This window comes from Solanum lycopersicum, chromosome 7 (assembly GCF_036512215.1).
Source record: "Solanum lycopersicum chromosome 7, SLM_r2.1".
Taxonomy (NCBI): Eukaryota; Viridiplantae; Streptophyta; class Magnoliopsida; order Solanales; family Solanaceae; genus Solanum; species Solanum lycopersicum.
This window is the reverse complement of record NC_090806.1, coordinates 51,540,506-51,612,594: the sequence shown is the minus strand read 5'-3', so window position 1 is coordinate 51,612,594 and position 72,089 is coordinate 51,540,506. Positions and strand designations below refer to the sequence as shown.

At 35.6% G+C, this 72,089-nt stretch overlaps 3 protein-coding genes and 1 long non-coding RNA gene across 17 annotated transcripts in view; 2 read left to right on the top strand and 2 right to left on the bottom strand.

Annotated features, from left to right (window-relative positions):
• The window catches only part of LOC104648458 (uncharacterized), an 11,927-nt gene extending 5,504 nt beyond the window's left edge, over positions 1 to 6,423 (bottom strand). For 4 of the 12 annotated variants that reach the window (XM_069286896.1, XM_069286898.1, XM_069286899.1 and 1 more), the window contains exons 1-5: positions 6,190 to 6,423; positions 5,674 to 5,986; positions 5,053 to 5,122; positions 4,262 to 4,332; positions 2,205 to 3,766 (exon numbers count right to left, since the gene is read on the bottom strand). In XM_069286896.1, the coding sequence (XP_069142997.1) occupies positions 2,205 to 3,306 (1,102 nt within the window). In that variant the 5' untranslated portion in view covers positions 3,307 to 3,766; positions 4,262 to 4,332; positions 5,053 to 5,122; positions 5,674 to 5,986; positions 6,190 to 6,423. The remainder of the gene's footprint in view (positions 1 to 2,204; positions 3,767 to 4,261; positions 4,333 to 5,052; positions 5,123 to 5,673; positions 5,987 to 6,189) is intronic. The other 8 variants (XM_026031971.2, XM_069286902.1, XM_069286903.1 and 5 more) reach the window with 7 other exon arrangements.
• Positions 6,424 to 37,136: 30,713 nt separating this feature from the next.
• LOC101264840 (diacylglycerol O-acyltransferase 1A) lies at positions 37,137 to 49,899 on the top strand. Its single transcript, XM_004243698.5, has 16 exons — positions 37,137 to 37,810; positions 39,189 to 39,269; positions 39,470 to 39,543; positions 39,636 to 39,711; positions 39,941 to 40,008; positions 40,379 to 40,502; positions 40,767 to 40,853; positions 43,119 to 43,220; positions 43,300 to 43,436; positions 44,526 to 44,607; positions 44,715 to 44,735; positions 48,145 to 48,207; positions 48,692 to 48,739; positions 48,846 to 48,908; positions 49,155 to 49,208; positions 49,319 to 49,899. The coding sequence occupies exons 1-16, from the start codon at positions 37,451 to 37,453 to the stop codon at positions 49,421 to 49,423; spliced, it is 1,545 nt and encodes a 514-aa protein (XP_004243746.1). The 5' UTR covers positions 37,137 to 37,450; the 3' UTR covers positions 49,424 to 49,899.
• Positions 49,900 to 50,272: 373 nt separating this feature from the next.
• Positions 50,273 to 51,485, top strand: LOC101265147 (uncharacterized). Its single transcript, XR_011210712.1, has 2 exons — positions 50,273 to 50,410; positions 50,729 to 51,485. It is a non-coding gene; the product is annotated as an uncharacterized lncRNA (long non-coding RNA).
• A 3,833-nt stretch (positions 51,486 to 55,318) lies between these two features.
• On the bottom strand, positions 55,319 to 62,120 carry LOC101265454 (casein kinase 1-like protein 2). 3 transcript variants are annotated; one of them, XM_026031970.2, is made up of 14 exons: positions 61,752 to 62,120; positions 61,634 to 61,674; positions 59,258 to 59,327; positions 58,998 to 59,174; positions 58,811 to 58,906; positions 58,650 to 58,720; positions 57,609 to 57,670; positions 57,451 to 57,514; positions 57,297 to 57,381; positions 57,087 to 57,213; positions 56,920 to 57,002; positions 56,785 to 56,848; positions 56,487 to 56,617; positions 55,319 to 56,151 (listed from the first exon to the last, which is right to left on the bottom strand). In XM_026031970.2, exons 2-14 carry the CDS (start codon positions 61,654 to 61,656, stop codon positions 55,852 to 55,854), a joined length of 1,353 nt encoding a protein of 450 aa, XP_025887755.1. In that variant the 5' UTR covers positions 61,657 to 61,674; positions 61,752 to 62,120; the 3' UTR covers positions 55,319 to 55,851. The 3 variants fall into 3 exon arrangements, with proteins under 3 accessions (XP_025887755.1, XP_004243748.1, XP_069142992.1); XM_004243700.5 differs by having other exon boundaries at positions 58,998 to 59,146; XM_069286891.1 differs by having other exon boundaries at positions 58,998 to 59,146; positions 59,258 to 60,582; positions 61,752 to 62,044.
• Between the last annotated feature and the right edge of the window lie 9,969 nt (positions 62,121 to 72,089).

The window sequence follows — 72,089 nt, the reverse complement described above, 5'->3', positions numbered from 1 at the left end:
CAGATCATGATACATTTTCGCCTCTCCCGGATGAATAGAATATCGAGAACAATGGGCCTCCTCAAGGATCAATCTAATCAAATCGCCTGTCTTGGGCACACAAATCCTGCCTCCGATCCTCAAGACACCATCAGAATCAAGGACAACCTCCTTAGCTTCCCCTCTCAATACTTTGTCTCGAATGAGACATAATTTTTCGTCATCAAACTGGTGTGCACGAATCTGCTTGACTAAAGAAGATCGAGCCTCAATAAAAGCAATCATCCCATCACTCTCCTCTGAGATCTGTAATCGGACAAGACTGTTAGCTAACAATTGAACATCTCTAGCCAATGGTCTTTCCTCAACACTAAGAGATGCAAGACTCCCCATGCTATGAGTCTTCCTACTCAAAGCATCGGCCACAACATTGGCCTTCCCCGGATGATACAAAATGGTCACATCATAGTCCTTCAGCAACTCAAGCCATCTTCGTTGCCTCAAGTTCAAATCCCTCTGGCTAAAGATATACTTGAAGACTCCGATGATCAGTGAAGATCTCACAATGCACTCCATACAAATAATGACGCCATAACTTAAGTACAAATACCACAGCCGGCAACTCCAAATCATGAGTAGGGTAGTTCTTCTCATGGGATTTCAACTTCCTAGAAGCATAAGCAATCACTTTCCCCTTCTGCATCAACACACCACCCAAACCAACTCCTGAAGCATCACAATACACAGTAAAGTCTACACCCTCCTCAGGTAGAGTCAACACAGGAGCAGAAGTCAACAAAGTCTTGAGCTTTTGAAATCTCTCCTCACACTCATCAGAGCACTGAAAACTCACATCATGTCGAGTCAATCTAGTCAATGGAGCTGCACTAGTAGAGAAACTCTGAACAAATCGTCGATAATAGCCTGCCAATCCCACAAAACTCCTAATCTCAGTAGGTGAAGTAGGTCGCGTCCAGTATCTAACTGCCTCAATCTTGGCCGAATCTACTCTAATACCCTCCTTAGACACCACATGTCCTAAGAATGCCACAGAAGTAAGCCAAAACTCACACTTTGAGAACTTGACATACAACATCTCTTCTCTCAACCTCTGAAGTACAATCCTCAAGTGTCGGACATGGTCCTCCTTAGTCTTGGAGTAAACCAAGATGTCATCGATAAAAACAATCACAAAAGAATCAAGGTATGGTCGAAACACCCCATTCATCAACTCCATGAATGCTGCAGGGGCATTATTCAATCCGCAGGACATCACTAGGAACTCATAATGCCCATACCGAGTTCAAAAAGCTGTCTTAGGGATATCTGATGCCCTAATCTTCAACTGATGATACCCAGACCTCAAATGAATCTTAGAGAACAATGATGCTCCCTGTAACTGATCAGATAAGTCATCAATACGCGGAAGACGATACTTATTCTTCACTGTTACCTTGTTCAACTGTCTGTAATCAATACATATTCTCATAGTCCCATCCTTCTTCTTCACAAATAATACATGTGCACCCCAAGGTGACACACTAGGGTGAATAAAACCCTTACTCAATAAATCCTGCAACAGATCCTTCAATTCTTTCAACTCTGCTGGAGCCATACGGTATGGAGGGATAGAAATAGGCTTAGTGCCTGTCTCCAAAACAATAGCAAAATCGATATCCCTATCGGGAGGAACACCTGGAAGATCAGAAGGAAATACATCGAGAAACTCCTGAACCACGGGAATAGAGTCCAGGGGAGGTGGTTCAACACTAGTATCCCGAATAAACGCTAAGTAAGACAAACACCCCCTCTCCACCATTCTCTGAGCACGAATAAAAAAGATAATCTTGCTAGGATAAGAGTCACTAACACTCTTCCACTCAACCCTCGAAACACCAGGCATTGCTAAAGTCACAGTCTTAGCATTACAATCAAGGACAGCGTGATAAGGAGAAAGCCAATCCATACCCAAGATAACATCAAAGTCAACCATCTCCGGAATGATTAAGTCTACCCAAGTGTCATACCCAGCTAAAGAAACAAGAAAGGATCGATACACTCGATCCACCACTAAGGGCTTGCCCACGGGTGTAGAAACGCGAATAGGTACAGTCATGCTATCACATATCATATCAAATTTAGCAGCAAAATACGTAGACACATAAGAGAATGTAGATCTGGATCAAACAACACAGACGCAGGTCAATGGAATACTGGGATAATACCTGTAATAACAGCATCAAAGGTCTCCGCCTCAGGTCTCCCGGGGAAAGCATAGCAGTGGCCTCCTCGTCTACCTCCATCCTGGGTGGTACCTCTACCCCCACTCTGCTGAGCTGCAACACCACTACTAGAAACTCTATCACCTCTACTTGACTGAGCTCTGCCACGACCTCTACCCTGTGGTGCTGATGGTCTAGTCTGAAATGAAGAATTAGGTCGAGGCCCACCACGACCCCTTTGTGAAGTACACTGCCGCATTAGATGATCGGGATCTCCACAAGTAAAATAAAATTTCTGACCTGGGAACTGTTGTGTGGACCCTGAAAACCCACTATAATTTCCTCGCCCTGTAGGTCGCTGCTGTGAACCGTACGAGCCCTGACCTGGGCCGTAAGAACCCCTAGATGTCTGGCCACCCTCAAATGTCGGCATAGATGCATGAATAGGTCCCAGCTGCTGAAAAGAACCACTCACTCTTTGTGATCCCCTACCTCCAGATGAGGCACCCTGAAACTGACCTGATATACGAGCTTTTTTAGGGTTCCCAAACTCCTCTCTCTCCATCAATTCCGCCTCTTTGGCGGCGCTCACAATGGACTGGAAAGAAGTCCCCTCCCTAGATGTTCGAAACACAGCTGACCTAATAAAGAAAGTCAATCCCCTCACAAATCTGTGGATCCTCTCTGTCTCATTTGGAATAATGGCTAACGCATGCCTAGTCAACTGGCAAAAATGCGCCTCATACTCTATAACCGATAAACCATCCTGTCTCAGACTCTCAAACCTCAAGCGACTCTCCTCTCTCACGCTCCATGGGATAAAACGATCTTGGAATGCACTAGCAAACTGCTTCCAAGTCACTGGAGGATATCCAGTTGGCAAAACCCCCGAATAAGTCCTCCACCAGTCTCTTTCTGGTCCACGAAGCTGGAGTGTAGCATATCGAACCCCATATGACTCAGCTAATCCAACCACCTCTAGTAACTCTCGGCAGGTAGTTAGAAACTCATGGGCGTCCTCGCTCTTCTCACCCTGAAACTGAGGTGGGTCCATCTTTCGAAATCTCTCATACCTACGCTGCTCATCCTCTGTCAGAATAACCATCGATGCAACTTGACCCCCAACTGCTGGTGCAACATCATTCTGAACCGCGGGATCTACTGGTAGTTGCCCCACCGCATCCTGAACAACTGGAGCTTGTTGCTGCTCTTGGGTCTGAGCCCCCTCTCTAGTACGAGAGTCATGTGGTGTGGTAGTCGCACCACCACCCTGAGAAAATCCCTATCACACTTAACACCCTCAATAGTGTATCCTGAAGCAAAGGTGTGACTACAGGATATGGAGGAACCTGGTCCTCCCTGCTATCAATCTAAGGTTCTGCAGAGACCTCTTTAGCAGGACCTCTCACTGGTGCTGCTCCACGTCCACGACCTCTGGCTACTGTCGTACTACTAGCACGACCTCTAGCTCGAGATCTACCCCTACCCCTAGCTGGGGCCTCAACAACTGCCTCGGGAAGTGCCTCCCCTCTACCACCAGTAACATTAGTTCTAGTCCTCGTCATCTGTCAAAAAAGTATACAACAAATCAGTACTAACGAAGGTAACTACGCACGATGATAAAGAATGAACAAAAGGAAGTTTCCTAGTAATCTTTATAGCCTCTCAGAGATGAGTACAGACGTCTCCGTACTGATCCTTGAGACTCTACGTAGACTCGGCTTGAATACACGTGATACCTATGAACCTGGAGCTCTGATACCATTTTTTCACGACCCAAAAAATGGATGTGATGGCACTCGTCTTATCCCACCAAGACAAGTCAGCCTAAAACACAATATCTAACAAAGTGCGGAAGTAAATGACAATCCAACAACAATTCCTATTATGAAACCAAGTCATATTAATCCAATCCCCAAAACCAGGTTATCACGTGCACAAGCCTCTAATGTAAATATTAGAATTGGAACAAAATAGAAGTCTAAAATGAAGTTGTCTTTCAAGTAAAAACAAAATCATAAACTGGAGTAGGAAAGTTTGCTGAGATGACAAGCAGCTACCTCACAACCCTCCACAAGATGCCTCGGAAACGAAAAGAATGACAGATATCAAGAAGATCCAGGCTCGTAACCTACAAAAAAATTTGTAGAAGCAAGGGGTGAGTACCAAACCACGCGGTACCCAACAAGCAAACCTCTAAACACAAGTTAAGTGAACAAAATACGGGTACTCCTTACACCCTATCTAAACCTCCACACTACAGCCTAATAGTTTACAGTTTACCAAACACACAACTCAATAACCACACTCTATCAGTTTACACATTCTCAATAACAGCTCAATATTCAACAGTCACAAGCTTCACAGAGAAACAATCACAAGATCAGCAAAGCACGTGTTCAAGTTCATCAATAATAAAATGTGCAATGCCATGAGATGCAATGTCAAATATAGTGATGCATGTCTTTCTTAACGATACACACCCGCTATCTCTCAGTTCGGGACCCATGAGGGACATATCTATCGATGCATCTGTCGCGGTGCACGACACTACCCTCGATAATAGTAGCCTTCGCGGCGCGCGATAAGGCCCTCGAAATGTAATATCCATCGCGGCGCGCGATACGACTCTCGAAATGGGGCATCCTCTTACCACAACCATGTCTCAGATACAATGCAAATGAGATGCTCGAATGAAAATGAGAAGATAACCATTTTGATAACAAAGCACAATTCACAACAAGGAATACAACACCAACAAATAAGCAACAAGTCTCCAAGTCATTCTCAACACTACGCAAGGAAATACACGAATTTCATATGCTTAACAAGGGTTTAGAAATCCACTTGCCTTAACCACTCGAATAATCACTCTGGGACTTGAGCCTTCTCTTTCCGTTGAGCTTCCAAATCAATGCAATCTATGCAAGTTTATATATTCACAATAAGGTTTCAGAACTAACAACACTCACACTTTTGTGTGTTTAATCTTGACCTAAAATTTCACCTCAAATTTATAATCAAGATCGTAATTCTTGATGCCAACTAACATTTCAACTATTATATTTTCCAAGTTTCAAGTCTAAGGTTAAATCATATTTTCTCCAAATACTACAAACCCAATAATTATCATATAGTATAATACACTCAATATCTAATTACCTATCTTAATATATCAAAATTTAATTCATCATAATTATTATTATTATACTAAACACATAAAACAATACCACTTCGAATAGTTAAACATAATGACTTAACCCTAAAATCTCAACTTATTTAATATCATGAGTTTAATATGTTAATTTCATGAAATTTTCCGCCGAATTGGTTGCTCAATCATCACTGCCACATAATGGAGTCATACTTTGCAAATCTTATACATATATATAACACAATGCATATTCAATTAATGCTAATACTAATTAACGGCAACAATAAATAAATAAGAATAATTATGTTTAACAATTACCTGGACACGTTATGCCTCTTCCTTTGTGTTTGTCGGCCGTCGTCAGTTCTTCGTTTTCCCTAATTCTTTTTTTCTGAATTATTTAAGTACTAAAAGTGATAGGTTTTACCCACATATTTTATTAAATATAGGCTAAAAGGGTATAGGGTCTTAAATAAATTATCACTTTAGCCCATAAACTATTGTTTAATTAACTTAAGTTAAACAAATATTCAAAAATTCTAAAGAGGAGCTTTTGGGTCATTACACACTTGCAGGGTCACCTTCCATCCAAGTTGCCCAACCAATATATTTGTTCAATTTCTCTCCTTCACTATCAATTTGGTCAAAGAAAGAAGAAAATCATCATCATAACGTTGAAATTTTCGCAACAATTATTATTAGGAGTAATACTACTACTAATGAATCTGCACTTTAGGATTGAAAATTCTATAGAATAATCAAAGATTAAGGGATTGCGTTAAAATGTTTAAATGCAAAATATTTATGTTTCTAGAGATGAAGCAACAATAGTACCTTCCAACTTTCTCCTCTACTCTCGGCTATATCTCGTTCTTTCGACTTTGATTTGTGTCGTGTGATGAAGGGAGTCGAAGAGGAAAAATAATTTTTCTTTCTCTTTAAGTGGAAAGATGTAGAAGTTGCAGGAAATTTTTGTTTGTCTGGAGAAAGATAAGAAGCCGATCGACAAGAATTTGACAGTTGTAAAGTTATATTGCAATAGAGAAGTCAAAAACCTAAAAGAAATTTTTGATGAAAGACGTTAGTGCCTGAGTCAAATATTCGAAGAAAAATATGCATACATTATGCTTAATAATTAAAATTTTAATTTTTTAAATTAATATATTTGTTTGTGTTTTATAACTTTTAAAAGTCCTTTTATATAAAACTATACGCTAACGAAAAAATAGTTTTATAACTCCTTAGTCTTCATTATACTACTATATAAACTGTGTTGATAACCTTTTATTTTATCACTAGTTATTATAAACTAAATAAAAATCAAAAAATAAATAATTAGAATTTTCTTAAATAATTATGTCACATTAAAATATAATTTTTAACTGTTCACATAATTTTTTCGCCTTTATTTAGTTAATTTATTTATGTTTGCTTATTGATTATTAAAAAAAAAAAACATAACAACTATAGTGTTAAACAATAATTATACTCAAATAGTTTATGTCTCAAATATCAAATATCAAATTTCAAACGATTAAAATATAATAATTTCCAATATATAATTTGGTAAGAATGTAACAAAAAAATAATGATGAAGAATTTATAAATGCTCCTATTTTCTCTCCACTTTTCTATTTTAGAATTTAATTTTTTCAAAAACATTTAGATAAGGATAATTATCTTCAAAATCTTATCTTACCATAGTACGTAGACAAAGCCAAATAGTTTGCGAATATTACTTTTGAAAAGTGCCGAAACATTATTCTTTTTCAATTAGTATCTATACAAAAATTATTTCGATGATTTGATTTTTCTCCATTGTAGGTAAATTTTTAATAATTTTATGTTTATTTTTATTTTGGAGGATGATTGATGCGTGAATTCACTAGATTTGAATTTTTATTTTATTTTTCAGATATTGTTAAATAAATATTGTTTATACATATTTAAAGTGTATTATTTATTGGATAGTAATGATATTTGATAAAATTGTTTTCTGTGTAGTTGATACTGTCGATATAATTAAGAAAAGTTTAATACATCTTATAATGTGGTGAAAATTTCGATGCATATTTCATCTATTATATACATTATTATTTTATACATATTAAATAATGCTGAAATTATCGTTAACAAATTTAAATAATGAAAGAATTTAATTCTTAGAAATAAAGAGCATAAATAAATAAAATTAATAAGAATAAAAAACAAATATATATATATATATATATATATATATATATATATATATATATATATATATATATATATATATATATATATATATATATATATATATATATATATATATATTCAGGCATTACAACTAGGATCAATTGACTTTTTTATTGTAAAAATAAATTATTGTGTTATATAAGTTTTTTTTATTGTATATAGTTTGTTTGGTTGTTTAAAGTGCACAAATAAAATGTAAATTAATAAAAAAAATTACTTATATGTAAAATCAAGGAATTGCTTCAGTGTGTGTACTTAATTAATTTCAATAATAAATATGAAATGTATTAATTAATTATTATTAAATTCTATTTTCATACTTTTATTAAATATTAAAATAATAATTAATAATTAAATTTAATAAGTTTTTCCATTAATAATTTTACTTGAATTAAAATCAGTAAATAATATTTTTGAAATTTGTGGCTTTTAATTATACATATATAAAACATTTAATTTTTATAGTATTAAATATTTCATGTGAATAGTTGAAGTTTGATTTTTTATAAGAAAAAAATACCTTTTTAATAGCTTAACCTAAATATATTGTAACATAAAAAATATAGTTGATCTACAAAAAAATAAATATATGTTAAAATAAATTTCATAAATTGCTTTTATGATATTTAAAAATATCCGCGCAACGCGCGAGTACGAATACTAGTATATATTAAAAAAGGGGATAATACACAAGTATCCCCTCAACCTATGCCCGAAATCTCAAAGACACACTTATATTATATTAAGGTCCTATTACCTCCTTAAACTTATTTTATTAATAATTTTCTACCCTTTTTCGGCCTATGTGGCACTATTATGTGGGCGCAACGCTCATTAACTTTTTTTATGCTAGTGCCACGTAGGCCAAAAAGGGGTAGAAAATTACTTATTAAATAAGTTCAGGGGGGGTAATATGACCTTAATATAGTATAAGTGTGTCTATGATATATTGAGCATATGTTGACGGGGTACTTGTGCATTTCCCTAAAAAAAAACTCAGAATAATATAATGTAATAAAAGAAGAAGACAAGAAGTATAAGATGGAGGAAAGAACTTTTCTTATTCAAGTGTGTCTAACAAATGGTGAGTGATATCTCTATTTATAGTGTTGAGATATCACTCCCAAAAGTTATCTAACTAATGGATACATAGTTATATTAAAAGTTCGTTCATATTGGAAGCACCAATACGTGAATCTAATTTGTTTGGATAAATCTAATGGATAATGCACATGTATAATGCAATGGATTTATAACACTCCTTCTTAAATGTTCATAATTAATGTGCCTCGTGAAAATCTTACTAGGAAAAATCCAGTGGAAAAAACCTAGTGAAGAAAAAAGAGTATACATATCTCATAATACGCTTTTAACGTTGCCTCATTAAAATTCTTACCAGGAAAACTCAACTTGGGAAAAAATTATAGTGAAGAAAAACAGCACAACACGTATTTCACTCACCCTGATGAAAGCTTCACTTGATATCTCGAAGACGGTGCACATTCCAATCTTGTATCTCAACTTCTCAAACGTTGATGTTGGCAATGCCTAAGTGAATAAATCAGCAAGATTATCACTTGAACGGATTTGTTGAACTTCCATCTCACCATTTTGTTGAAGATCATGAGTGAAAAAGAATTTTGGTGAAATATGTTTTGTCCAGTCTCCTTTGATGTATCCTCCTTTCAATTGGGCTATACATGCGACATTATCTTCGTATATTGTGGTTGATATATTCTTTTTCCAAAGAAAAACCACACATTTCCTGAATATGGTGGTTATTGATCTCAACCAGACGCACTCTCAATTTGCTTCATTGATGACTATTATTTTTGCATGATTTAAAGAAGTGGGCTACCAATGTTTGCTTCATTGATCGCCAAGATATTATCGTTTATCCACATGTAGACAAATAGTCTATTTATGACCAAGCCTTATGTGGAAAAGATAAATACCCTGCATTTGTGTAACCAGTAAGTTCTGATTTGAAATAATTCAAATATAACAAACTCATGTTCATGGAACCCTTAAGATATCGAATATGTGTATAATACAATTCCAATGTCTTTTTGTTGAGAAGGAACTGAATCTTGCCAATAGACTTACTGCAAAATAAATATCTTGTTGAGAGTTGTTTGCAAGGTACATTAGTTTTCGACTACACTAAGGTAAGGAGTTTCATCACCAAGAAGCTCTTCATCCTTCTCTTGAGATCGAAATGATATGTATTGGTGTCAAGCGACATTACCACCATTGGGGTACTCAATGAATATGAGTTATCTATGTAGAAATTCTTTAATATATTTTCTGTGTATGTTGATTGATGGACAAGTATTTCATTTGACAAATTCTCAAACTATATGCCAAGATATATTGCTTGCCAAGATCTTTCATTTCAAATTCCTTTTTCGGACACTCAATAGCTTCTAAGAGCTCTCACGAGTGCCAACGATGTTCAAATCATCAACATACACGACTATTACAACAAACTCAGATTTCAACCATTTAATGAAAATGAAGGGACAAATCAGATCATTTTTGTACACTTTCTTTAAAAAATATTCACTCAAATGATTGTACCACACACTCCCTGATTGTTTCAATCCATACAAAGATTTTTGAATCTTTATTGAACAAGTCTTTCTTGAATCTTTGTATACTTCAGGCGCTTTGAATGCTTTAAGAATTTTCATGAAATTGTCAAGGTTCGATGATCCATATAGATAGATTGTGACAAAGTCCATTAGAAGCATTTAAAAATTTTCATGAACTGTCATATTTATGAGATATCTGAAGGTGATTGTATCTACCACAAGAGAATATGCCTTAGTCTTTGAGAAAAACCTTAAGCAACTAGTCATGCTTTATATCTCACGATTTAACCTTTCTCATTTGTTTTTCGCACAAAAATCCAGTTGTACCCTATTGTCTTGATATCTTCATGTGTTTGAATTATTGGTTCAAAAATTCATATTTTTAGTGAATCCAATTCTTCTTGAATTGCGTCCTTCCATTTTGGTCAATCACTTCTCTGTCTATATTCGTAAACATATTTTGGCTCAAAATCCTCATCTTGTTGCATTGTTTCAATAACAACATTATAGGCAAATATGTTGCCAATCACAATATTATTTCGATTCTACCTCTTTTTCGTCGAGACATAATTTATTGAAATTTTATTATTTTCAGAATTTTGAACCTACTAGGAGGTTTCATCATGTGTTACAACTTGGGTCTCATCTTGAAAATTTTCTAACATCTTGATCATTATTTCCTTTTCTCTTTCGAGGATTTTTATCCTTGGAACCTATTGGTGTACCACACTTCAAATGTGATCTAGACTCATTTGCCTGAACAATTTGTATCGTCGGTACATTAACTCGAACTGGAACATTAATAGCTAAAATATGTGATTTAGTAATCCTTGGAATATTAGTAAAGGCATCTAGAAGCTTATTTTCAATATTCTGTAAATAAATTATTTTTTTAGCTTCTCGCTCACATTGATTTGTTTGAGGATCGATATGAGATAAAGATGTTAAAATTTCAATCTATAATGTTGGGTATACTGATTCATCAAAATGACAATCAACAAATCTTGCCTTAAATAAATCTCTAATCATAGTGTCAAAAAGTTATATGATTGAAGGAGATTCATACCCAACATATATCCCCAACGCTCTTTGAAGCCCATTTTTGTGCGTTGTGGTGGAGCAATCGAAACATACACCACACATCCAAAAACTCTAAGAAGGGAAATGTTTGGATCTTGAGCAAAATCCAATTGTAATGGAGAGAATTCATGATAATTGGTCTGCCTTATAGCACAAGTGTTGTTCCATGCATAATAATATGCCCCTAAATAGAGACAAACAACCTTGTTCTCATTAGCAATGACCTGGCTATTAATTGCAGACATTTACTCAATGATTCTGCTACACCGTTATGAGTATGAACATGTTGAACTGAATGTTCAAGTGTTATACCAGTAGACACACAATAATCATTCAATGCCTGAGATATAAACTCACCAGCATTATCTAGACAAATTGTCTTTATCGTATAGTCTGGAGATTGTGCGTTTAATCTTTCTATTTGAACCAACAATCTTGAAAAATCTATATTGCGAGTTGATAATAAGTACACGTGTGATCATCTTTGTCACACCCGGATCCTAGACGCTGGAGGAGACCGCCGTCGTTCACCTCTCAGAGGCCGCAGACAAGCCTCTTCTAAGCATTCATCATAATCGTACAGTTAAATTTTGCGGAGAATTAAAACTTTTAATATACTAATGAAGTATACTTAGACTTCATACCTAAAATTTATTAAAAAAAACGTATGATATTCTAAAACTATTGTCTCACATATATAAAACCATCTAAGAATGCAAATTTGGACTTAGCCAATAATAGTCAATACGCCATATAGGCCTTAATACAAAAGAAATCAAAGAACATAATGGAATAGCGTATTCTTAAAACTACTAAAATATACATAATCTAGAATATGAAATATAGCATCCCCGAACATGAGGACCTACCAAGACTTGGAGAAAGAGTTTCAAGCTTCTTCAAAATCGACCTTCTTAAGCTTCAATGTCTAGAACCTATAGTTGTAGTAATATAAAGTATTGGGGTTCGTACGCCACATGTACTACGTATGGGTATATTGCACATAACGCATTGGGACATGCATGAAAAAGTATCATTTATCATTCTTTAGAAAACATTCTAAGTCATATGAATGTCTTCAATGCACATACCATATAACATATACAAGTTAATGATTTCTTTGACATCAAAGATGATCATAATAAAGACAAATTATCATAGCCATGTTAAATTTTCATATTCAATCAATCACATAACTTAACATACAAAATACTTACCAATGATGCCATTCCCAACCTACAAGTGCAATGGTCATGTGAAGCCCCATAAACCCACATAACTGAGTAGATAAGATAGGAGACCATAAGTAAAACATTACTTCATGTAATTTTGAACATGAGTAGTCATCACTTCATATAGCAATATAACCAAATAACATATTCATCATAGTGATCAACATTAATGTAAAAGTAACGTCATATATCATAAAAATCATACCTTTCATATCATCACATTACTTAAAAACAATCTCCTAGGACTTCCCTTGGAGTCAACTTGTGCAATGTCTAGGTAGTGTCCCATACCACTACCTATACTAAGCAGACTACTCAAGTCACCCTATTTAACGTTAACTTATCTTTCATTTTACATGAGGGAACATACGCATTAATCGAAAAAGACCATGTAAGCTAAACATGGAATCCGGTGTAGTAAAATCCCACGCAGAAAAAAAGTGGTCTACCGGCCAAAGTAGAACCTACATAACATAGCTTTCTAGGTGGATCCACTAGCTAGTACCCTATGGTAGAAACATAGTTCAAGAACGAGGAGATGTATTAGAGACCCATAGTTCCACATTACATGGAAGCCTCAATCTCATGAGAATTATTGTGAACCTATCTAGTTCATCGGTGCTTAACTTAAGTCCCTTTTCTTGAAATAAACTTTAATTTTTATTTTATCAAAAACTTATCATGGGTCATAGGAGATTTTCTCCCTGTATAACATGATCATGAGCTCTTTTAGATTATATGAGAATTGTCCTTTCATCGTAACTTTTTTTATGTGAGATTAACATAACATAATCACCTTGTGTAAATCATACAAGGGAATATCATAAAATTGCATATTCGTATTCTTATCATGATATCACAATTTACATGTTGATACCAGGCATATTCACACAGCAACATCATACAAACTTTTCATAACATAGTATCACAACTTAAAGGCTAACATAAACATCCTAGAGAAATCACAATTTTAGAAGACTTACCTCTTGTTTTCAAGAACCTTATTCATCATGCGATATTCGTTATAATACTTAGTAAAATACTCAATGACATAATTAATAATAACACATAAAATCATGCATAGCATAGGAGAAGGTAAATGGGTCGAAAAAGGGTTCATTCAAACCTTAAATTCTAACCCTAACTTTTTCACGTTATCAAACACTAGAAACAATCCATTCGAAACCATCACCTAGAGAAATATAATGAATCACACGACATTCAAACATTATCAATCAAATATTCAACAATTTGTGTGAAAATAACCATAGAAAACGTTTACTTTTTGTTAAAAATCATAAATTTGGGGTTAGAAAGAAAATCCATTTTGCAGAGTAAAAACCCTAGTATTTGAAATTCTTGAAAACTTATCTTGAAAGGACCTCTTGGATAAATGAATCCCAAGAGTGAAAAACACATACCTTGAATAATCCACAAAATCTGATTGTAAACTTCGAAACCTTCGTCTTCTTCCTTAAGCTTTTTCTTGTTTTTCAATGGAGTTTGGAAAAAAGAGCGTTTCTTGAGAGAATTAAATTTCATTTTGATCTGATTTTAGACATGTAAAAGTGGTATAAAACCGACCTAATATCAATATATGGACGTCCAAAGAATTACCCGAAAAGACCCTCCACTTAAATTACCTAAAACGTCCCTCCTAAATTGACTACAACTAGGATAACATTTGACTTAGGGTCTCGAGTTTTTAACGGAGTTTGGAAAGAAGAGCGTTTCTTGAGAGAATTAAATTTCATTTTGATCTGATTTTAGACATGTAAAAGTGGTATAAAACTGACCTAATGTCAATATATGGACGTCTAAAGAATCACCCGAAAAGACCTTCCACTTAAATTACCTAAAACGGCCCTCCTAAATTGACTACAACTAGGAGAACATTTGACTTAGGGTCTCGAGTTTTGACAAGGATTTAAATTAATTAATTCAGTTGTTAATTTAATTAATTAAGTGATCTAGGATAATTACTAAAGTACCCCTAAGTCGTTAGGACCATAACCAACCCCTTTAGACCATCCTAGGTTAGGTACTAGGACAATTCTTTAGTTAGTTACTCGTCTAGTGTCACCCGGTTATGTCTTAGGCTGTTGGGTGCACTTGTTAGTTTATTTTTGTTTGTCCTAGGTTATTTATATAGTTAGGTAAGTTAGTTAGGATTTAGGAATGGTTAGGAATCTTGGACCCATATGACTTGGACCGCCAATCCTCTGCCCCCTAACAACCCTAATCGAATTCAGTTGGGGTTGTTTTCTTGTCCCTCGACTGGCACCACATGTGCTTGCACATGTGTTGTTGCGCCCTCCTTTTTTCCCCAAGGATCCTCACTATGTCCTTGGCACTTCTTAATCTACATGATCATTTTAAATTGTTATGTCTTATGGTACCTAGGCTTGACATTTGGATGCCTCGTACCTAATGTGCACAACTAAGAAATTAATATTTTAGCTTAGGGTCTTCATTGCAGGTACAATTTCTAAACAAGCTTGGATTGGGGCATTTGAACATCAAAGTGTATTCTAAGTTACTTTTTAATACATTAAAATTGGCTAACACCCTTAAGCCAATATTTTCTAACATGTCAAATACTACTAAATATTGGACAATGGGATGCCTATGTACCTTAATACATATTCTTAAAACCTAATAGACTCTCCACTAGACAAGTATATTTTCTGGGAACATCATTCTAAGTTTTATTAAATAGATTAATCTCTAGTCTAAGTCATGGAATTTTTGGAGTGTTACATTATCCCCCCCCCCCCCACCTTAGGAACATTCGTCCCCGAATGACACTTAAAACTTTTGGAGAGTAGGAAAAGGACTCAATACTAGCAGCACGACCAGCACATAACATATCATTACACTTAGCACTCAATTCATGACTCACAATCATATAAGAGCTACATATTCATAACACATAGTGAGGAACTTCCTTCTCAACCTTATTATAAGCTCAAAATGCATCAAAGAGTTATCATGCTATCAAACTTTTCAAGATAACAACAAAAACTCAAGAAAACATATGCATACATGTTCTACATAAGTGCAAGAATAGAGTATGAAAACATCTCCTTAAACTCTAGTTGGTACTATCTTTTACCAACACATGAACCTATTTAGTAAACACGTTAAATTTTCTATTCTTGTTAAATTGTGCATGAAGTCTTTATAAGCCAATCTTTATTGGCTATGTCCATTCTTTGATTATTTGCATAATATATAGTTCTTGGGGATGCATTCATACTCCATATTGCCATAAACCAATAACTATTAAAACTTTATTCTTATCAAACAATGAGGATTTGACATGCTCATGATTTGCTTGCTTAGTTCACTTTGAACTTACACTTGTTCTTCTTTCTTTCTTATTGAAATCTTAAGCATTATAGATACTACTAAAATTGGGAATAGGGAGAACTAAGGAGATTTACGTTCAACAATTTCATTGGGAACAACCTTAGTGTTGGTTTTCTTGGATTTAATATGCTTAAAAAAACCCTCCTTTATCCTCACCAAATGGTATCAACAACCCTTGGCTATCATCATACAAGCCTTTAAACAGGAATTAATTTGACTCTTTGGCATAGAATTTTCCCCTTTCCATTCTAACATGGGTTCAATCAAAACATCGGGAAGTACATCAAACTTCCTATCTACCAAAGGTGTAATGAAAGAAAGAGTAGAACCTAGGTCAAGCCAAGTACAAACATTAAAAGAGAAAACTTATAACATACCCGTCACAACGTCGGGAGAGATTTCTTATTCACCCCTAGCCTTAAGTGCAAAGAAACGGTTCCTTTTTGGAGCTTTAGAATTAGGACCGCTTGGTTGAACTTGGCTACTAGTCTTAACTTGACTTCTTACATTGGGAAAATCCTTCACCATATGGCCACATTTGCCACAACCATAACAACTATTAGTCCCAACAAGACATTCACCCACATGTTTCTTACCACACTTACAACAAGTTGGTCTCTCTTTTGGTTGATCAACACTTCTCCCCTCTTGAGGGTAAGGAATGAACCTCTATCATTGCGATTCTTGGAGAAATTAGTAGGAACTTGGTTTGAAAACCTCTTCTTAAACTTAGGCTTGTCTTGAACATCAAGCCTTCTCTTAGAAGAACTACCTTCGAAAGACTTTACCTTCTTAGATTCCCCATTTCTCTTCCTTAGACGACTTCCCTCAACTTGTTGAGCATGAACCATTAACCTAGAAAGATCCATATTGTCGTGAAGCATGGATGCACGACATCCTTCTTCAAGCTCTTTGGACACGCCCGTTACAAGAAAGGGATTAGATGCTAAAATACACATAGTGTCAAAGCTCTAAAGGCACGACTTAAGAGTATCAAGAAAAGAGAAGTTTCCTAATCATCACATATACCTTTATCTATAATTGTGGTTTGCTTCACAACCATGGACAAGACACTAGGTAACATGGTTTAGTGAGACATTGATCCTAAGAATATTTAACCTCATGCTTTGATACCAAGTTTTTCACGCCCGAATCCTAGACCTCGGATGAGACCGGTGTCGTTAACCTCTCAGAGGTCGCAGACAAGCCTCTTCTTAGCATTTATCACAATCACGAAGTTAAAATTTGCGGAAAATTAAAACTTTTAATTTACTAATGAACTATACTTAGACTTTATACCTAAGATTTACAAAAAACATTACGATATTCTAAAACTATTGTCTCACATATATAAAACCATCTAAGAGTGCAAATCTGGACTTAGCCAATAATAGTCAATATGTCATATAGGCCTTAATACAAAAGAATCCAAAGAACATAATGGAATAGCGTATACATTAGAACTTACCATGATCTAGAATATGAAAGATAGCATCCCCGAACATGAGGACCTACCAAGACTTGGAGAAAGAGTTCCAAGCTTCTTCAAATCGACCTCCTTAAGCTTCAACGACCCGAACCTACAGCTGTAGTAATATAAATTAATGGAGTTATTATGCCACATGTACTAAGTATAGGTATATTCAAATAAGACATAGGGACATGCATGAAAAAAGTATCAGAGAACATGTTAAGTCATAAGAAAGTCTTCAATGCACATACCATATAACATATACAAGTTAAAGATTTCATTGACATCAAACATGATCATATTTAAAGACATATTATCATTGTCATGTAACTTTTTCATATTCAATCAATCACATAACTCAACATACAAAACACTTATGAAATATCCCATCCACAACCTATAAGCGCAATGGTCATGTGAAGCCCTATAACCCCACATAAGCGAGTAGATATAATAGGAGACCATAAGTAAATCCTTACTTCATGTAACATATAACATAAGTAGTCAACACTTCATATAGCAATATAACCAAATAACATAATCATCATAGTGATCAAAACTCATGTAAGAGTAACGTCATATATCATAAAAATCATACCTTCCATATCATCATATTAATTAAAAACAATCTCCTAGGACTTCCCTTGGAGTCAACTTGTGCAATGTCTAGGTAGTGGCCCATACCACTACCTATACTAAGCAAACTCCTCAAGTAACCCTAGTCAACGTTCACTTGTCTTTTATTTTATATGAAGGAACACACGCATCAACCCACATAAGCCATATGAGCTAAACATGAAATCCGGTGTCATGAAACCTCACACTAAAACAAGGTGGTCTACCGTCCAAAGTAGAACCTACACGATATAGCTTTCTAGGTGGATCCACTAGCTAGTATCCTATGGTGGATATATAGTTCAAGAACTAGGATATGTATTAGAGACCCATAGTTCTACATTACATGTCATCCTCAAGAGAATCATTGTGAACCTACCTTCCCCTAGGGAAGGGACACTTCCCATATCTAGTTCATCGGTGCTTAGCTTAAGTCCCATTTCTTTAAAAAAAACTTTAATTTGTCTTTTATCAAAAGCTTATCATAGGTCATAAGAGATTATTCTCCCTGTATAACATGATAATGAGCTCTTTTATTTTAGATGAGAATTGTCCTTTCATCGTAACCTTTCTTATGTGAGATTAACATAACATAATCACCTTGTGTAAAGCATACAAGGGAATATTATAAACTTGCATATTCGTGTTCTTATTATGATGTCACAATTTACATGTTCATAGCCAGCATATTCACATAGAAACATCATACATACTTTTCATAACATAGCATCACAACTTATAGGCTAACGTAAACATCTTAGAGAAATCACAATTTTAGAAGACTTACCTCTTGTTTTCGAGGACCTTATTCATCATGTGACATTCATAATAATACTTAGTAAAATACTCAATGACATAATCAATAACAACTCATAAAATAATGAATAGCGTAGAAGAAGGTAAAGGGGTAGAAAAAGTGTTCATTCAAACCTTGAATTTTAACCCTAACGCTTTCACGTTATCAAACACCAGAAACAACCCTTTCGAAACCATCACTTAGAGAAAGATAATGTATCACACGACATTCAAACATTATCAATCAAATACTCAACAATTTGTGTGAAATTAACCATAGAAAACGTTTACTTTTTGTTAAAAATCATAAATCTAAGGTTAAGAAGAAAATCCATTTTGTAGAGTAAAAACCCTAGTATTTGAAGTTTTTGAAAACTTACTATGAAAGGACCTCTTGGGGAAATGAATCCCAAGTGTGAAAGACCCATACATTGAAGAATTCACAGAATTTGATTGAAAACTTGAAAACTTCAAAACCTTCGTCTTCTTCCTTAAGCTTTTTCTTGTTCTTCAATGGAATTTAGAAAAAAGAGTTTCTTGAGAGAGAATGAAATTTCATTTTTATCTGATTTGGGACGTGTAAAAGTGATATAAAATTGACCTAATATCAATATATGGACGTCCCAAGAATTACCTAAAGTCCCTCCACTTAAATTACCTAAAACACCCCTCTTAAATTGACTACAACTAGGAGAACATTTGACTTAGGGTCTCGGGTTTTGAATAGGATTTAAATTAATCAATTAATTTTCTTTTAAATAATAAGTGACCTACGAAAATTATTAAAGTACCCCTAAGTCGTTAGGACCATAACCAACCCCTTTGGATCATCCTAGATTGGGTACCATGATGTTTCTTTAGTTAGTTACTCGGCTAGTGTCTCCTGGTTAGGTCTTAGGTTGTCGGGTGGACTTGTTATTTATTTTTGTTTGTCCTAGGTTAGTTAGCTAGTTAGGTAAGTTAGTTAGGTCCTAGTACTGGTTAGGATGCTTGGCCCCATGTGGCTTCGACCGTCGTGGGCCTGCCCTCTAACCGCCCTAACCAAATTCGGTTGGGCTTGGTTTCTTGTCTCTCGGTCGACAGCACATATTCATGCACATGTGTTGTTGCGCCTTTCTCGTTGTGTAAAGGATCCTCACTATGTCCTTGGGCATTGATTAATCTACATGATCATTTTAAATATGGTTAGGTGTTATGGTGATACGCTCAAACTTACTTCTCAAATAAGAAGTAAAGTGATCGTATCAAGTAAGAACCCAACTAATGAGGTTGGGATCGTTCCCACGAGGAAAATAGTTCAGACTTAACTTTAATCTATTATTACTATTATTTAGTCAATTATTTCCTTAGAAAAAAAAAGACAATAAAATAGGGAGTTTTATTTCTAAATTAATAAAGATAACTAACTTAATTAAAGTAACCAACTAACAGAATCAAACCTTGGTCTGGCATCCCCAAAGGTTCCTAACTTGAAAATTCTAACTATAACAATTCTTTCCTAGTATATTTCATGCAAAGTGATAAGTTATGTATTTCTAAATCCTTGGTCTGGCATCTAGAAAATTTTACTCCGCACCTTGTTCCGGCTACGTGTGTTGCTATACTAACCCTTACCTTTACCTTATATTAAGCGTTGTATTCGATATTTGACTAAGTTATTACCTCGTACCAATCAATACTAGCCTATTAGATAGTATACACTAAATCTATGTTGATAATTCTTGTTCTATTATCTACCTCATTGGTCCGGCAAGTAGCATTAAGGCGAGTTCTAACATTGGCCATCCATTAAAAAGATATCTAAGCGAAAGAATTATCAATACATGCAAGACACCATTCTAGAATTGTTATTTTAGTTAGATTTTACCTCATTATTCACCCATGGTTCACACAACCCTAGTTATGGAGTTTAGTTACCCATAGTTATAATCACAATAATCATATATGTAATATAAGAATTCATCCACTTACTTCAATGAGAAAGAATAAAATCCAGAAGTTCACTTGATTAAACAACAAATGCACCAACAATCATTTCCAGAAAAGTGTATCAATTACTGAAATTAATCGAAGACTTAAAATTCTCCAAAATTATAACAATCACAAAGCCTACTAACAAAGAGTTTAACATAAGAGAATCTCACCTAAGAGAATCTCACATAAAATAATCTAACATAAGAGAGTCTAACCCCGAAAATGAGGTTTTTCCAACTACTTATAAAAAATAAAAACCTAATAAAAGAAGGACTCTAATTGCTGAAAATCTGTCAAAACGCATCCGAGTCAAGGACCTCGTGATGGGCCATCGTGGTCACGACGGGCCGTCATGGCCTCCGTCATCCTATACTTTACAAATCCTTCTACTGCTTTCTTCATTACCCTTGACGAACAGGTATGATAGACCATTCCAAGCACGATGGTCCATCGAGGGTCTCCATTCCATATCACTTGAACTTCTTGGAATTAGGGTACTGGGACTACTCTCCGATCATCACGATGAACCAGCAGTACGGACCGTCATGGCTATGACGGTCCGTCATTAACTTTGTAATCCCACACTTAGGTCAGACTTCCCCATATTTCTTCAACAACTTCACTACGATGCCACCTATGGGCCCTCATAAGCTCGAGGACTGTCACAGGCCCCGTAGGTGGTAATTTTCTGCATTTCTTGCTCAAAAACTTCCGTGTTCATCTTTAGACAGATTTTCTACAAATAAAGAGAAATTTACATAAAAATCAATACAAAAAGGCTTTTGGACACACACTAAACTTAAGGAAAAAGCATTAAAAATACCGTGAAACCACGGTATATCAACACCCTCAACTTAGATTCGTTGTTTGTCCTCAAGTGATGCACTATGACTCACTACAAAATCTTTGTACAATAGTTTCCATGTTTTAGCTTTCGCAATCATTTGACTATCAATCCCGATCAGTCTCATCATGTTTATGCATGTTATCACTATTAGGCTTGAATTATGTGGAATCAGACCATAACACAGACTCACCACGCACTGACACCTATCCTCTTCAATTTCTCACCGAGGTGCTAATATTTCCGGTATTGCAACTAGTGTCCTCACTTCAAAACAACATCCTCATTTTTCACACGATGATTTCAGTTTGAGTATAAGGATTAATTTTCAACACTCACTCTCAGAACAAATTCACAACTCATTCATACATATTGCCATACGCTTGCACCTATTTTCACTACTTTAAGTTCGTTATACAACTCTTAGGATCACGATAGGACTTTCTTAGCTTGTAACACGGGCTCAGAGTCAGGTATGGTATATTTAGGTATACTTTAGTGACTTTTTACCCTCCTTGACATATCGGCTAAACATACCATTTTTATCATTTTATTTCACCCAATTTCTCATATTCTTTCACCTTGCTATTTTCCCTTCTTTCTTCATTTGTGTAAGTGACTCTCTTCTTTTCTTGCTTGTATTTATTGTATTTTTTTTTATTTCACTTTTCTTTCAACTGGTTCTTGAGTCACTTTACTTTTGTTGTTTCTCTTTCTTTGTTCTTTCAACCCCACTTTCCAGAGCATTCCTCATAATAGCCACCCTCAACTCATGGCTTTGCCATGAGTCAAAGTACACAATACTCAAAGTTGGGTTAGGTCCGTGAAAAGGTTGTGTACTGCATTAGCCACCCTCAACTTATGCTTTTGGCATAAGCTGAGGTACACATGTCCAAGGAGGGACCAGGGTCAACATATTATTCCCAGAAAAGATCAGTTGGGATGTAAAAGAAAGGTCTATTTTAAGCTCAAATCATTTGGATCGAAGAGGGATTAATTTCATTCATTTTTTTAGGCAAAAAATTGGGTATATTGAACAAGGGCCTATGATCCTTTCCTAATTGTCTATTACAGCTTACTTTTAGCAGGACTAACCAGACAAGTTCTAGCTCAGTACAAATAATGGACTATTCAGATCTTCCTTAGACTCACTTGACATCTCATTACTCTGCCAGATTATCATTCACCTACTTCGAATTTTAGACTTAGGGTCATGCAGTGGTGTATCTCTATGTCATGCTTAGAGCTACACATTTATCAATTATTATGCCATGCCATGCATCATTTTAAATTCATATGGATACCATTTTAACCATCATGCTTCAAATTTAAACTATGTACACAAGATATATAAATGTCGGTTCAACAATAAAAATAATTAGTCTCTTGGGGGAAAAGAAAACAGGCAAGAAAAACCCAAAAGAGGATAGTGAATTGGGCTATTCAGACTTCACCCTAGCGCTCATATTCCATTTACTCCACCCCCAACAAAAAGACATGCAATTGTCTCCAATACATAAAAAAATGAAATACGAGAGTGGCAGGTGAAGCAAACTTGGGGCGCAAAGCGCCGACGATCAGCAAGCTGGTGGGTCCAGTTCCCCAAAACCCACTACCTTTGTAGTCTGGACACCCTCAGTAGTGTCCTCATCAACAACATCACTATCAGCAGTCCTCCCGCTATCGCCACATCTCTGGAGCTAGATGCCCCAGCAGTTGACTCTATAGCCCTGATCCGACGCGCCTCCTCATCAGCAAGCGAGGCTCTCCTCACATCTCCATCTCACAGCGCTCTTTATTCCGTTCTCTAGCCTCATCCTCCTCTCAACCCTTGCGCCTCTTAGCATGCTCTCGAAGGGGAGGTGGTGGAATCCCAAAAGTGGCGAATAAGGCCGCCATCACTATGTCCTCAGTAGGCTCTGCAGAAGGGGCCTCAGACTTAGTTACCCTAGCCTCTAGGATCATATCAATGTCTACTCGCAGACTCTCGCCGCAGCCTGAAGGGTCGACATGTCCACCTGAGGGGCTGGACGGGCTAGCACCCGCAACTCAAAAGTGTCCAAGCGCTGATGAACCTCAGCGATCTTCCGCTTTGTGTGTTGTACCATTTTACTCTCCAAGCGCTCTTCTGCCTCAACAATAGACCTCTGCATCCAAGGCTGGATGTGATGCAGAAGTATAGCCATCTGTGCCTCTAGTTTCTGGACCCTAGCAAGCGGGACCAAAGCGGGGAAAAGGGCTGAGCGAGAGGAGCTCGGGGTAGTGCTACTACCTAGGATAGACTCGACTGAGGTAGTGTCAGTGGTTTAAAAATCAGCCTGCGTAGCCCTGCGAGCATTTGCTACCGTATTAGCCAGATTTTCATCAAGTGGAGGCAACTCTAGATGGGGCCCTCTGCGTAGAGCCAACTCATTGGATGAGACTGATATCAACAGTTCCCAACTGAGTCTTGAGCTGATCAATGTACCATATGTACACACCTGCGTACCTGCATAAGGAAAATATCATGCACGGAAAAGGGTAAGTAGTTGTGACCTTGAAAGCCCTCTCGTGCATAACCGCCTGTAGAAGACAAGAGAAGTCCACCTCGAACCCGGATATCATCGCCACCATCAGAACTGCACGATCCCATGTGACTATATTATCAGCGGTTGTGGCCTGTGGGGGAAAGGCAGTGGCGGACAATCAACCATAAGAACTTAGCTGTGAAGGTTAAGTTAGCCTTATTGATGGCTCCCTTCGGGAATAGGTTGAATAGAAAGATCTTCTATTGCTTCAATCTCGTCGTCACTATAATCCTGCATTACTTCATCAACGTCATCTTGAAATTTGGTCGGTAGTGGTTCACGACCCAAATTTCTTCTCTCGGTATTAATCCAATCTCGAAATAATATCGATATCTCCAAGCTGTCGGCTGCTAATGAATATCTATGTTCTCCAAGTTGAATCCTTGCTGCACTAAATACGCCTTCCGAAGCTACCGACGACGCTTGCATTTCTAATATATCTCGAACCATCGGTACTAGTTTTGGAAATCCTTTGGTGCGATCTCTCCACCATTTGAGAATATCTTCAGTAGGTTCTGTAATTTGATTAATATATGCATCAAAATCATTTCTATTATCGTGAGAAAGTTCAAGATAATCCTCTAAATAAATATCAATATTATTTTCATCAAATCTAACCCTCGAGCTTTCAGATTCATTTTCACTTGATAAATTTATACTAGCATTATGTAAATCATACAATTTTCTAGCTTCAATTTTTATGCTATCTTTAACTTGTTGACAGCTAGGAAATTCTTCTAATTCATCATTAATATCTAAGTTAAAATATATTTTTTCAACCATTCTTGATGAACTGAAATATTTATACATAGGGTGTAACAAACATGCAGTTAAATAAATTTGAGGAATAGTAATATAATATTTTTTAAATTTTATAATCATTTTTCAATGGTTTGTTGAAATCTTGATATATTTTTAAATTTATATAATTTAGAAGAAAACATACAAATATCAGGCAAAACAGTACAAATTGATGGACTGTAAAGTACAGAAATTCTTTTTGTAGTTGAGTAAAAAACTTTTAGGAAATCTATAAGTTCATTTATATCACGTCAATCATTATCATCTAGTCTATATGTTATATTAGAATTATGAGCATTCCAAACCATTTGTAAGGGTATTCGATATTCATAAGCGACTACAAGCATTTCATATAAAGTATTCCATCTAGTAGCCACTGTTTTTAGAATTTTTCTAGGTGGAAGATTATTTTTAAAACAACGATTTTAAAAATCTTTACGCTGAGACTTAACTTGACAATTAAATATAAAATGGCATGCATTTTCAACTTTCGTACATCCGTTATCATACATATTTACACCATCTCTAACCATCAAATTATATATATGTGCAGTACACCTAATATGATAATTATCACCATAGAAAGGACAAAGTGTAGTTTTTAAATATTGAACAACAGAATTATTACTTGAAGCATCATCTAAGGTTATACTACTTATTTTATCACATATTCTATAACTTTGTAAAATATCTAAAATAGTTTGAGCAATATAACTACCGGTTTTTTGCATTTGACAACATTTATAACCTAAAATTCTTTTTTGCATATACTAATTTTCATCAATCCAATGTGCAGTAACAGTCAAATAGTCGTTACCATTTACACTACGACCCATATCAGAAGTAATATCTATTTTACAAGTATTATAATAAAATAAACAACGAAGATATTGAAAATGTTGTGCATGATAATCAAATACAGCCTTTTTTATTGTATTTCTAGCAAAACCTTTAAAATTTGGATTATATACAATTTGAATATAATGTATAAAACTGGGATTTTCAGCAAAACTAAATGTCAAACCCATAACACATATCATTTTAGCTAGTTCTTCAAGATCTTTTTCACTACTATATGAAGGTAGTAAACTAGAGCCAGAAACATTAGACGGATTTAATTGTGTTTGTACCATTTTAGAGCCGTCTACCCCTACATTTTCAGCAAGGGGGGATACCGTTTTTTTAGCTTCCCCTATCGCTTTAGCATGCAAAAATTCATTTTTACAACAAGACATTAAATGACTACTCAAATGTCCCGTCTCGCCAGATTTGCCAACAGTTTTATGATTTAATATATGTTTACATTTATTACAAATAGCTTGTGTTTTATCTTCGTTTTGTGTCATAAATTGCCAAACAATCGATTTTTTAACACGTTCTACCTTAGGCCTAGGATGTACTGGGGGAACTGGGGCAGGACAACCAAGGGAGAGGGACTGGGAGTATTAGTAGCCGTAGGTGGCTCAGTTTCATCATCATCATCAAAAGTAGGCGTATCAGTATAATTATCAATATCATTATCATTATTATTATCACTAGGCAAATCCTCATCAAAATTACCAAAGCGACGTTGTAAATGTTCATGATAAGGATCTAATCTTGAATTACTATCAATATTAAAAACCGTATCATCAACATGTGTATAATCATCCGTATTTATTCTTAATATAGTAGATTTTTTAATTTTTGATTTAGAAGAACTACCGATTTTTGAATTATCGGAGGATGTAAAGTTACAAATATTTCTTCCACGCTCTAATGCACTTTTTTCCCCTTTCATTATTGAACAATATTTTTGCCGAAATTCATATTAAAAAATTAAACGTGAGATTAAATATAATACGAAAAATTTTATGCAATTATGCAAATAATAAATCACAAAATAAATAAATAATTATTTAAATATAAATGAAACGTAAAATAAAAGTTAGAACAAATGTACCGACCGTCTACTTAAAAAAGTAGACATCTATGACCGCCGAAAGCCGAACGTAGAAAGTTGAAAATTGAATTTTGAAGCTCCAAATCTTATTTCCAAAGACCAAGTAAGGCAACACCGGAATTTAAAATATTATATATTATAGAATTAGAGATTAGAGATAGAGAGTAGAGAGTTGAGAGAGTAAAAGATGAAAAGATTATTTTGTGATTTAAAAGAATGAAATTTAGGGGTATTTATAAGTAAAAAAATGGGTTAAAGTGTAATTTTTAAAACGTTAGGGTATTGAAAAAGTTAGAGGTGGGGTAGGGCTCCTATTGGATGAAAATATACTCAAATAGCCGTTGGCGGGGGCCACTAGTCGTTACCCAACGGCTAGTAACGGATCTATTTAAGAAAAAAATTGACCGGACCGGACCGGTAATTACCGGAACCGATAAATTCCGGTATTTACCAATTTCCATCCAGGTACCTATTCCGGAACCGGAAATTACCGGTCCTAAATGGTACTAACTGGTACCGAACTGGTACCTAACCGGACCGGGACGGACCGGACCGGAATCCGGTAGGTACCGGTTCCGCTGCCAGGCTTAGTTGTGGGGGAAAGGCAGTGGCGGACAATCAACCATAAGAACTTAGCTGTGAAGGTCAAGTTAGCCTTCTTGATGGCTCCCTTCGGCTCCGTTACCCAGTCGGTATCCTCTCCATCAACAGACAAGTGTAGGGTCATCCACCTCTTGGTGGTTTCTCTCAACGATGGCTCACGTAAGAATTGACCATTTTTTACAAATTGCCACCGGTATTCGAACTCGACGGTGAGAGGGGTCCTGTTGTCATCAACATCCTCGCTGTATAGATACCGGCGGATGGGGGGCAGGGAGATATCGACCTGAATGCCACATACTCAAACATACTGAAGTGGGGCCTGTTTGGCAAGGGCAGCCTGCTTATCTATCTGTGATCTGAGAGTAGCCACGTAAGAGGCGTATAACTCTCGGACCAACTCCTCCCTATAATGGCCCAAAGAACGAGCTGTCCACTCCAGTCGGTGTCTGGTGAAGATATTGTGGATCTCTGGCATGGTGGGGAGAATTTCCGTAAGAAACCGTCTCTCACGTGTAAGATCCGTGTCATGACGCCTTATCATTCAGAAACTTGGTGTCTGAATATACTTGATATTGCCCATCGACACCACTGGTTGGGCAGGTCGGCAACCGAGGTGAGAGCACGAGTTGGTGAGCCTGGAGTAGAATCAGAACTGTCAGCCTTATCAGACGAGGTAGACTGTGCAGATGTGGCGGGGGCAGGGACTTCGGCAGACCCGAAGGCTTTCTCAGACCACGAAACTCCTAAGGAGCCAGACGCTCCTTCTTCATGTGTATTTGACCCAGAAGGTGTGCCGGTCAGTGTGCGCTCCTCATCAGACTGGGAGGCAATGACTACGCCGGGTGCTACCTTTTTGGGCATAGCTCTGGTAGCTCGTGCAGCTCGTGATGGAGTGGCAGTGCCTGGGGGCACGTACTCGGGATCATGCTCATCAGCAGAGCCTATGACCAGGCGGGCAGACGGGGCGACAGACTTTGAACGCCCACATGCGTAAACTCGATCATGTTTTGGTGCCATTAGAGATAGTACCTGTAAAGAATCAATATTAGTACTAGAAGGAGCAAACAAGATGAGCAAAAATGACATAAAATAAATATAAGAGTTAAGATGTAATGACTTTTCTGCAGTAATAGTGAAACACGACGGACCAAGTGACGGCTCGTCGTGAGTACGACGGACCATCATGGGGTACGTCATGTCTTACTTCAACTATAATGATGTGGAGACCCCTGAAGGAAAGTCTCTGACAAGTATGACGGCTAAGCAGGATTGACTGTCGTGACAATGACGGTCCGTCGTAGATGTCCATCGTGGGGTACTTAGAAAAAAGTATGGAGACTCTTAGGAGAGGGGTCTCTAACCGTCACAACGGTTGTGCAGGACGGACTGTCGAGGGTACGAAGGTTCTTCGTAGATGTCCATCAGAGGACACTTGGAAAAAAATGGAGACCCTTAGGAGATGGGTTTCTGACTGTCATGATGGTTGTGCAGGATGAACCGTCGAGGGTATGACGGTCCGTCGTAGATGTACGTAAGAGGACACTTAGAAAAAGGTGGGAGACCCTTACGAATAGGGTCTTTGACAACAAGAACGGTTCTGAAGGACGGACCGTCATGGGAACGACGGACTGTTGCATGTATTCGTTGGTGGACACTTGGAGAAAATTAGACAGCGAGGTGTTGGGGGTGTTGGAACGGACCATATGACAGTCCATTGTGGGTACGACGGTCCGTCATCGGGGTCTCGTTCTGTCATTCAATGATAGAAATGAGGATGCCACATTCATCCTCTGTGACTCACATGGAATACTTAGTGATAACCTATATGTTTATAACCCAAATACCTAGTAAACTAGCAATGCTAAAGCACCTGTTTATAGAGTTTTAACAAGGAAATTTTAGGATGCTCAACCTAGGTCAGACAAAATTGGATCAAAGAGTGAACACCCATCAATAAGAAATAGGCTAATACTAATTGATAAACAAAAATGCAATGTAAATGGGTAGAAATCAGAGACACATACCTGAGGATAGGAGAAAGACAAGCAAGTGAGGCACTTGGTTAGCAAGAACAGAACCACAGCAGCAGACTCCGACTAGTAGAGAGTAGATTTTAGGAACTTAAGAAATTGGGGAAGTGATCAGTTGATAGAGAAGAGAGGTAGGAAGTTGGAAGTTGAAAAGGGAGGGAAATGGAAGAAAAAGGGAAGGAAATGGGTGAAGTGAAGGGGTGGGTTTTTTTTAAATGTTAAAATACCCCCAGCCGGGTTGGGTCGGGTACGCTCATTAATGATGCAACGAGTCCCCGACGATGGTCCATCGCAGATGCGATAGTCCGTCATGGGTTCCATCACGTGTGCCCTAGTTTTGAAAATAACTGAAAGACGTATGTGGCACGACGGATACATGCGACCGTCCATCGATGTTTCTGTCAGTGACTATTGCAGAGTGATTTTCTACAGAATTTCCTAGTGATGTGCTTGCAAATTTAAAACCCGTTAGTAGAAAATGCTACCATTACTAGAAAGATAAACTATAAGTATTGGGTTGCCTCCCAACCAGAACCTGATTTAACATCACGGCACGACTGAGGACACTTGATTACTCAGCCTTCATCAAGATGGTGTACCTCGATCATTTCATTCGCCGATTCAGCATGCCCAAAATAGAGTTTTATTTGTTGCCCATTCACCTTAAACCGCACACCCTCCTTGGTTTCTAACTCAACTGCTCCATGAGGGAATAGTTGGGTATCAAGTAAGGGCCAGTCCATTTGGACTTGAGCTTGCCAGGAAACCAATGCAACCTAGAATTGTATAAAATCACCAAATCCCCAACGATAAACTCTCGTTTTTCAATTTTTAGGTCATGGTGCTTCTTCATCTTTTCTTTGTAGGATAGAGTAGATACTGATTGGAGCTCACCACTCTGCCTCATGGACATACAAATGTTGAAGGTCGCTTCTTTATTGTTCAACCAAAATTTCATCTGCCCCTTTTCCATATCAACTAAGGCTCTACCCGTAGTAAGGAATGGCCTCCCAAGAATAATAGGCACTTCAAAATCAACTTCACAATCAAGAATAACAAAATCTGCCGGAAATATGAACGACTTCATTTTTACTAGCACATTGTGGAGTATCCCTATAGGCTTTTTCACTGTTCGATCAGCCATCAGTAGCTGCATTGCAGTGGGCTTTGGGTCACCCAAACCCAACTTCTCGTAAATTGAGAGGGGCATGAGATTTATGCTTGCCCCCAGATCACATAATGCTTTCGCAAAATGTAATGACCCGACTGTACAAGGAATAGTGAACGCACCCGGATCTTCTTACTTTTGTACGAGAGATCTTGTAGCAATAGCACCACAATGATGCATTCTATCATCATCCTCGAAAGTGACTGATCTTTTCTTTGTAACCAGATCTTTCATAAACTTGGCATAACTGGGCATTTGTTCTAGAGCTTCTACCAAAGGGTCATTGATAGAAAGTTGCTTCAACATTGTTATAAAATGCCCATATTTACCATCCTCGTTCTTTTTCACTAATCTTTGAGTAAAAGGGGGGTCTAGGCATGGAAATTACCTTTGTAAGAACTTCAACATCTTTTCAGTGTTATCTTCTACTTCACCATTAACCTCTACCACTTTATCATTATCTTTTATTATCTTTTTCTCATTAGACGGTATAGGTGGGTCAATGTTTTTCTTACCACCACGAGTATTGATTGTCATACAATGTCCATCATTTTTTGGATTTTGGACAGTGTTGCTAGGAAGAGTGCCCGGTTGTCGTGTGTTCACAGTCGCAGATAATTTGGCCATTTGCAACTCAATCTGCCTAATCGATATTGCATGTGTATCGACTTTCTGCCCAATACCCGCTAAATCACTCCTTAACTCTTTAATGTGCTCATCACTAGCATCGAACCTCCTCATCATTATGTGCAACATATCTTCAACTCGCATCATACTATCTCCACCATCCCTAGGAGTAACTTCACGATTTTGAGTAGGGACATAGGGCCCATTTCTATCATTTTGGTTACCATAGTTACCCCTGTTGAAGTTGTTGTCGCGGTTATAGTTTCCATCTCAGACATAATAACCCTCCCGGTTATAGTTACCAAAGATCCGACCTTGGTTTCCTTGACCTTGGCGCCTATTCTCCTAATTTGCGCCTTGGGCACTCGGTCGGAAAACCCCTGGCTGTTCATTTACCGCATAGGATATTTGGGCTTTTTGAGGTGTGCCCCTGTGAATTCTCAATTTGTTAGCGCATTATATTAAATCTGGTATCACCCAATTCGTCATGACAAATGATAAAATCATTAAAATTAGCGAACCTTATGTTTCATACGAGATGTGATTCAACTGTACTTATACTTGTATATAGTACAACCCAAAAGAAGTGTAGGTAATTTTTTATGCACAATTTTCTTCTATACATTAATTGTAGTAATGTAAAGGTACTCAAACTTTCTTTCATTAGACGCCTCAATATGATAGCCATTTTGGCAAATAACTTTGAAACTTAATAAGTTTCTTTGTGACTTACTACAACATAATGCATTATCAATAGTCAATATTGTCCCTCCAGGTAGTAATAAGGTCACTTTTTCAGAACCCTTAATTAATTTTGTATTACATGATATTGTGTTGACATATTCCATTTTCATAACCACATTAGAAAAGTATTTATTTTCTTTTAATATAGTATGCATTGTAGCACTACCCATTATGAGCACCAATCATTGGGTAAACAGTTGGCATCATAAGCCGGTTGAGCTAAGAAAGATCATATATATATATATATATATATATATATATATATATATATATATATATAAGAACCAAACTAATATATCAAGGGCAATCTAAGGTAAAACATTCTAATAAAAGAAAATAGGTAAGCTACAAACAACAACGAGCAAGAGTACACACAAATAAAATAACCAACACATCGTAAGGAAATTCATTTAACATTACAGTATCAAACTCAATTATAAGGACAGATCATAAGTCTGGAAGAAACATCAAGCCCGCCCTGAGTGATACAGCAAACATATCCATAAGCCAATAACCGGGATATGTTTATCCACTGTGAGTATAACTATAACATAAATCTAAAGTAAAATATAGCCCAACAAAGCTCTTGGGCTGCTGCCTGTTATAAGAACTCGAGTTGATCAGGTAATATGCATGTAACGGGTATAGTAGATCAAGTGAAAAGGGATATTTTTACCACTTTTATGTAGCAAAAGTCAAAAGGACTTCCAAATAATTATGAATAACCTCCATTATTACAAGCAAGTCATTTGCTTCTCAAACCTCAAGCAAATAGACATTTCACGAAAGTATCATCGCAATAAACGTATGACACATATACAATTGGGAAGAATATATGTCACACCACCAGAGTACCAACCAGGGACTCTTGTTAATCCATGCTTATTGTTTTAGACCTATAAGTTCAAAAAAAAAAGAAATAAATAAGCACAACTCTAGATGTCATACTATCATTCAAACAAATAAAAACAATTAATCACCACACAATGCTTGAAACAAGGCTTGAGTATACCACTCACACAAGGATTGCCTCAACCATGACCTTCCTGTCAAGCCAATTTAATGCAAGTCCAATGATATTCCTCCAATCTATGTATTGTGCCATCAGTTTCTTGTAGCAGATTATTGCAGATTGACTGTAGTATGTCATCAAAAAATATTGCTAGCTTCCTGGTACGACATACACAGAGAGTTTTAAATTTGATGTGGCTATAAAAAAAATTACAGCAGTTGTTTATACTAATCATTTATCTCAATTGTAAGGTGTTGGAAGAAAAGGTCAATGAGCATATTTGTGTTACCTGTGGGTTCTGTATGTGATGTTTCAGAAGTGTGTTAGTGTAGATAGCCAACACAAAATAGGTCAGGTTCATTCAACCAACTGAAACATAAATTTGAATTTCGATGGAATAATATGAACATTTAATTACTCATGAGAAAAAACTATTGAAAACCCAAAGCTATCAAAGAATTGATATGCACGTCGGAGCAAGTTCTCTCAGGCTCTTTTAACTTTTCTAAAAGAAATTTCAAGAATATAACACCCGTCTCTGTCTGCAGGATATATTGTCTATGAAATCCAGGAGGAAGAATGAATATACCGAATGCCATGAATACTTACCTTAACTGTTACTCTAATCAGAATCTTAATTGATTTGGAATACCCAACAGTGAAAAGGATGAGAACTGAAAGAATAATTTTTTCAAAAGCTTTGAGATTGAGAACCATAAGGGCAAAGATAGAGAGAACTGACTTGGAATAGAACCATATGAGAAGATGAGAGCAATCTTTTGAGTCGATTCTCAGTATAACAATTTTGGAACTAAAAGAACTTTTTGTTCCTTCTAATAGTTTAAATTTGTACCATCAATTGTAGCTTAAAATTTCTCATATTTCTTTATAGTTTCGTACTCTTGTATCTTTGAAGCCTTTTTTGAATTATTCATTTTTGAGTCGAAGTTCTTTCGAAATATAAACTCTATGTTGCCAAAAGTAGAGACATCATGCGTAGACCTTGCTTATAGGATCATCATAACATTTAAGGGTTAAAAAAATCAGCATATTGGACACTTTATCTTGTTACCTTGAACTATCATTGAGTTATGTCATGAAATTAGCGTCAAACACTTTTAGCTTGTTTTTCCTCTTCAAAAATTCATCGCGTACAAGAAATAAAGAGTATTGGACATTCCAAAGGCATAGGATCATAATTGCAACCCTATGTTAAGTGGAAGGAATTTACTATGACAATAGATGCAGGTACCTAATAATCTTACTTAGGGACGAATCTATTAAGAACCGTAGGGGTGCCGCGCCACCCACGAGCTTCGACGGAAACTCTATTTATATGTAGTATTTATATAAACATATGTATAAATATAAACGTGTCATCCCAAACAAAAGTAATCTTTGGGGCAGTGGTAGACCATCTACTTAATGAGTCTTAGGTTGTATGATCGATTTCAGCTAGGCACATTTTGTTTTGTTTGTTTTTTTACTTATTAAGTATTAATCAATAATTATTTTTTAACTAATTTCATTTAATTCTTTGACTTTTTTTATATGATTAAATATATAATTAAAAAAATCTCTTCACCGTTGAAATTCTAACTCTTCCTTAAACTTTTGAACAACGAAAAATTGTCATTGATTGAAATTTCAGCCTTTCGTTCATCATCAAATTATGCTTCTCATTCAGCCACAAGACGAATTATTCTATCTGAATCTAAAATTGATTTAATCAATGAGTCTAATAAGCACTAGACACAAATCCAAAATTTGAAGATTTTGATGCACCAATACTATTTTAATTTAGGTAGTTAATAAAATTTTACTATAATTAACTAATAATGTAGTATTTGATTAGTAACTAATGACTCAAATATGATTTATAAGCTAAACTTAAAATAAAAATAATGAAATAAGACTGAACCGTATTTTCTTGAGTGGTTCCACTAGCTTGTACCAACTAAACAAGGGCATCCCCTCGCTTCTTATGGGTGCAATGTTGATTGTATCCTACTTTATGTCAGTTTTTCACGATAGATATACATATATACACGTGATTTTTTTTAGGTTAACGGATGCACGTGCACCCCTATCAAATCATGTGGATCCATCTCTGCTTGGCACCCAGTGATTCTAAATCCTAGATCCGCCTCTGGGCTTACTGGATTCCCATCCAATTCAGATATCTCATTCTATACCTATAAACACCGGCAAATATGGAAAAAGAAACAAGTTAATGATGAACTTCAAATTAGCGAAGTGTTGTAGTAGCATCAAAGCCCAATATACTCTAATCTTAAGCCAATGAAAAGGTGATAACTGAGTTTTTTTGCACTCAAAAGTTTTATGAATATTTTCTCAACTCTCTTGCTAGGTTCCGAAACTAAAATCGCACTTAACACATGACAATCATATATGATATATAACTCCACATCCACTCTGAGAAAGTTTATCGGATATATCTAAGATTCTAGAAAGTGTATCTTTCCTATGTATGTATTTAAGGTTATAATTGTATAATCACAATTAAATAAAGTATGATATAACACAGGGTAGAACAATACCAAACGAAGATAAAAAGAAATAAAAGATTTATTTACTTGTGATAAAAAATAGAGATACCATAAGAAGAATACAGAGAGAAATTGCACATTTGTAAATTACTCTTATTCGGCATAAATAGCCCATCGTTATTCTAGAAACATCAATCAGTTAAAGAATTACATTTCCCACCTCCAACGATTTTAAAAAAATAACACAACTCTGCTTGCTTCTATTATCCAAGATGTAAGCACAAATTGCTTCCATCATTCAAGTACTAAGAAGGACCAGTGAGAAAAAAAAATGACAACACGATTCAACTACATATTTTTAAACGTACTTATTGATATGAATATATTTTACCACTAAAATATATTAAAAATAATTTCCATATACTTTAATTGTTTAAATTTATTTTATCATTTTGAAAATAAATGTTCTTTTGACGTTAAAGTACTCGCTTTTTTTTTTAAAAAAAAAAACTAATAATAATTTACTCATAATTTTATTATTAAAATGAAACATGACACCTAAAAATGTTGAGAGCTAAAGGCCTTTGCCTGAACTTGTTTCACGCAAGAGCCGACACTGAGCCGCTTTAATCATCCTAGACTCAATGTATTTGTAAAATATTTAGTATGATTCAAATTTTTTTATGGTACTTTTATAAAATTTAAAATCTATTTTTTTTAAAAAAAAATTGAATAGGGCAAGAGGTAGTGATGTGCACTATTTGGATTAAATCAAAAAATCAAATTGAATTCTAATTTAGATTGTTTTTTTGGATTCTTGATTTAGTTTTGGGTTTATAATTTACTTTGTTTATTTTTTTTGTTTGGTTTCGAATTTAGAAAAATGAAAACCTGAAAAACAAAAAAAAACGAATTATATATATATAATTAGAATAAGTTGGACTTAACCATTTTTTTCTTTTTTTAGTTATTTTTATTATGATTTAGTTTATTTTTTTATGTTTGGACATCTATAATTGATATATTTTTAAATATTGAGCATTATGTTTTAATTGTGATTTATGTTAAAAAAATATATTTAAGAAATTTATATTCTCTCTATATATAAATTAAATTGCAAATATAATTGTGTTATGTTTCTAATTATAAACATAACTTATTAATCAAATTGAAAAAATTCAAATTAAAAAGAGAAAAACCAAACCAAATCAAATTTATTTTGATTTGAATTGATTTATAGTTCTTTAAAACTAAAAACCAAAAATTTAAATCAAACTGTATAAAATAACTACAAAATCGAATGCACAGGAGGACCGGAGGGAGATGTCATCAAGAATATAAAAATAGTAAGTTGTTAAAATTCCTGCATTTTGATATATATATTTTTAGGTCAATTAATGGTTTTTAGACCCGTATTAATTTTAATTTTAATAGAAAGAATAAAAGTAGGTAGTCAAATGTAAAGGAAAGGATGTTAAATAATGGAGAACAAATATCCTTTGACTTCACAACAATGTGGTCCCCCGCTAATAACAATATATGATTTTTCCACTAATTTATTTCTTCTTCCTTTTGTTACTAAGTCCCCATTTTTGTCCAGCCATTCTTTCAACCAAATTTGCCTTATAAAAAAGAAATAATCTTTGGCACCTCATAGCATAAACTTCCAAACGCCTCTGTGATCTTTGTCACTTCCACCCAAAAATGCACAGCACGTATTCCACGCATTGCTTAAAAACATATAAATCCAAGTCCAGTGTTATCTGAAAAATTCAAAAATCAAACCGCCTTAAGCACCAATATCCTCATCTTAGATCCTCTTTTTCAGTTATCGATAACTGCATGTCGGTTTCCATTTCTAATCTCCTCTGATTTTGTAATGCCAATCATGGAATTGCCGGAGAATCAAGGAGCCACCGCCACTGCAACGGCAACGGCATCGGGTATTAAATCTGATCTTATTCGGAGAAGACGTGGTGGTAATGGTTTTGAGCCGGCTACTGCAATTAACGGTGACGATGTATGTAGTAGCGATGCTGGATTTGAAAGGATGAATGAGCCGAGTAAATCGGTTGGTGAATCCAATCCAAGGGAGGAGGTGGAGGCTGTTGCCAATGGACAGGAGGAAAGCAATACAACCGAAGAAACAACTGCCTATAAATTTTCTTACAGGGCGTCCGCGCCAGCTCACCGGCGAATCAGAGAGAGTCCTCTTAGCTCTGACGCCATTTTCAGACAGGTGTGTTTATTTTTCACTATTTTCTTTATTTTTAATTCTGGTATAATCAGTTTCCGGAAATTGTTTGTAATAGTATGACGTTGCTGAGATTCGAAACTGAGTTTACAATAACAGAGTAATTTTGGTGGCTCCTCATTTGTGCTTAACAAGAGGTCAAACAAGCCTTGGGTTGAGTGGAAGCATTTCGATTTTAGGATGTAATTGTGATCTATGATTTATGAGAGAATGTATCTAAATGCCTTAGTCCAAAAGTATTTCCCTGTTTTCTGATTACCTGTTAAAGGCTGGGAATACTAGCGGTGATGATAATTAGTTGCAGAAGTTGAAGTACATAGGCATTCAATATCATTGGGCAACTTGACTTTCACATTTCCTTGAGTGAAATTGTCCGCTAAATTGGATCAACTGTGCTCAATGTGCAGCACCTTTTCTTTTATAAGACACGAACTTCAAAGAGACTGCCCGCACATTAGTCCTACACTTTCTGTTAGCATCAGCAGGACTTGCCATCAGAGGAAACTAGGCATTGCAATTTGCCATTGTCCTTGATGTGCTTCATTCAATCACACGACTTAAACCTAGTGCCTTAAAATTAAAATCTTGCAATTCCAATTTTTTTCATGTACCGGTTTTCAATTTTTGGATGTACCAACCATTACTCTATGGTTACCAAAGGGCATTGCTGCCACAAACAGTGATCATGCAGAAAAAGAAGCTGTCTTTACCCCTAATCTGAAAGATAGGGTACTAAAACAAAGAGGTCAGCCAAAACGGTAGTCCTGCCACTGTCAGTGATCATGCCACAAGAGAAGCTGTCCTTAACCCATCCTCTAAATAATAAATTTTCGCCCTCTGTGATTTAGGATATACTCATAGAGAAAAAGCATAGAGGCTATATAGAACTGTTAATAGGTAATTGGTTCTTGTGATATTTGGTTCGATCACACCTATACTGTGCATTGTAGAGGAAACGCATAGCAGGTCACCTTGACAAATGATAAGAGTTACAGTGAAATATTATCAGTATTGACTAATGATTTTTGAACTTATGAAGACAGTAGAAATCTTTCTCATTTTCAAGAATGAAGACAGTGGAAATCTATAAACTTTTTGCAAACAAAAGATACTCAACTTCATGTTTTTCGTGATTTTGCATTTCATGTGGCTCACAAGTAGCACTATGCTATAAACGAGTTACTGTGGTATATTATTAGTATTTGCTAGTGATGTATGAACTACTGAGGAAAGGGGAAGTCTACAAACTTTCAGTTTCGTGTATTTCTTGACTGCATCTCATGTGGCTCACAAGAGCTTATACCTTTGTATAAAGTGCGCATAAAATTCTTTGCTGATACCCAATATATGGTTCTTGTGGTAGAGTCATGCAGGCTTGTTCAATCTCTGTGTTGTGGTGCTGATTGCTGTTAACAGCAGGTTGATTATCGAAAATTTGATGAAGGTATACATCTTTCTGTTATATCACTGTAATTGATTTGACTAGACAGTGCAATCTGTTGCCTGCCCACTTGTTTGATGCATCAGTATCACCATCTGAGCCAATCAATGAATAGGAATAGGGTTACAAAAGAGATAATATGTCATTTTTCAGAATGTTTTAAGTATGATACTGCAGATGACAAACTTTGACTACTCTTGCAGTATGGCCTGTTAATTAGGGCTGGATTTTGGTTTAGTTCAAAGTCTTTAAGGGATTGGCCGCTTCTAATGTGCTGGTATTGTCATTTATGCTCCCTTCTCTTTGCTATGATCTTAATACCCTCTATTCTTTGGACAAAAAAGTTTGAAAGTCTTCATTTGCTTCCAGTCTCATTCTTCAACTTTTGCCTGTCACTGCTTTCCTAGTGGAGAAGATGGCACAGAAGAGGCATTTGACTGAGCGTGTAAGTCAAGATGACCTCTTTTTCTATGTTTCCTTATTTTTTCCTTTCTAAAATCCATCCTTGTTACTTTCACATGGAGTTCTCACCGACTCGTTTTCCTGTAGTGAAGGAAGTTTATGTTGGTGTTTGTGGCTATTGTGATTTTCGCTTGTGATGTTTTGACTATTTTTATGATCCACAAATACTTTAAGACTCAAACTTAATCAATAATTTCTGCGTGATGCTGCAGGCGGTGGTCATTCTTCACATAACTATAACAACAGTTGCCATTTTGTATCCAGTTCTGGTCATTCTCAAGTATGTCTTTATGCATTGTAATCTTGAAGCTTTGATATATATCCTCTTAAAAGTGTATGATAGGCGGTTCTAACTGCTTCCATCTTTGTGGTAAAACTGGGAAATTTCTAGGTAGTGAATATTTTAGATGTCCAAAAATGACTATTTATTGGGACAGGAGTTCTGCTTTGGAACTAATATTTGATTCTGAGTTTAACTATTTGAGACATTTTAAAACCTTCATTTTGGGAAGTTGGAAAGGACAATCACTGATGTAAAATTTGGATTACCATTACGAGGGGAGAATTTTCAACTGTACCTGTCCAACTGCGATTTCTCTAGCTGGTGTATATTTAAATTAATATCAAGTTAATGCTTTTAAACTGCACAGGTGTGATTCTGCTTTTCTGTCTGGTGTCATATTGATGCTCGTTGCTTGTATTGTGTGGATGAAGCTGGTTTCTTATGCACATACAAATCACGATATGAGGGTACTTGCAAAGTCTATGGATAAGGTATTATTAATCTGTGTCCTCTTCTCATGGACCCATAGGATCTGCGCTGGATTAAAGCTTCATTTTTGGGTGTGAATATTAAAAACCATTAGATTAACCAACTTAAGTGATTTATCTTATTCTTGTGCTTTGAGCAATTTTATATCGAATCTCTTACATCTAGCCTTTTTATTTTTTTGTTTCATTTTTCTCTTGTTTCAGACCCCACTTTGTGGGTTTTCACTGGGTATGTTGTTCTTGTTATTCACTTATTTATGTTGTTAGGTTGAAACTTCGGATGCGGATTACTCTTATGATGTCAGCTTCAAGAGTTTGGCTTACTTCATGGTGGCTCCAACATTATGTTATCAGGTAGGATCAGTGAAATCTTGCAAAATTTTATCCAATCATTTTCTTCCATTGTAACGAACCTGCATCATTAGCTTATGTCTGATTGCAAATTAACCTTGATTTTAAATAGATAAACTTATTTATGGTGGTTTACAATGTTTAATACAGAAATTAGGAGTGGATGACTGTGCCTAGTTGATGCTTTCAGGTTTTAAGTTTGGTCATAAAGGACTAGGCATTATTGCTGATGAACTTGTATTTGATATGTGCCAAATTAACTATCATACATACACTTCAATGGTCAAAGTTATATAATTTGACCACCAACCTATTCCTAATCTATCAGGCATTTTGCAACTTAAAACTCTATCATTAAATACTACCATGACTAATTCTACAGGGTACCTGCAACGTCCCACCAGCAAAAGTACCGGTAACTCTGGCTTTTACAGATAGAAAGAAATCAGCTAGGCCACACCCTTGATCTGACATCATTCTTAGCATTGGTCAATTTGGCTACGAGGGTAAAGTAAATTAGGTAACAAGTGGGAGAGAGGGGCTATCGATCTTCTAAATATATGACAACCTAGTATCTTTAAATTGGTGTTGTAAGTGCTACGAATAGTATATTTGGTGTTAGGTATCTTGTGTTGGTAGTCATCAACTTATTATTTTTGTTTTTTTTTATTTTGAAATTGTTTTGCAGGATGCTGATCCCTCATATTAATTTTAACAAGTCTAATTTCTTCCTGCTAGTCTGCTATCCTATAGTATGTATCGTATGGCCGGGTCTCTAATTGTTAGAATCCTAATTTTTTTGTGAGAATTGGTAAATATTGTATTCTTCAGCATTAAGGATATGTTGGGGGCCTTTAGAAAATCAGAAAAGAACAAAAAGCATAATTCTTAAGGATCTAAGAATTCTAAAAGTTGATCCGACTCCTCTAATCCTATCTCTTTACCCAAAAAATATAGAGATACAATACAATTCCCTTGTGAATGGAATTGGATATATCTTCAAAATTCCTACTATTCCTCTCCTTCAACACTGTCCACCAAATGCAATGTGGAATCAAATTCCACCAAGTCTTTTGTCTCTTGCTACTTCCTCGCCTGTTCCAACAACTAGGTAAATCAGTTGTTAGAATCCTCATTTTTCCCTCACTACAATTATTGATACATACCTTCAAATGCTTTCTGTTATAGATTCCGTGCTCAAAACAACTTGTCAAACAATATTGGTGCGAATGGGGCAAATTATTAAAATCACCATTTTATAAGAAGATACACATGTAACTAGTATAACTTGTCATTCTTGTATGCTTGACGATTTACCTAGGAATTAGTATTGTTGGTGTTTAGATGTTTTAAATTACTTATTGAGATTGCAAAAGGACTGGGTTATATAATACTCTTTAAACTATTTACATTGCTGCCTTTGAATTCCCTATTGAATTGTACTGTTCATACTCAGACTCCAAGAGCAGTTGTAATTTAGAAGTTCAGGTTAAGTCAAGCAAAATTAGTATATTTAGGGAGTTGTTGAATTGAACATATTCCTTCATTTTGACTAAAACAGTGTATTTTGTCATGCTAATTTTGGGTCTGGTCCTGAAAGACAACTAAGCCAAACGATTAAGCTAGAATTGAACAAAGTTCATTCCATGATAATCCAATATTGAAGGACTCTTTTTTCTCTCTCCTTTTTTTTTTTTTTCAAAAGTACTGTTGTATTCCTCAGCATTAAAGGATGCTGGTCACCTTCAAACACTTTTTACAAGAGGAGAAAATAGAATCTAGATTTACAAAGCTCCTAAGAAATCGACAAATTCATCCATTTCCTCTATACAGTTCTCCTTACACCAAAAAAATAATCTGACTAGACAGCTCCATTTTACATCGCGAGTGGACTTAACTTTATCTTAAAAGCATCTCCCATTTCTTTCTTTCCACACCGTCCACCAAATGCAGGAAGGTATCATCCGCCACTACCACTTCTTCTGGCTTTTGCTGCCACTACTTCTGATCCTACAGCTCAATTCTAGCTAAATGTATAACTTATTGTGGTTCCCTCTTCCTTCTTACGGAAAAAATTATACGCTAAAATCTTATAAGTTTTATTTATGTTTGATAACCAAAGGAAATAGATTACTGAAGCTATCATCTTATCATTAAATCCCCTTTCAAATAAAAATCCTATATAAGGGATCAAAGAGATTTCACTCTACGAGTTGTTTTCTACATCAACTCATTAGTTTTTTGATTTATTTATTCTGTTATCTGAAGCTTAGCTATCCCCGCACTCCATGCATTCGCAAAGGTTGGGTGGCCCGACAATTCATCAAGCTAGTAATATTTACAGGATTGATGGGATTCATCATAGAACAGGTGATTTTTTCTTTCGTGAAGGTTCAGAATTTCCTCTGATTAGCATAAATATATTCTGACGGGATGCATACTTGTGCAGTACATTAACCCAATAGTGCAAAATTCACAACATCCTTTGAAAGGAAACCTTTTATATGCCATTGAGAGGGTATTGAAGCTTTCGGTTCCAAATTTATATGTCTGGCTCTGCATGTTTTATTGCATCTTTCATCTTTGGTATGTCCCTCTACTTTTAATTCATATTTACTGTTTTTCCTTCTGTTCGATGCCTGAATTCCTTTTTTTGCAAGAAATGTGTGCTGTAAAATCCTTCAGAACACGTACCATTAACATCGTTGAAGTGTCTGTCTCCGCAGATTCCCCATTCCCAATCGAAATATGTTCAATTCAACTTTGATGCTTCGTTAGAAACTGTTGAAGTGTTGATCACTTACTAAAATTTGAGTTTCTAAACATGATTAGTGCTTACTATCAGGCAGGAAAGGAAGTATCAGATGGTACACCAATAGAACCTCCGTAGTTCTCAATGTTCCTGAGTGGTTTTAGTTATCATATATCTGATTGAAAATCTGTCCATCTCCCCCTCCCGCACTCCACCCAACCCCTCCCAAATAAAAGGAGAGAAAAGGTTCCCCTAGAATAAGAAAGTACCTTTTAGTTATGAATGCCTTAATGCTCAGGCCTTCTGAATCCTTTGAACAGTTATGATTGTTGACATGTCATTAGAATTCATCTGATGTTTAAACAATGCATTCTTCCTTATTTTTCATTCTTCCTTATTTTTGTTAGTGTTAAAGATACAGATATAATTTATCTCTTTGCTTCCTCTTCGGAATGGCGTTGGTGTTTGTAAAGATGGATCTTGGCCCTTAACCCAAAAGCTATAGCTTGTAGGGAGAAGATTGTCCAAGTCCAGATAAGGAGACCGATTGCCCATCCCTTTTCCGATGTGGGACTTCTTAACACTCCCCTGCACACCCAGACCTCGTTAGAGCGTGTACATGTAAATGGGGTCCAACATTGGTGAATAAAGAATTGGAGAACCTGGCTCTGAGACCATGCAAAGATATGGCTTTTGGGCCTAACTCAACCCCAAAGCTAGCTTGTAGGGTGAGGATTGTCCAAGTCCATATTAGGGGACCAATTGCTCATCCCTTTTCTAATGTGGAACTTCTTAACTGTGTTAACAAGGATATGAAAAACTTCTACTCTGATCTCTGAATAATACTAAAACGAATATTTGGCTTATGTTCCCTTGCATCAAAGGGACTTAGTTCTGTTCACATATTTCATATTTGTCTTCAGGCTAAATATACTTGCCGAACTACTATGTTTTGGTGATCGTGAGTTCTACAAGGATTGGTGGAATGCCAAAACAATTGATGAGGTAGATTCAAATATCACTTTGCCTTCTGTTATACTAAATGTTTCAGATCTGGTTGGAGTTTCTTATTCTTTCTTATGTGATTATCCTGCTGTGGCTGCTGTTATCAGTACTGGAGAATGTGGAATATGGTATGTCTATCTTCCTTTTACGATAAATCATTTCCTGATTCTTATGCATGCAAACATGTTGTTGTCTTATTGACCAAGAAGTCTACTTATTCGATTGATGTTCAGTTTCTACCAAAAGTACATTCTGAAATGATGTTATTGTCACTTGTAAAGCCTTCCTTAACAGAATCAATTGTCTGCCACTCTTTCACTCCACAGTTTGCTATAACAAAATATCTTTTGCCCAACCTGTATCTTTCCAAAAGTACACTTGACAGGAATGACAATCAACTATAGGGATGGCAAGCAGTGCAGTGCGTTTTCTATCTTAACCTGCAAAATTTCAAATTCACCCCGCTCCACATAGCACATTCACCCCGTCAACCTTCCCTATACTATACCCACGTCCACCAACCCCTGCCCTGTTCAAGTATTCTTTTCCTTAAAAACGTCAGTTTAATTTCTTTTTTGGTCTTTTGGCTGGAATTTTCCAAGTCAGTTAGGGAATTAAATTGTGTTCTTAAGTTCTGTTTTCTTTTTTTTGGGGGGGCCTTTAGAGCTTTAAAACAATGAAGGTAGTGCTTGGAAATAACATAAAACTGGTTTGATCTAAAGTTGAAACAAGTTTTAGGTTTTCAAAGGTTGCTGCTAATGATTAATATTATAGAAGAATTTAGTTGTGAAATTAGTGATGCACGGTTCTACACATCTGCATATTGACATTGTAAATATCTTTTAAAAATCTTATCAATATTAAAAATGGAATAAGAATGATCTGCATTAGTTTTGGTTAGCGGCTGCAGTAACTCTGCAAAATACATGTTACATTTTCCTAAGTTTAGGTACGTTTTAGATTATTTTCATTTCCATTTTTCCGTGTCAATGATATATTCCAAATTGCTTTTCAAAATTCATAAGAATAGAATAACTTATACACAGGGGCGGATGCAACATAGTAGCACCAGGTTCATTTGTACCCAGTACTTCCAATGCCTAGCATAAATTTATGTATAAAAGTCTACTAAAATTACAATAAATGTTACTCCCTTCCTCCTAATTTATGGAATGTAATTTGACTAGGCACGGAGTTTAAGAAATATGGGAAGACAATGTTCCAAAACTATCCTTACCTTTGTGAACTTTCTGCCATATAAGGGGGACTCAACATGGGTAATTTGTTGATATTGACATTAAACATATTTCAAATAAGGAATGTGTTATTCCATGTGGTACTGACTAAAAAGAAAAGTGTGTCATATGAATTGGGACTTACGGAGTATATATGAATGTGTAAACATAAAAAATACAAAACCTTAAAAATTGAACCTCTAGAGTTTAAATCCCTGATGGGTCTCTGCTGAGATTAATCACTGTGATATCAAGTGCACCCATGAATATGACGATCTCCAAACATGAGTGAACTCTTAAGACCAGGAAATTGTGGGATCACTTTAAATTCTAAAACTCACCAAAGTCCAACACCCACATATAATTTTTTTTTGAGAGGTAACTTTTTCTTCTATTTAACCACAGGTATACTACATCAAAGTAGTACCCCTTCCAAAAGTATTACAAACTAAAAACAGACTCCATCTGTGCTGTTTGTCTTAAACAGTCTAAAACATCAAAAAGTTCTTCTGCCTTTCTGTTTACACAAAAAATAAGAATGAGCTATACAATTCATCTTAAAGTTCTGCAAATTGTTCTTCTTGCCCCCAAAACATCTTTGATTCCTTTATTTCCACACTGTCCACTTTAAACAAGCTGGGACAATCTACCATCTCTCCTCCTTAATTGTAGTATTGCCCACATTGATCCAACAGTTCAGAAGTTGTGTTATGTTTCTTGGTTTCACCCAAGTGCTCTTCCTAAGGCTGCTGAATGTTCTCTATAATTTAATTATTTTATCTCGACCCTCCCTGCCCTACCCCGCTCCGCACCTCCATATGTCCAAACATGCACCTCTTCACACATGTCTAAACCCGCCCTTTTATTAACTCAACTCATTTTGATCTGCCTAAATTCAGCTCAACCCGCCCATTTGGCTGCCGTAGTTTAGGTATGCAACTAATAATTCATGCCAAGCTTAGGAAGGTCTTAAGGTATTCTGCCTTTAGGTTACTACTTAAAGTGAGTTTAATGGACTTCGAGTTAATCTATGTTGCTTGGACACATGTGCGAGTCAGATCCTCCAGAAGTAGTGCATATGGAATCCAAAATGGGTGCGGCAACATGTTTGAAGAGTCCGAGTAACATATATATCAATAGTTTAGTTTATTTATTTTCTGTAGTTTGATTTTTCTGTTGTCATACTTGTTATTAAATATAACTGCAATAAGGATGTCATTTTGGTTAGTAACAGAATCAACTTTTACCCCTTAAAGAAAGAAGGGTCATTTTTTAAAAAATGAAACTTATTACCCTAAGTATAATAAAGGCTTTTCTGCATTGAGTTATTTGTGGTCTCTATTGTTCAACACTTTGTAGTTTTTTTCTGAATGTCCCATTTAGTTTTGGGGTTTGTTCAATATTTCATCGTTCTTAAATAAATTTAAGGCTGAATAGACAAGTAGACACTCGTGCTTGCACTGATTTGTATAACAACCCTTATGCTCCACGGGGTTTCATCCGGACACTTAAACAGATTTCTTGTTTTACACAAACTTAACATAACCTTGGTCAACAGTTAGAGGGGTTTATAACACTAATTCTGACCATGTGTAGTTGTCTGGATGAAACCTCATGGAGTCGAGGGCTGGGAACACAAATAGGTGTAAGTATGAGTGTCCATTTGGCTATTCAGGTTGACCTATTAGGTTACAAAAAGGGAGCATCTTTGGTCCATCCTAATGAACACCCTAAATAATACTCCCTCTGTCCCAATTTATGTGACTTACTTTTCTTTTTAGTCAATCCCAAAAAGAATGACACATTTTTATATTATGCAAGAATTGACTATAAAATGTCTATTTTACCCTTAATGAAATGATTTACAGCCTCACAAATTTCTATCATTCATTTTGGACCATAAGTTTTAAAGGTCTTCCTTTCTTTCTTAAACTTCGTGCTGAGTCAAACTATCTCACATAAAATGGTACGGAGGGAGTACGTTAAATCTAATTGTTAGAATTGGTCAATATTTTTGAGTTTTTTAACTCAAATGGTTTCCAAAGTATAGGCTTTGTTCTGTGTTTTTCCCTCTTCTATGAAACTATTCTTTGAGTTTGAATGGAGTATTTCCTGTCCACCCGACAGATTGCATGAGACCACGTAAAATTATGGCCTTGATGATGTCCTGCTTCGCCAAGTCAATTTTGCTATTCCACCATATAAAAGAACCCCAAGTTACAAGGCAATTCAGCTTCCATCTTTGTCAAGGCATTTTTCCTTTCCTTTATATTAGTAACAGTGTATCTTGTGATTATTGCAGCCTGTTCATAAGTGGATGGTTCGTCACATTTATTTCCCCTGCTTAAGGAATGGAATTCCAAAGGTACCTGCCTTCTCAGTCTCAATAATTCCTTTTTTTGTTTTTTCGTGTATATATCATACTTTTCTTGTGTTTGCCTCTCCAAATTGATTTCTGATATTTCTTCTACTTTTAGTTTCATCGTATGTGCAGCAATCTATGTTCGTTCATGATTCCTCAATTCAAAATGCATTTTTTAGAGAACTCATGGCAGCATTTTCACCTTTTTACTATATGTCGATCTGCAAGTACAAATATTTCCAGTTAGATGGGTTTAAAACCTTAAGGTTACGTCTTTATGCTAAAAACAGAATAGTTGCCTCTGATATTCGACCTTCATAACGTACGTTTTAGTTGACAATTCAAGAGAATATTTATGTAGAAGTATTTATCTGTCAGATCTCAGTTAATTGGTGAGTGTAAATAGGATAAAACACTAACCTGTTGCTTGAAATGATTTTGCACTCTCTGCTTTGACAAGTTTAATATCCGCTTACGCTTGGTGCAGGCGGTCGCGTTACTGATTGCTTTCCTTGTATCTGCTGTTTTCCATGAGGTATGTTGTTTCCTCCCTCTTCCATTTTTTATAACATAACCCAGTAATGGCAACTTACAACTACTGGTCTGAGTCTCTAAGATGACGTGTTCCTGCCTATCTGCAGCTGTGTATTGCTGTTCCTTGTCGCCTTTTCAAGTTTTGGGCATTCATTGGAATTATGTTCCAGGTAATGGCATTTAGCTTTATGTTATTGGATTTAAATTGTATACACTGGCTACAAATTTACACTATCAGCGTAGTCTAACTAATTATAGCAGGTTAGTAGTCATTTTCATCAGGTGCATAGAACTTAAATTCATTGTTATTCATGTTTCCAAAGAACACTGCTATTAAAACATCAATATTTGAAAATGTTAAAATTATCTTTTTTGCCCATGCTGAAGATTAAATATGGCGATGTTTCTTTCATCAGGTTCCTTTGGTCATTCTCACAAACTTCTTACAAAATCAGTTCCAAAGCTCGATGGTATGTTTTTAGGTGTAGTTATATTTTCATATGCTCAGCTGATTCCTTCTTCTACATTCATTTAAAATGTAATTAAAAGCGAATCACATTAAGTTATATAATCTTTCTAGGTTGGCAATATGATGTTCTGGTGCTTTTTCTGCATTCTTGGTCAGCCGATGTGTGTGCTCCTGTATTACCACGACGTAATGAATAGAAAAGGCAGTGCACATTAAGCTTCATGCTGGAGAGCATGAATCGTTGTGTGTTAAGAGTATTTATGTTTTGGATTCCAAGCTTTATGCTACTGTTTCTTAGAGAACACTGGTCATCCACCAGTAACAATGCTGATGATGTGTTTCTGGCGAAGGCATCCTGCTATTACCTTCATCACTCCAAATGATATTCAGATGACACACGAAATTATCTGTTCTGAATGCACAACACAAGGGCACGACAAGGTGATGCGGATGACTTAACATTTTTATGGTTTTTCTCTACGTCAGAAAAATGTAACATACAATCTTGGGGTAACTGCACTTGTTAATGTAATCCCTACTCGCCTCTAATTTCTCATTCATCTCTTTTGCTTGTGCTTGGCTGTGATGCTAGCATGAAATGTAAATAATTGAGTGTAACACATAAACAAAGCCGATTGTGCTTAAAAACGCTTAATTTGTTGTTGTGAAACAAAGTCTTGGAGGAAGCTAAATCATACTTGCTATTGCACAGCTGTGAAGTAGACAACAAAGAATATGATAGATTCATTTAAAATTTGATAATGTCTCTGTCCTATTTGTATGTAATGGTGTATAATTTGGACATGAAGTTAAATGTTTTTAACTGAGTTTTCGAGAACTTTTTTTCCATCGACATTTTGCGTAACTGGTAACAGCGTGAATAATTGAACCATTTTCTGGATTTGTAGATTAAGGGCAGACTTTTTTGACTCGAAAGCTCTAGAAAATTATGGTTGAATCTTTTCTTTTCTAGACAAGAAAAGTGGGACTTGAAATAAGCTCCACTTTATCAGGTGTCGAAATCATTTTTTGTGCATCTCAACAAATATCATGAGATACCTATCACTTTTTATTAGCGATGTGTATCAGGTGCTTCTATATATCAAAGCTAAACAAATGAACAATTAATTTTACATTTATTTCTAGTCCGTAGAGGTATTAATGCAAAATTTTGGAACAAGTGGAGCTCCAAATTTACTAGAGGTAACATCTTCTAAAATGAGTAAATTTTCTTTTACATAATCACATCATTCAAAAGGAAAATGCTCATAAATATCTGTCAGAGTTGATCAAATTATTATTCCTTTGCCACATACAACAAGTATCTCAACGGACAAGTCAATAATCTGTGTAACTTTACTCTTTTATTAATACTTGTTTTACTTTTCTACAGTTAAATTATTTATTTTTTAATCTATGTTTTAAGATGTAAATTTTAATTATATTGAAACTTAAAAAGTTATTATCTATAATATTTTCACTTGAGTTTTGAAATGTTTAAATTAATCCAATATAATTTAGGTGGGAAAATAGGTCAAATTAGGTAAGCAAAACGTGACATAATTGCAGTTAAAACTTGGGACATAACATGCAATTCCACCTCCCCGCTGCTACTCCTACGACCACCGACACAATGGAAAAGGGGAAAATCCAAAGGTGAACCAAAATCAAAGTCCCCAAATTCACAAAATAAACTCGAAGATCCAACCATGGATGACTTGAGATACAAGTCATATAACGATTCCAGAGGACAAGTCGAAAGGTACAGCTATTCTAGTGATTTTTGTAACGGTTACAGCGAACCCAGTTCAAACCCCAACCCAAATGGGTTTCGATGTTATAGTGCTTCCTATGCATCGAATAACACTCAGATGGAGTTGTCCAAGGAAGTGAAGTTTAAGAAAGGTAAGTCCAGTAATGGGTCAGTTTCTAAGAGCTGGAGTTTCAATGATCCAGAGTTGCAGAGGAAGAAGAGAGTGGCTAGTTATAAGGTTTACACTGTTGAAGGAAAGGTTAAGGGATCCATAAAGAAGAGTTTTCGTTGGATTAAAGAAAGGTGTACCAAAGTTGTCTATGGCTGGACCTGATCTAGAATTTTCAAGTATGTTATATATAGATTTCTTTCAAATAATATACTCTACTGTATTATATTGCTTTGAATGAGTAAAATTATGTCTCATTCTTCTTGATGCATTTCCATTTCTGGTTGCCCAGATTAGGATTAAGTAATACTTATGTTATATTTCTTATTGGATTTATTCAAGAGTTGTTACATTAATGAGTCTTTGCTTTCCGTACAAAGTTGTAGTCATCTTGTTTTCATTTTTCGATTCCGAGTGGAGTGTGAAGAATGTTTAAATTCCCCCAAAGTAGATTGGCTCTTATTTTTATTCTTTTGTTGTATCGTAGTAGCTGTCCAACCTTGTACACAGCTTGATAATTCCATCCGATATCGTATCCTCCCAGTATCGGCTAATTCCGCCCACCAAGGTGCTTAGACTGATGCCTGTATTGGTATTCAATAGTTCTGATTCGAACTTCATCCATGACTGAGATGTGCATATTAATAAAATTGATTCTTAAAATTTCCATAACTAGATCTATACATTCAGCGACCTTCTAGATTAAGATGGAAGGTGCTGTTATTCTCCAGAAGTTTAATGACTTAGTTTTGGGCTTCTGTTCGGAAGAAAATCCATTATTGATTATCAAACTATTGAAATAACTTCACTGTGCTAAAGAGGTCAAGTTTCCTTGCTGAAACTTCAATCTTCTTCAGATGTTCACTGCTTTCGTCTAGTTAAAATCCACTTTCCACCTTACATAATATTCCATAGCCACTTCTGGTTATGTGATTTTGATTAGTTTGTATGTCGTACTTACCCTCCGTTTTCCCTCTTCCTATGAATAACAGCTTCACTAGTTACTTTTTTGATACTATGGTGTTGTTTTCTGCTGCTATATTCTGTCTCTTTAATGCAAAAACAACAAGTGAAGTGCACATAGAAAATGCCAAATTGTATGAATTTAATACCATAATTGTCGACTTGCGACTAGGTAGAGGGGGCAGGAATCAGCTCCTGACAGGTTTCTCAATCACTTCAAAGAATATGTAGACTTACAGCTAACATAACTAATTCAGTATACAACAATATCGATATTTATACACTACACAAAATTTAGATTCAAAGTACTGATTGTTGCTCGTTGGGATCACTTTGCACGTCATCAACTGAACTTTGAAGTGCAAATTTCTATAAAATGCATGACTTTGTGGATGAAGCTAAGTTAATAACACTGGTAGAGACTAGACAGGAAAAATCTAGTGCATCATCTATTGATGGTGTATCCAGCATTTCTTAGTTTTTCTTATATGTTGATATTTTGTTTACTGAAGCCCATTTTTCCTAGTGCTCTGTATTATTAAAAGCATTTTCTCATCCCTTAAAGGGAAGAAGTGATGCATAGTTATATCCCTTTAAGGGTGAAATGATGGTATTTCGGGGAAGCTTGCTTTGGATATAAGGTGCAAAGTGATCCACGTGAGGAAACAAGTGGCTGCTTCTTTGAATCTCACATTGAAAGATGAAACATAGAAGAGAAAAAGGAGCAGAGAAAACTAAGGTTTTTCGTATAGTTTGAGTACTCCCAGTCCTCTCCAGGTATAATTTGTTGTTTTTCCCTCCTCCAATTCTCTTCTTGTTTCCTCTGCTCCGTGACGATACTTTTCCTATCCTTTTTTTTAATCTATTGTTCTCTTCTTCTTTTTTCTTCAAGATAGCTCTTTCTTTTCTCTGGTATATTACTCATTTTCTAGAGGTATCTTATTCTTTCTTCGTTTTTATTTCGTGTTTCTCTACCGTCTCTAGTTTCTTCTACTCCCTTACCGTCGAGATTCTTTTTCTGTCTTGAAATCTCCATTTTTGTTCTCTATCGTGCTATTATTGATTTATACACTGATTGTTTGGATATAAAAAATGCTCTTGCAGTTATACTGATTAAAAAAAAAATGATCTCTCAGTTGAAGCAAATTATAGTTGTGGTAATAAATTAATTACATTATTATGAAATCAAATGCTGCAACTAGTTCGTTTTATGGCTAGTCAATTGAAAATTGATGATGTCGTTAAAATTGTTGGTTTTGTGAGTTAATCACATGTTAATGGTGTTGAAATTTACTTGCGTTGTTTAGATTATCATATTATATTAGACAGTATTTGATAAAGATAAGTCATGATAATTGCAATTGTGTGCATATTTTGTACACTAACTAGATGTCGGATTGGTGTTTGGCAATAATTTTTCCAAGAAAAAAGCTATCTGTGTTTAGTATCGAAAATGTTATGATTCAGAACAAAGTATAGGGCTGTTAAAAGTGCCTCTCTGCTAATAAATTGCAGGGGGCATCGATGTAGTGTGTAGTGCTTGACGCATGCCTGTTATTTAAGTTATAAAGGTTAGAGGGATAGGCTCAATAACCAAGAGTTGCGAACCAGGTACCAGTTGGCTACTGGCTAGGGCTATCCAGAAAGAAGCAATGTGCAAGTCTTCAGACATCTAGTTTCAACCAAGTGATTAGACCTATTAAAAGATGACTTGTGCTGATCGATAAGGGGTGAAACTTACCCACACCCACCAATTTAATAGTGTTTAAATTTACAGTTCATTTTACTTAATCTTACTTAATAATTAACATGTGTTTTACTTCATTAAATCACATAATAATTAATGACAATTGCATTAATACAGTGTATACACAAGTGCAGGTAAGTTTTTTCGGGTTACTATTTTATTTTGTTGGCGTTGAAGATAATATTTTGGCAAATTAATGTATGTCTAGTAATAATTGATAAATTGACAAAACATATGATTTATTACGCACATAGTAGTAATTTGGTTAGTTTAGAAATAATTTTTTAATGATAAATTTGTCCAAACTCAGATCAATATTTAATAGTTACACAAAACCTTATCTAAAAAATGATATAATTTTAAAAATTATCAATACATCTCAAATTTGAAAAAATGTGGAAGTTTAGTTATATCTAGAAGTATGAAATATGAAAGAATAAAATGTGAACGTTCAATATATCTATAAGTATGAAATATGAAAGAAGAGATAGATTGACCAACATGGACACAATGCGAGTATACACGTTAAATTGATAATCATTTAAAGCTATACAAGAATAGCTTTTGACTAATGGTGACAAATGGTTGAATTGAATCATATTTGAATGGTCAAATATCAATTGAGGAAAAATGGTTTGGCAAATATGATTTGGATAAAATGATTTTAATCCATTTAAATAAATTTATTTTTCAAAAAAAAATAAAAAAATTTACCCCTCCCGTAGGCACCCTCACCCCACCCCACCTTCCACCTAAAAATTTTTGTTTTTCAAAAACAAAAAGAATCAAAAAATAAAGGGATCTAAAAGTAGTTATTACTTTTTTAGGTTGTATCTTCTTTGAGTTGGGCTGATGGGTATGCGTTAATGTTGTATTAACAGACATACCTACTCATAAGTTAGACCTCAAAAGAAAATGATCTCGTGTCCAATGTTCACGCAAGGACACCGAACAAATCGGAATTCGCTCCGGAAGACTTGTATGTGGACAAACACCCAAAGGAGGAGAAGAGTGACCTTACAGTGTTGGGGTTAAAGAGAAGACACAAGAATAGGAGCAACGAACCAGAAATGAAGAGTTTAATAGACAAGGCAAAGAGGGAACAGAAATGTGTTTTATCATCAAAATAATTAGTTTGATTTCATGGGCCATGCACGCCAACAATACGAAATGTACAACACAAACAAGTTACGACAAGGATCACACATCAGCAAAGGCATCCATGTCAAACTTCTGCAAACTTGTTTGTTATAAACAAAGCATAACAAGAAAATCGGGAGAATATGGGCCATTCAGATCCTCACTTAGTAGAAAAAAAAAATACTTGTAAAGTAGAAATCTAACGAGTATAACTCACAGTTGTATTTCATATTTATCTTCAACACTTCTCAAGGTTGTGATAGCAAATAAGTTACCAAGTGAAGGTACCTACATACCTCTCTATATTGTACTTTCACTACACAACTATGCAATGCAAGAAACAGAAAACAAACGATTAAAAATTGCTGCCAAAAGTACAAAATATGACCATCCTTTCTAACACCTCCTATTCTGTTACGATTGATATACTAGAGAGAAATGAGCACAGCATGATCCTTGCACAACAAGCTACACATGAATTACCAGAACACTAATATTTGAGAACTGTATTTAAATGAACCACATCTACTAACCTGAAAAGTATTAAAAGTATGGGGAAATTTAATATACAGTTTAACTGATCCCCTAGAGTTGGACAGAACTAAATGATTATAGACAATGCTGCATGCATTGCCTACATCTATAGAGAGTCATGCACCATGTTGGAGTTAGTATTGACAGAACCTCACACCTCCTGCATTTGCACCATCTGGATTTTTTTATTTGCTGTAGATCTTTTGGCAGAGTGAATAACAACTGCTCATTCACTAGTTTCCAACCCACGAATTCAAACAAAAATAAGCTTTCAGGGCCTCAATCTATATCTGAAGTCTACCAAACAAGTAAAAATTTACATGTGAAAGGATTTGCAATCAATGAGCCCTCTCTTCATCATCAAAATGTAGAGTCTCAATTCCTTTGAGCGCCGATTCATAGTTCTTTATCCCAGAAGTATTCTTGCTAGATGAGGCATACCTAGGATCAGATGATCCACCAAGTAGAGAGCTTCTATGTCCACCTGATATTTTGTGCATAGTTGCTGGACTTGCCTCAGGCGTGCGAGAATGTGTAGGGTCAGAGTCATTTCCCATGGTGAAAGTCTCACGGCTGCCAGAGACTAGACCTTGCCTCAGAGACCCACTAGGTCTTCCCAGAAAACTGGAGCTTGACAACTGCAAATATTGGTATGATTCAGAAAACTGGAGGGGAAAGGGTTAAAGACTTGTGTTGTAGCACAAAAGTAAGCTTCAACTCTGACAACTTTGAAAACACCATTATTATTTACTTCCCCTTGGCTGATATACATCTTTAGCCAAGGGGCTAGCATCTCAGGGAAAATTTATCTGCAATAATGGAAGACTTTGGGATCAAGAAAATTCCATTGTAACAGCCTTACAAGTCATTAACTATGGAAAGCATCACAAATCTCTTGTTATTGGCCTTCAGGGCCCCTGGCATTTGAAAGTTACTCTCCTATGGAAGTTCTATTTATCCAACTCAAACTCACCATAGCCTCTTTGCTCGTGGAATCATTTCCAATAGGACTTTTCTGCCTGGATAAACTTCCAGAAGTAATCAGTGGTGGCACAGGACTTCTCCTCCGAGAGGGATCTGCTGATTGTCTTCCTTCATCTTCACCTGCAAAAGAAAGTACAAGCAGATGATTAATGAGATCCTTTATAAACAGAGAGACAAGGAGACCTGGCCAGTAGTTAAGTAAAGTTAGCAAAAGTCAGACACGGCAAAAATAGAGTCAATATGCTTAAGTCTAGAAAATCGAGCTCGCATAGAGGCCAGAAACTAACCTGCCTGTCTTTCTGCCTTGGGAATAACTGGAGGCATGCCTGAGCTGGTTCCAGCACCAGCACCCTAAAAAAAGCAACCCTTGTCAGACACAAGTTTATCACTTATGAAGAAAAAAGAGAAGTTGTACAACTTACAAGAGGTCGGGAAGGAGGAGCTGCAATTTGCGATTGCTGATACTTTAATATAGTCCAATCAAAAACATAATCAAACTGAAAACCTGCAATGGGAAACCGAACTGTAACGACAAGCTAGATTATATATTACATACAGCTAAAAACAGCTTCTGAAGGCTTATTATTACCTTCGCGGATAAAGAGGTCACGAAATATTCTCTTCAGATAAGCATAATCTGGTTTATCCTCGAAGCGCAGAGAACGGCAGTAATGGAAATATGAAGCAAATTCAGTAGGATAACCTCGACATAAAGCCTACAGAAACATAGACTAGCAGTTAGGTTCCATACAAAAATATTTATAAAAAAATCCAATCACCATATTAGTAAATAAATTACCTCGATAGATGTTGAAACCTTCTTTTCACTAATTTTCTCATACTTCTGCTTCTTATTTCCTGCTTTCAGCCCTTGCCAAGGAAGACTGCAAAAAATAGATGTCAAACACAAGCAGAAGAAAAACAAGAGAGGACAGAGTAGAAGAAAAAATCACCTTCCTCGGAGGAAGTACATAAGAACAAATCCAAGAGACTCCAAATCATCCCTCCTGCTTTGCTCTGGAATTGCCAAAAAAGTACATTAAGTTCAACGACAGCAGAACTCAACTGTCAGAAGAGTGAACAAGCAAACCTAAAGAACCAGAACACTTACCGATACCGAGGTGAGTGTTCATGCTTGCATATCTTGCAGTGCCCGTCAAGTTTTTGTTCTCACTGAACAGAGGAAAAAATCAGAACACATCTTATAAGCAAACAGAGGTGACAGATTCACAAATGCTAGATACCTGAATGCATGTGCATGAACATTAAATAAACATCCTAAAGCAATCTGAATGAATGGTGAATAGCCCTTTGTTGTACTTACAGGTCTAAGCTGGAATACAAAGATATTCACACCAGAAGGTTCTAAGGGTACTCTGAATGAATAGTGAGCAGCCCACTGTTGAACTTACAATTCTAAGCTGGATTATCCAGATGTTCACAGCACAGGTTTTCTTTAAGAAACAGAAGGGACCGAGAAGGGGAAGATATTGTACTTTTCAAGATTTAGCACAATCATTAGTCTTCTCTCATCTCCATCCTTTCATCCAAACATAATGTAAGAGTTTTCAGTAGAAACACAAGCATTAATTAAGCAGCACATCGTACATTTCATATTGAATTAATGCCCATTATATACAAATCAGAATCTCGCATTTTTGTATTAATATGTCAAAACAGCCCGAGCATATAAACTTTACATAATGCTCAACTGAACTCGATAGGACTATTTAATGTGTTAGTTCAAGCACTAATAAACATTTCATTTTCTTATGAAATAAGCAATTTGATTTACTTAAAAAGAGAAATCTGAATAAACAAGCTTATTGGATCATGATGTCATCCTCTTTTTTTAGGATATAGTATTTCGCATAATGGTGTAATTTCAGCTTGTCAATTAAGTTGAGTTCTTGTCATTAAATAAAATATTTAAATTGTGTTTTATAGCAATAACACATACATTTCAACCTCAAATTTTCAAGTTTGCTTCCAATGCTAAAACCAAGTCAAATATTTTAAAAATAAGGGAAAGTACCACAAGGCCCAAGAGATAATTTACTACACACTCCAGTAGAACATATTCATAGTTAAAAGAAGACAAAAACAAAGGTTCTGTGAATACTTGATATCTAACCAAACAGGATCAACTTACCGGTAAGGAATGTGTTGGTGAGATGAAGTATCTCGATACTTCTTGGCTAGACCGAAGTCAATTGCATACACCTGCATTTTAAGTCAACAAAATATTAAAGAAACAACAAATCCGACAAAGACGTGGAGACATTAGTAAAGATATAGTATTAAAAATGAGACCTGATTTGCACGCCTTCCCAAGCCCATAAGAAAATTGTCTGGCTTGATATCTCGATGCAAAAATGATTTAGAATGAACAAATTCAACACGATTTATCTGCAGTAATTACAAAAAAAAAACATATAACCTCCACATTTTGAGAAGGTACAGTGACACTAAAATTTGAGGCTCTGAGAAAAAAACTAACCATTTGATCAGCAAGCATTAAAACTGTCTTCAGGGAAAGCTTCCTGCTGCAAAAATTAAATAGATCTTCAAGACTGGGTCCTAGTAAATCCATGACCAGAACATTGTAATCTCCCTCCACGCCAAACCACCTCACGTTTGGAATTCCAGCTACAACATAAGTGTTACAATTACAAAGCTAACAAAAACAAACTAGGTAAGAGAGTAGATACAGGATATTTTTGTAAGGAAAAAAAGAAGGGACACAGGAAAAGCCATTACTTCCTCCCTGAAGAATCCTATACAACTTTGATTCATATAGCAACTGTGGATGCTTTGTCTTATTATTTTCCTGCAAAATTGAATAAACATATTGAAACATAATAAAAAGATATAGATGGAATGGCTATTTATGGTGTCACAAAAAGACAAGACATTAAAAGCCAAGATCTGAAAAGACACAGGCAAATATAGCATCTTGGTTGGTCCGTATATCTTGCAGATAATTGTTATATAGGAATATGCTATTAATGAGAATTAATAACCTAATGCTAGTTCAACAAGCAAGAGGTATGTCAAAATCTTAAATGTTACTGGGATGGAATCTGTTTCAGAGCTAAAACCAGTGAACTGTTATATAGTAGTATTGGAATGTCCACAACTAATGGCAGCAAAACTTCTATTTCACTACGTGTACACACCATTGGGACTAAAATAGACCCCTATAAATAGAAGTTTAAAGTTTCTTTTCCATAGTAAGCTTGGATTACTAAGAACAGAGATTTTTAGAGAACATTTTAGGAACGATTGGATACCACGTACAAATTTAAAGATAAATATTTCATAATATTAACTTTTAAGTAAGCAATTTCATGTATAAACATTCATGATGTAAGGCATTTAATGTAATTCTAAATATGTAAATAAATAAAATCATTTCCAAATGATAAAGAAATGATGTCTGAACTCACAGTCAAATAGATATCTTGACCTTTTCCCCCCTCCCTCTGGAACCAGAAAAATACTAGACCGATAACCATGTTATATTTTAATAAGTAATAATAACCACAGTTAAAATCCAGGGAAGTGATATATTTCACTTCAATGAGGTTAACATTGTAAGACAGAATTTTTAAGTTAATTTGAAATTCTAATAAAAATGTGATGTATGGCTTTCCTTCAAAATTTGGAAACAAAGTTTTGTTTCAATAAAAATTGGACTTGGGAGAAGTTGGAATCTTAGAACACTCCCCCAAAATACAGTAAATTAGAAACTCTATCACGTCTTTTGTCATGTTGGTCCAAAAATGGAATCTTTTCAGAGGTTTCAACAGAAATATATGGGTACATTAAACCATGACAAAGAATCAGCATCGATGCACTAATAAGCCAATCATATAACACATCAAAGATGTCCTCCAGCTGCGAATCTTTGCTTTCTCTCCATAAATTTATGTCCTAGGAAACTATTTTTTTAATAACCGAGAAATCCATCTGTGACCCGCCCTATTGACCAATCACAGCCTTCTAAACTCAGTGGATAATGGGCCCGCCGTCTACCCTTCTCCACTCAAACACCGGACTTCGCTTGGCAGTGTGCTTGAATCCTATGAAACGTTACAATTATGAACTTCTAAAAATGCTCACTTGAACTCAACACACACTCCCATTTAAGCAATCGATAGTATTCATTAGGCACTCGCTGTTTGAGCAATGGGACAAGGAGCAAGACATTTTTTTCTGACCCAGTTGCCTTCAAAGTTTGGACGAACACAGAGTTCACAATGGACTTCAAGAATGCACCTCAACCAAAACAAGTGAACTCCACGCATAACGTGCCAAAAAAATTCAAACATCATTTTTTGTCACCAATATAAACCATGAAGTTACAGAAACAGAAGCAAAGCAGATCCCCTGATAGACAATCCCAACAAAAGTACCATGCAAGCCTTGTGAAACAGTTTAAATATTTACATAAATGTTCCATATTCTTTTATACACTAGAACTAGAACATATTTACAATCTTTTAAAGCAAGGAAATGTTAAGCAAAAGAAAGATCGATCCAGCAAAAAATTACATTTCAAAATACTCTTGTGTTCATTCAACTTGTTATTCAAGATGAAAACCTGGAAAACAAGAATGTATTGCATAAAGATCACTCTGATAAGTAAGTTAGAATCGACATAGCAAGCGTTCTATGAATTAATATTAAAATCCATCAGCTCTACTCTGTAAATAAAAAGAAGACAAACAGACTCCCTGAAAAAATACCACTAGAATTGTTTATTCCTACCAGAAAAAGGCAAATATTTAACAATACAATAAACCTCCAAGGTCATGTCAACTTTCTGATGCTTAAGACGGACATTAGACTACTAAACTTCACTCTATAGAGAAAAATGGTACTTCACCAGAGAAGCAACTTCAATTTACAAGCACTTAATAGTTAAGAAAAGGAACCCCAACACATCAGATAAAAAATGCACTTCAACTACACTACTCCACTATGGCAAGATCAATTGAAATCCAAGTGATCAGAAACAAAACATTCCAATCCAAAATACCAAAAAAAAAATCTGAATTAGAGTAACACAAGCACAACTAGAGTAAATTACTAGTAAAACACACATTCAAACACTCAAAAAAAAAAACTCACCAGCTTAATTGCCACTTCTTCATTAGTCTGAATATTAGTACCTACAGAACCCACCAAAACATGAATCAATCAACAATAAACACAAGAAGAAATTGAGAGATTGTGGGTAAAAACTTACCAAGATAGATCTCACCAAACGATCCACTACCAATTTTGCGACCAAGTCGAAACTTGTTACCCACACGAGGCTCCATTACAAATGAACGAAAACCCTAACGAAAGGTTTTTGCAAAACCAAAGAAGAAAAGATTACAACTGTGATTTCTATACTGAGATCATCGATCTGAAGGGTTTTCTTCCGCCTGCGAAAATATGAAAAAAAAAATCCCTTTTCTCTATCTACAGTACAAAGCTAGGGTTAGGTTTAAAGCAGAGATTAAAAAATACGAAAAAAACAAAAATAAAAAGAAGGAATTTGAATATATGCTTCCATTTTTATTTATTTATACTTTTTTTTCTGCTTTTTGTGTTATATATATATATATATATATATATATATATATATATATATATATATATAAAATCTTAAAAAAATAAGGATGGTAATAATTTGGAGTATATTCTACGCGTTTACATGACGCGTGATTATGGGAAATGAAAAGACGAGTGTTGTCTGATACGCCAGGGTATCGACACATCACTTACCTGGCAACACCTATTCTCTCACGTGCCCTAAATTTTTAGTCCCTCAATTTTAATGTGTTTGGTTTTTTAATTTTTAAATTAAAAATATAAGAAAATATATATATATATATATATATATATATATATATATATATTATTATTATTATTATTATAATTGAGATAAGGATAAAAGAAAACATGTAAACTATCTTTTTTTTAGTTTTATACAAAATTATTAAAATTCGGAGTACCTAAATTATTCCTTATCAATTTGAGAAACACACGTCTTTCTTTTACTACACTCTCATCATAGTGTGTAATGCATTCTTTCTTTTATTTTAAAAAATTGTCACAACACACTCTGTATGAATAAAACACATTTCACATTAACAATATTAAATAAATTATTAGCATTAAGCAAAGTTAAATATTAAAGTATTACTATTTCACGAAAAAAATTATAAAATAAAAATGTAAGTCTCGTTGTGTATTTCTAAAGGGCATTACAACCTCTATCTTATACTTAAGTTTCACAAAATTGTATCCTAAATCAACATCAATGTGTCTAGCAATTTTATTCACTAAATATCTAAATGTTGCATATTTTTTCATAATAATTGTCTCTATTGTGTAATTAATGTAGCAATATCTTCGTTCCATCTTTCATAATCTCCCATATTTTGCTTTGTATTCCAAAAAATACAAAACAAGTCATTAATAAATACATAGTAATATTTATTTAACAATATTCGCATTCAAGATTGATAAATGTATGTGTTTACTTTCATACTTGTATCCTGTGTAAAAAGTTATATCCCAGAGATTAATATTATATTACATTAATGCCTATATATTTGTATCCTTATCAATCAGTTTTTTTGTATTCCAAACAGCCACTTAAAAAATACACTACAATCATCATAGTTATGTAATCATAACGACCACTTATATACACTTAATTATCATATCTTTTTCGATAATGTATATAATATTTCTGAATTACAAAAAAAAAAAAGAACCAAATAAACCAATAATGCTTCAATTGCACTAAAGATTACAAAAAAAAATCAACAAATGCTCCCTATTCATCTTTATTTTGTATTAAAAAAAATTAAAACTATCTAGCAAAACTAATGTTCTCCACTGAGTTCATAATTGTAACATCTCAGAACTTAGCAGACCTAGCCAGCATGAAAAGTAGTGAACCACAGAAGGATTCACAGTGAAAGGAACCACGGTTCGTCAACCTGCTCGTGGCTCACATCCATGGAACAGTGGTGGACCACAGAGCCCTTTACGGGTCGTGGATCCGCACGCGAGTTGTGAGACTACTCCTTGAAATGAGACAGTCACCAGGACTCAGGGCGGAACCACGGACCCACCACGAGCTATGGATGGGTCCGTCATCCTGAGCAAGTAGAAGCCCAACCAAGTGAAGAACCATTGTGGCCTTCACGGTCCATGGTCTTTCACACGGTTCGTAAAGTGGAGCGTAGATTGGAAAGTGTCCTTAACCAGTAGACACTAAACCAAGAACCATAACCTACTTGACGGATCATGGTCCGTTAGTGGCGACGTGGGAGGGCTTCGTCAACTTTTAAGTCAAGGTCATTTTGATATTTTTTCCTATACGTTGGACAGTTAAACTACGTCGTTTTACTCAATTTATGCCTAATATTCAAGTCATAACTTACCCAAAACATTCGTTCTCAAGAAGTCACCAAATTTAGAGCAAAAAAAGAAGAAAAGTCGACCAGCACTCTCAAGAACACACAACAGGTTTTCTTCAAGTTTGGTATGAAATCAAAGAATTTCTCCGTAAATTTTCGTCACCACATATGTGGATTCCTTTCATCTACTAGGTTCCTAGAATTCAGTTAGCTTCTTGATTCTACTTATCATTGTTAGATCTAGGGTTTTCTAAAACCTTGGAGAATTGTTGTGATCTAGTTGGTATAGTATTCTAAATTTAAAGATCATGTTTTCTTGGGAACGATTATAAATTCCTTGTATGAAACTCAAAACCCTAGTTGTGTAGATTCTCTTAGTTGATGAATTAAACTTGCTAGGTCAGTTAAACATATAACATGCTTTAGATTTTGAAGGTTACATTATCAGTATATCAATGTTGCATTCTCATATTTGTTTTTGTCAGTATTTATAGTTATTTAAGTATTTCAGTCATATACATATTTAGTTTGGAATAGACTTAACACCAAGTTGGACTAGGATTCAGCGTACCCTCATAGTCTCAGAACTATGTCCCCCCCATAGGATTATTAAGTCCTTTCTATTTGGCATCCGATTTAGTGATCATATCAATCATGCCTTTATACCCTTGACAAGGTTTATTGGGTCCTCTCAATGAGGCATATACGTTGGACTCTATGTTTAGCTCACGTGATTTATGTCGGTTAATAGTAGCTTCCACGGTCAGATTCTAGTGCATTTGTCTAGGTTTTCAATTTATATTTCAGTATTCAGTCTCATCATGCTATGTTCATAATTAGTACTTGATCATTGCATTCAGCTCAGTTTTCAGTTATATTTCAACATTTATATTTTGTTCAGGTTATATCAATTCTCATTCATGCTTTGTCCAGCTTATATATTTTGTTCAGCTATTATTTATACCTTGCATGCATAGTACATTCCAAGTATTGAAATATACTATGTGTTACATCCTTTCATGATGTAGGTTCAAGTACTCATCATCTAATTAAATCACGCTTAGATCAATTCTCGGTCCGTATGCAACAACATTAGTCTTTATATTCAGTTTTCAATTTTTGTGAGAGTTAACTAAGGGCATGTCCCAACAACTAAACTGATTTAGAGGATTTTTCAGACATAGTAGTTAATTAATCTTTAGCTTTGAGTGAGGATTCAGTATTACTAAACTCTTATTATGATTTATATATATTCATACTAGTTACGGTCTTCCCATTTTAATTGATCAATTGATTAGCTTCCACATTAGTTCATGTTTCTCTTTGATATTGTCAATATGCTTATGATATGCCAGAAACAAGGTTAACTTGGGATCACTCGTGATCCTAACTCTCGTGCAACGGCAAGGGGTAGCCTCAGGACGCGAAAAATTTGGCATCAGAGCATTAGATTCAAGATTCCTAGGATGTCGGAAAGCCGCAGTAACTAGAGTTTGTTTCATGGATGTGAAGTTCACCACATCTATGAGAGGAAGGCTATAAAGTGTTTTAAGAAAAACTTTCCTTGCTATTTTTATCATGCGTGAGTATGATCCAAACCATGAGATGTTTTAGATCATATCTCCGTCGTTATGCGTTTTAGATCATGTTTCCCCGTGGAACTAATGCACGAAATGATAATACACGCAATGCTAATGCAATTCCTCCAATCCTGAACCATGAGGCTATGAATGTAGAATTTGGAAATCGTGATCTAACTTTTGGCTCAAATTATGAAGAACAATCAACATGCCTAGTTCCTGCTAACTCAAATAGTGGATCAGCTACAGCCAGGGTTTGAGACTTAGTTTGGATGAGTTTGCCTGAGTTTCTAGGGTCAAAGGTTAGTGAGGACCCACAAATCTTTATCTATGAGGTTAAGAAAATTCTTTGAGTAATACAAGTGACTGAAACTAAGAGTGTTGAGTTAGAATCCTATCAACTAAATGATGTGGCTCATATATGGTTCAATCGGTGGAAAGAAAATAGGGGTGTTGATGTAACTATTGTGACTTGGAATTGTTTTATTGCTACTTTTCTGGACAAATTCTTCTCAATGAAGTTGAGAGAAGCTAAGGCACATGCATAATGAACTTGAAGCAAGGTTCAATGTCGGTCCAAGAGTATGGGCTGAAGTTGACCCAGCTCTCCAGGTTCGCTCCACATATGATTGCCGATCCAAGGGCACAAATGAGCAACTTTTTATTTGCGGATCCGACCTGGTAAAGACCGACTGCTGGAATGCTATGATTTTAGGGGATATGAAGATCTCCCATTTCAAGGCTCACACTCAGCAGGTTAAGGGAAATAAGCTTAGGGAAATGGCTAAGGACAAAAAAAAGGCTAGAACAAGTAACTATGAGTACTCTACACAAAAGTTAGGTGGTGGGAATCACTCACAATTTCAGTAGAAATCTGGAGTCCCAGCACATTCATCTGCTAGTTCTCTATCCCCCACGTTTCGATAGGATCAAAAAGGTAAGGCATTAGACTCAAAGTCAAGGGGGAGTGCTTCAGGTAACATGACCTTCCTAACTTGTCCAAAGTGTGGTAAGAAACATTCAGGGGAGTGTATTACACGTGGGAAAGGATGATTTGGGTGTAGTCAGTCTTTTTAAAGATTGAAAATTTGTCGTTCTAAAACACCTCGAAAATCTAATAACCTAAGCTAGAGCCTTACATTATGAATAATGACTTAAAATGATTAAAATGATGTTTCTAGACCTAAACTATTGTAATTAACTTAGTTTTGCGATCAAATCACACACGCAAGTGCACGTTATCGCATGAATAATATAATGACTCTTAATAAAGAGCCGGGTATCGTACCAACTGGAACTACCAACTAGACTCCATTTATTTTTCCAATTCTTAACTCAAAACAAGTGTAATGTCCAAATTTTATTAGAGTATTACTAAATTTTATGTCTAACTAAAACTAGCTACAATGATTCAATTTCTTAACTTTTAAATAATACTATAGGCAAGATCCAGGACTGCGACTTTTACTAGGACGCATGAAGTTGATATCATCTAATAAAGGTTTTTTTGAAATTTCTCATCGCTGAACCACAGGGTTAGATGTATGATCATGGTCTCTCGACCTCTAATCGCCTACAACAATTACAACCTTAACTACATCATTGAACGGGAATAAGATGAATGAAAGTTGAGCATTAAGTTATCTTCCTGCATGATGATCCTAGGCGTATCTCTATCCTAGAAACGAATCAACCCTAGTAATTTTGAGTCAACCTAACTTTTTACTTTCCATGTTTTATCCTCTTATCCTTTCTCGAGTTCAATTCGGACAATAGATTTATTCCTATGATGGCTGATATACCGTGGTTTCACGGTATTTTTAATGCATTTTCCTTAAGTTTAGTGTGTGTTTAAAAGCCTTTTCGTATGGATTTTTATGTAAGTTTCCTTTTAATTGCAAGAAATCTGTCTAAAGATAAACGCGGAAGTTTTTGAGCAAGAAATGCAGAAAAGTTACCAACTACGGAGCTAGTGACGGTCCGTCATGCCTGTGACGGTCCGTAGGTGGCATCGTAGTGAAGCTGCTGAAGGAAGATGGGGAAGTCTGACCAAATGTGGGGTTACGAATTGCATGACGGACCATCGTAGTCATGACGGTCCATCCTGCTTATTCGTCGTGATGATCAGAGAAGTAGTTCAGTACCCAAATTCCAAGAGTTCAAGTGTTATGGAACGGAGACCCTCGACGGACCGTCGTGCCTGTGACAGTCCGTCATACTTGTTCGTCGAGGGTAATGAAGAAAGCAGCAAAAGGATCTGTAAAGTATAGGATGATGGAGGCCATGACGGCCCGTCGTGACCACAATGGCCCATCGCGAGGTCCGTCGACCCAGCCGCATTTTGACAGATTTTCAGCAAACAAAATCCTTCTTTTATTAGGTTTTTGTTTTTTTATAAATAGTTGTAAAAACCTCGTTTTTGGGGTTAGACTCTTTATTGGTTAGAAACTTTTATGTTAGATTCTTTGTTAGTAGATTATTTTAGATATTAGACTTTGGATTGTTACACTTTTCTCTGGAGTTGATTGTTGGTGATTTTGTCGATTAATCAAGTAAATTTCTAAATTTTATTCTTTCTCATTGAAGTAAGTGCATGAATTCTTATATTATATATATGAATATTGTGATTATGACTATGAGTAACTAAACTCCATAACTAGGGTTGTGGGAACCATGGGTGAATAATAATATAAAATCTAACTAAGATAACAATTCTATAATAGTGTCTTGCATGTATTGATAATTCTTTCGTTTAGAAGTCTTTTTAACGGATGACCAATGTTAGAACTCACCTTAATGCTACTTGCCGGACCAGGGAGGTAGACAATAGGAAAAGAATTATCAACATATATTTAGTGTATATTATCTAATAGGCTAGTATTGATTGGTACGAGGTAATAACTTAGTCAAATATCAAATACAATGCTTAATATGAGGTAAAGGTAAGGGTTAGTATAGCAACATACGTAGCCGGATCAATGTGTGGAGTGAATTTTTTTGATGTCGTACCAAGGATTTAGAAATACATAACTTATCACTTTGCATGCAAGATACTAGGAAAGAATTGTTATAGTTAAAATTATCAAATTAGGAACCTGTGGGGAACACGTAAACCCTAGTTACTTTTATTAATTGATTAAACTCCAACATTTGAATCTGTTAGCTGGTTACTTTAAGTTAGTTAGTATTTTTCATTACTTTAGAAATAAACCCCCTTTTATTGTTTTTGTTTTCTAAGGTAATAATTGACTAAATAATAATAATAATAGATTGAAGTTATGTCTGAACTATTTTCCTCGTGGGAACGATTCCAACCTCATTAGTTGGGTTCTTTACTTGATACGACCGCTTTACTTCTTATTTGAGAAGTAAGTTTGAGCATATCAGTGGCCAATCATGAAATAGAACAAGCAAGAAAGCAAGAACGGATCATAAATAACTCTTGGTAAAACCTTCAAAACGATACTCGAAATTGTTAAAATCATTCCAAAGAATTACAAAAAAAAATAGATAGTAACCCTAAAAACTTCAAAATCTCCTCCTTGATGATTTGCCTTCGAAAATTTGAAAAAATAACCCTTAGCAAATTACATTAAGGCCCTATTTTTAATAAATTTTGGATTTCCAATTTCGGCCTCTACATCGCGTGATGTGGGACTAACACGAAGTCCACTTCTTTGCGATTTATTTTCAACTGAGATTTGACACTTAAATTTGCGACGCAGAGACTACACGCAGTTTTCTATTTAGAAAACTTATTTGAGCTTGAAATTTCTCTCCCATCTGCGCGACGCGGAGCTGGCACGCAAATTCCTTTTGCGCATTCTTGCTTCATTTTACTTCGCTTCATCCTTAGATTTCCTTGTGGCTTCTTTTTAATCCCTTTTAGTGCAGAGATATTTCACCTCGCCTTCCTGCACATCTAATCATGTTGGTTAGTTCCGAAACACGGAATTCACTAAATAAGACTCTTAATCTAGACTTACCAACTTGAAACTAAGCCACCTTGTAGGCATACATAACATATGGGCATGTTAATATTCCCAAGATCACTAACCCATACTTAAAATCCTTGTTCGTCCTCGAACCAACATTAATAACTCTTAGACATGGACACTACTTAGATTGTGCCCCTACAGTCTTCTCTTCATGCTTCCTTATATGACATGTTACTGATTCGGTCATGCTAAGACAACTTCCTGCACCCATACTCATACTTCTCTATGTACTTTCTTGTATCACTTTACCTCCTGCAACAAGTTCCTCTCACTTTAAATAATACTCCGCTTAATCACAATATTATTTCACCTAATCGACGGATTTATCATCAAACCATCTCACTCTCCCAACAGAAGTCACATGTATGCATTGAGAACCATAATCTTGCTTATTATGTACATCTCTACTACTGATATGTATTATACTCAAAGATCAACCAGGACTTGTTAAGGTTGTAATGTCGGCTTAGGGTCACGGGAGATTCATGTATATGAAAATAGTGACTTGTTCTCCCTAATGCATTGTGCTTGACTTTGACTTTGTAAATCACCTTTCTCTTCCCCACCTTCCTGTTTAACATGTTTTCTCGAATTTAATCTTGCCCCTTTCTCTTATTTTCATATCCTAATATGTATTTTTCTTCCATTATTGTAAATTTTTTTAATCTTCGAAACGACCCTTCTTATAATGAGGCATTATTTTGCTTTTTTCTTTTGATTTTCTCTTCACACTTATTTCCTCCCTTCCTTTAAACAGATCTCCTTGTTTTAGTCCGTCAGCCTAAAACAGTGCATTAAGGATCGGGGTCGGAGAATCTCAGGGAATCAACAAAGGGGATACAACTTATTTTCAGGGTTTCAACAAAGGGTAGGGTAAAAGCTCAAGGGGGCTGACTAAGGGATGAGATGAGGCTCTATTTCTACAGTAATTTTCGAAGAAGGTCTGCTATCATCTTTTTGAGTACTACACAATCATATTTCGCTTGAATAACAACCTGGGCAAGTTCTAGACTCAATTAGAATAACAATGACTATACAATAACTCACCACTCATGGCACACGTTTCATTCCAAAAGATCAACTCAGCCCATTATATGTTACACGACAGGGTCATTTCAGCTTAAGTTGTACTTTTTTATAGCATGACAAATAGTTGCACTTCATATATCCTCCAATTTAATATCTCTTTTCGTACAAACACTTTCTCAAAGAATTACGATTTTAGCACGATCCACCCTTAGACTCGACCTATGACATTCACCCTTAAGATGGTCGTCATTAATCTATCATTGGGCAGTCTGACTCAATTTATGACTACTACAGACTTACTTCTAACAAATAAGTATTTTCTGTACGGTTCAAAAAGACTCTCCTTGGCTATAGAACTGTAAACAACTACCAAGAAACCCAAACACAAAACATAGTCTTGAAACATAAACAAAACAAATTGCAGGCATACACAGAAAATGCTACCCCACCCCATACTTAAACAATAAAACTGTCCTCAGTGCACATAAAACATGCTAAATCAAATCATAGGGTAAGGGAAGCACTCCCTAACTAATCCTCCATCCCATCATCATCGCTGGTTGGAAGAGGCTCAATTTCATCTTTCGATTCCAACTCCATTTCAAAGTCAGTTTGTAAGTTGTCCTCATCAATTGGGACATCATCACCAAATGGCTCAGCAAACATCTGTCCTATCCCCAATAGTGAATTAGCATGCACATTCAAGGGATATTGGCGGCTGACCTCGTTAAGCTCAGACCAATTTGACGGTTGACCCCCGGTTCGGTGCCGCAACATCTCCAATCCATAAATTTGAGCCATAATCAACTCGTCCCGTCTATTCCTCTCTACAGTGGTAAGAGTGGGGCCAAACTCATTATCAGACCCTTTCGCCCGAGTAACATCCAGAGTTGCAGGGTATAAAGGAGCAATGTAATCTAGAGTTTCTTCCAGAACACCTGCACAACGACATATGTTAGTGATGAGTCCCGAAATGCATACCGGTGACCCTTATTTACTCTAGCCTTTCGCATAGCCAATTTAATAATTGCCCCGATATTGATATCTGTGTTCATCATCAATGCATATTCCAAACAAACATGTTCACGTGTAATGTTACTGTAATGCAGCCCGGGTATCAAATAATTCATAACAAATTTTAACCAAAGATGAGTCTCGCGTAACATGTGGGCATACGAGAGCGTCTTGTGATACCTCTTCCGATTGTGATGAGTCCACTGAGCCATGGACTGAGGTCCACACATTAAATAACAGATTTCCTAATGTGGTGGATGGATGTGCAACTAGGTTAACACCATAGGGTTGGTTCCATTAGTTGTGCTCAGAATCTCATTTATACTGGTAAGGGTGATAGGCCCGTTCTGACCACGTACAGTGACAAAGTGAGAGTGAGTGTCAAGAATCTAGTTAACATAAAATTCGCAAACCATGCTCAGATTGCACTCATCTGGTTCCTGAAATATGAACCCCAACTGCAACTCTTGTATCCACCTCACAATTTGGGGGAACTCCCAGAGTAGATTGTCCCTATCAACACACACATCCGAGAAATAGG

Excerpts from the sequence above, each read along its gene's own strand:
- LOC101264840 (XM_004243698.5), top strand. The coding sequence starts at position 37,451 with ATGCCAATCATGGAATTGCCGGAGAATCAAGGAGCCACCGCCACTGCA. Across the intron at positions 37,811-39,188 it reads CTGACGCCATTTTCAGACAG|AGTCATGCAGGCTTGTTCAA; the intron begins GTGTGTTTATTT and ends TTCTTGTGGTAG. Across the intron at positions 40,503-40,766 it reads TTGCAAAGTCTATGGATAAG|GTTGAAACTTCGGATGCGGA; the intron begins GTATTATTAATC and ends TTATGTTGTTAG.
- LOC101265454 (XM_004243700.5), bottom strand. The coding sequence starts at position 61,827 with ATGGAGCCTCGTGTGGGTAACAAGTTTCGACTTGGTCGCAAAATTGGT. Across the intron at positions 58,907-58,997 it reads TAATGCTTGCTGATCAAATG|ATAAATCGTGTTGAATTTGT; the intron begins GTTAGTTTTTTT and ends TAATTACTGCAG. Across the intron at positions 57,671-58,649 it reads CACCAACACATTCCTTACCG|TGAGAACAAAAACTTGACGG; the intron begins GTAAGTTGATCC and ends TCCTCTGTTCAG.